The sequence below is a fragment of the Saccopteryx leptura genome, chromosome 6 (assembly GCF_036850995.1).
Source record: "Saccopteryx leptura isolate mSacLep1 chromosome 6, mSacLep1_pri_phased_curated, whole genome shotgun sequence".
Lineage (NCBI taxonomy): Eukaryota > Metazoa > Chordata > Mammalia > Chiroptera > Emballonuridae > Saccopteryx > Saccopteryx leptura.
The window spans coordinates 40121212-40182159 of NC_089508.1; the positions used below are offsets into that span (position 1 = coordinate 40121212).

General features: G+C 44.4%; 1 pseudogene; it reads left to right on the forward strand.

The window, feature by feature from the left end:
• The first annotated feature begins 44732 nt into the window (after window positions 1-44732).
• LOC136377041 (AP-3 complex subunit sigma-1 pseudogene) lies at window positions 44733-57742 on the forward strand (annotated as a pseudogene).
• The last annotated feature ends 3206 nt before the right edge of the window (window positions 57743-60948 follow it).

Sequence of the window (60948 nt, forward strand, 5' to 3'; positions counted from 1 at the left end):
ACAACCCTGGAGTCTTAGCCTTCAAGAGATACTGAGGAGCCCTGGCCTGTTGGCTCAGTGGTAGAGCATCGGCCTGGCGTGCAGGAGTCCCGGGTTCGATTCCCGGCCAGGGCACACAGGAGAAACGCCCATCTGCTTCTCCACCCCCCCCCTCCTTCCTCTCTGTCTCTCTCTTCCCCTCCCGCAGCCGAGGCTCCATTGGAGCAAAGATGGCCCGGGCGCTGGGGATGGCTCCCTGGCCTCTGCCTCAGGTGCTAGAGTGGCTCTGGTTGCGACAGAGCGACGCCCCGGATGGGCAGAGCATCGCCCCCTGCTGGGCATGCCAGGTGGATCCCGGTCGGGCGCATGCGGGAGTCTGTCTGACTGCCTCCCTGTTTCCAGCTTCAAAAAAAAAAAAAAAGAAAAAAAGAGAGATACTGAGGAATAGCATACAGTTAAAGGATGGTGTGAAAGGTGCTGGGATTAGAGTTTGGCACAGAGTTGTAAGAGAACATCTAGCGTGATATAAGGCCCAAAATGTAGGGAAAATGGTTCTCCACATATAAGATTTTTCTGGGGGAGGTGACAGCAGAGCTAACCCCTTACGGACGTGTGGTTAGAGATTCTCTAAGTTCTCGGCAGAGAAAGCACTGCATAAAGATTCTAATAGAAAGAGCATGGTGTTCTGAGTGACGGAGAGGAGTTCAGTATGGCAGCCGCCAAGAGGTATAGAGGCATCAAGGATCAGATTATATGTAGCCTCCTGTGTTAGGCTAAGAATTTTTCTTTCTTTCTTTTTTACATAGTTTTTTTTTTAAATTTTCATTTATTAATTTTAGTAAGAGAGGACGGGAAAGACAGAGAGACGGGAACATTGAGCTGCTACTACATGTGCCCCAACCAGGAATTGAACTGGCAACCTCTGTGCTCTGGGATGACCCTCCAACCGACCAAGCTATTGGCCAGGGCTAAGAACTTTTCTTGAAAGGAGTGAGGAAATATTGATAAATTGTAGGGATGATTAGATTTGCAGTGATATTAACAGGCGATTTTTATTTCCTCTTCCGAGGGAAAGCTCTCAAGTGATAAAGGAATGTAAATCCCTCATTATAAGTTACCATTTAAATTAGATAATAGAGCCCAGATTTTGCTGAAAACTCTGATGGGAAAAGAGGGTTGTTAGTTTTCTTGAGTAGTTTAAGGTGAAAAAGAAAACTTCAGTTTTTCGGGCAGAGTGAGTTAGTGAGTCCTTGGTATTATGAGGTTGCACCAGGCTCTGTGATTGGCACAGAGTGAACAGAACCAAATATAGTGAAGGAATTTGTCCATCATTATTTTGCTGGTTAATAAAATGGCTACAGTAATGAAATCAGAATAACAAAGTAAAATAGGTTATTTTCTGGCTTTCTAGCCTTTAAAGTGAAAGTTGCTATGTCCCTATGATAAAATGCACTGATGTTTCTGACTATCTTAGTGAATGGACCAAATTAACGAACTGTGTACTCTATGCATCTGCGCAGAAAAATGGAAGATTATATAAAACCCAGAATAGATCCCAAAGGACTAGTTTATTATCTACAGAGACATGATTAAAGACATGTCAATACACAGTACAGCCATTGTCTGGTAATTGTCATAGTACTGTACTGTCTGCCAATAACAAGCACCTGCTTGCCCTTTCTGTCCCCATTCTCTCTTCCCACACTCTCAGAATACACTTGTGCTCAGACAAGGCACAGGAGGGGGAGCCCAGTACCTCTGTCAGGACCGAAGATGAACCAGTTCTAAGTGATGGTTTTATGTCTCTGTTAGGTGGCACATCCTCCTATTTGCCACATTGCTGATGGCACCCAGTGCAAGACCAGTCCAGGCATAGCACTTATTGGTTACTTAATTTTTAAAAAGGCAGGTCAGAACTTAAGAAGTAAAAAAAGATCATGAAAGGTGGCAAAACTGAAATACTCACTGCCGTAAGGACAGGAGCTACATTAATAGCAGACCCAGGGCCCCTCCACTTGGCAGTGAGCAGTTGCTAAGCTGATGCTGACAGGCTTAGCAAGCTTCAGCATTCCTTTCTTCCCTTCCGGAAACATATTCTTGCAAAAGTTTCATAGTGGGTATTTCAAGAGCTACTCCACAGTAGCTCTTCTATACTAGGCTGAATCCTGGAGAGAAAACAAAGTCAAAACAATGCTGATCAATCCGTCTATAAGGTGAACTCAAACTCTCAAATGAAAACGAGCCACATCAAGTCTGCACGATGAGCTATGGGCGACTTATGGAAGAGCATTATGTCAAAGTTTGTGGAAATGAAAGAGTTGGGGAGTCCCGCTCCAATAGTTTCTTTCAGAGAGCGTGCTTAATAACTTGGCAAATATTACCTTCTCACATTTATGTCTAATCAGTTAAACCACATTATCCACCTTCTTAGCTTTCTCATAGAAGATTATCTGACATTTAGCATTCACCAGTTTTTCTGAAAAGGTTAATAGTTCACCAGCCAAAGTTAGAACTAAACAGAATTGATCATTCCTAAAGCTCTTGGTTGAAATGTGAGGGCTTTGCGTTGACAGCCGAAGGGTTGTAATGAGTCTCTAGTACATTCTTAAGGCTTGTTTCTTTTGCCCTGTGAATGGAGAGAGTAAAATTATCGTCTCTAGGTGTTTTCCATGGTTCTTTCACATGCAGCCTTTCCGACACCAATTAAAGAGATTATGTCATCAAGTGAAAGGAAAGCTATAACTTGTATGTTAATGCTATGATTACTTGAGACAGGGTCACACAGCCCAAAAGCATAGGAGCTGACCTTCAAAAAATTAACTTTGAGCTCAATTCCTAATTAACCTTTTTCAATACAACAAAGTATAATTTCAGGCCATTGTCCCCCTAAAATACTTTTTCTTGTATAATGACTATTACCAAAATCAATTAGTAATTATCAAAAGATTTTTTTCCCTTAATGATGTTATCTTTAAGGATTAATTTTTATTTCCACTTAAAATAGTCTGCTTTCTAATGAATAAAAACTGGAGGAAACACATTTAGACTTGCAAAAAATATATACTGTTAAAATAAGTTCATAGTGATGCACAAAAATGTTAAGTAAATATTGTACTTTGTCACTGCATATCAATAGTGTTAGATTATAATCATGTGGACAAACAGAAATATATGTACATTTTAAAAGGCTATGTTGGAATCCAAAAATGTCATCGCTTTGAATTAATGTAACTCTTAAGACTTTGCTCCGCTATATGATGTATACTTTATTACAGAAATTGCTCTATGTTCAAAGTGCTTCAATTATATTAGCTCTTATTTAGTCAGGACTGAAGTTAATAGCTGATGGACTTCACATTTCTTCTAATCTCTGGTACCCTCGATTGAACCAAAGAAGAGTTACTTTTTTGTTAGTGTTCTTGAAGGACTTGGTCCTGATATTCATGATTTGCCTCTGGAGATTATAAGAATTCTCTGAATAGATGATTTTCACCTCATTTAGTAATTACTCTCTTCTGACCTCCATATTAAAGGAGCATTTATCACATTTCAAATCAAAATGAGTATTTTTGTGCCATAGGTTTAGAAAATACTTTAAATGCAACTTGACCACGGGCTCTATTAACTTATCTCTTTGACTGTTTTGAATTCAGATTGTAGATAACATAGGCCAAAATGTTTCTTTATTAATAAATTATTCAGAGATTATCCTAGCAACATCTTTCTTTTTCTATTTTCTATTTCCCCCAACTTTGCTATAATTGCACTTATTTTATTCTGTTAGTAGTGCATAATTACATAAAATCCTGCAATATTTTAATGAAAGAATTTATAATTATTATCTTTCTGGTTAAAACACCTCAATATTTGGGTCTGAAGTGGTATTGTGGTAGAAGTAGAGCAATTGACTTTTTTAAAGGGCCTCTCCCCAAATGCCTGAAGTATGCTAGCCAATATGAATTCTTCACATACTCTCTGCCTCATGAACAATGTGCAGAGGAATACACTGCTGTTTTGTTTATCGGTTATATTTCTCTTGAAGCATTCAGACATACTAGGATTGAAAAGAAGAGCAAGGGCCAGTAATGAGACACAATTAATGTCTTGCATAGGTCTCACTCAAATCAGAAAAACGACACCAAGGACACGGTAGCGAGCACAATAGAGAACAGTTGGAGCACAGCTGGAAAAGTTGCCATGATATCTAAGTATGCAATTGGCATTGATCCTTAGGCTTTTAGGATGAAACGGGGGGGAAAAAAATCTTCCAGCTCTCAACCCAATCTATAAAATAAAGAAACACAAGGTTGGGAAAGCAAACAAAAAGTGTACATTAGAAAAGGAAATTTTATGTAGGTTTAGCTTTGTTCCAGAATTAAACATAACCCTAGAGTGGATAGTTCAGGGTCCTTGTAAAATGTGTGTGTGTTTATGTATGTACCTGTCAATGGAGGAATTTGGGCACAGAAAGAGTTTAATGTGGTTATGAAATGAAATTTTCAACTTCCAGGAGAGCAAAATGATTTCTAAAATCACTGTCAACACTTGTTCGACTCCTGGTGGATTCTTTTGTACTGTTTAATTTCCTTGAATTCATTTAAAAAGGAACAGTGTTGTGACAGGATTTGAGATATGCTGAATAAGCCCCATTCTTCAGTTGGTGACTAGAGTGACTTAGAGAGAAGTGGACAACTAATGCTCACGGTTAACATTGACCTTTGTTTGGTCAGCTGAAACACATATCAACTCACAAAAGGTATTATGTAATTCTAGAAGGGTCCGTTATTAACACATTTTAATTAAATATTAGCGCTAAATGTATTAAATTATTTATAATATAAATGAAGTAGTTATTGGAGTTTAGTCATAGGTTAGAATTAATTCTTTGTTATATAGCAAGGATTTCTGGATTCTTTTCCCAGCTCTCACTGAACTCCATTCCACTCTTCAAAACGCTCTGGAATTGGGAAGGTATTGCTCTCAAGTTTCCAAAGAGAATGCTTTGTTTTATTTTATATTTTAGTTTTTCCATTGTTTGAGAGAGAAAAAGAGAGAGAAGTATAACTTCACTGTTCCATCTAGTTGTCTCATTAGCTGTGCACTCATTGGTTATTTCTCTTATGTGCCCTGACCAAGAATTGAACCTGTGACTTCAGCAGGCCAGGTCGAAGCTCAATCCACTGAGCTGCATAGCCAGGGCCAAGAATGCTTTGTTTTAAATATCCAGAAACAACCACCACCATCTATAACCATGCAAGCCCTCCACCAGCTGTAGAGCACCATTCCACACATACACATTTCCACCTTTTCCCAAACGCCTTTCTATTTTCTTGATTCTTATAACAGCTGCTCACCTATTCACTAACACATCTTTTAAAGTCTCACTAAATTATTCTCTATCCCTTTTTTTTAAGAAAATTAAATGTAACGGGGTAACACTGATCAATAATAGTACATAGCTCTATCTTATTTAATTCAAAAACAACTAATGAACACCTCCCATTCCAGTCCCTCCTCAATCTCTAGTTAGTGCTAAACCCCTTAACCATTCTGGGCCTCAGTCTTTTCATCCTTAAAACAAAATGTCTCAAGTCCCTAGTGATGGTATATGAACTCTCTTGTAAGTCTGTAAGTCCTTTGGAAATCTGTTTCTGAAAAAAAAAAGAAAAGAATATATAAATAGGTATTAATTATATATTCTCAATGTGCAGTTTTTGAATCAATTCAGTTATGGATGCCTATATACATATGGCAAATCTCAAATCAAAAATGTTTTTGGGTTTTTTTTTTGTATTTTTCTGAAGCTGGAAACGGGGAGAGACAGACTCCTGCATGCGCCCGACCGGGATCCGCCCAGCACGCCCACCAGGGGCGACACTCTGCCCCTCTGGGGCATCGCTCTGTTGCGACCAGAGCCACTCTAGCGCCTGGGGCAGAGGCCAAGGAGCCATCCCCAGCGCCGGAGTCGTCTTTGCACCAATGGAGCTTTGGCTGCGGGAGGGGAAGAGAGAGACAGAGAGGAAGGAGAGGGGGAGGGGTGGAGAAGCAGATGGGCGCTTCTCCTGTGTGCCCTGGCCGGGGATCGAACCCGGGACTTCTGCACGCCAGGCCGACGCTCTACCACTGAGCCAACCGGCCAGGGCCTCAAATCAAAAATGTTAGACTACACATAAAATATCTTTAAGTTCCTAAGTTATAAGTGATAGAAAGTAGGTGGTGTCAGTTCCAATCATTTATAACCTAGTTTCTTTTATTTAGTTGAAATATATTTGAGGCATCAAAATTTCAAAACAATATGTGGAGCTGGATAATCCAATGAAATTCACATTACTAAGATTTGATACTTATACAAATGCATATAAATGTCTACACATGTATGCAAAGGCAAATGCTTGTATGTGTGGAAATGAGAATGTATGGAGACAATACATACATATATATGTATATATGTACATATAGATATGTGTATATATATCTATAGATACAGATATATAGATATATATAGTGAGAGAGAGAAAAAGGGACAGATAGGGACAGACAGACAGGAAGGGAGAGAGATGAGAAGCATCAACTCATAGCTGCGGCACCTTAGTTGTTCATTGATTGCTTCTCATATATGCCTTGACCGGTGAGTTTAAGCTGAGCCAGGGACTGCTTACTCAAGCCAGCAAACTTGGGCTCAAGCTAGCAACCACGGGATCATGTCTATGATCCCACGCTTAAGCCAGCAACTTTGGAGTTTTGAACCTGGGTCCTTAGTGTCCCAGGCCAATGCTCTATCCACTACACCACCACCTGGTCAGACAATACTTATATATGGCTGTGGTTTTTTTGGTTTAAACAATTTTTTATTTGATTGGTTTTCAGAAAGAGAGAGAAACATCAATTTGTTGTTCCACTTATTTATTTATTCATTTGTTGATTCGTGTACGTGCCCTGACTGGGGTTTGAACCCACAATGTTGGTGCATCAGATGACATTCTAACCAACTGAGTTACCCAGCCAAGGTTATATGATTGTGTTTTAAGTAAATAAAAATTGTTAAAAATGTCTGGAGGAAAAGCCCTTTTAATCATTATTGGTGCTTGCCAAGAATGTGTGAGAAGAGCTGAAGAAAGTATGTGACAAAACAGTGTGGGGACCTGAAACCCTTTAAATCATAGCACTATGAAGTAAGATACTGTGAAGGAGAGGAAAGCTCTGGTGTAGAAGGAGGCCTCCTCAACCCACCTTCCCGTGGAGCAGCTCAGGATGCAGCCAGGAGTGTAATGTAATTCCGGCACTTCCTGGAGGCTAGCCTCCCAAAGCACCAGGCTAGGAGGAGTTGGGAAATAGTGCTCAACAGCGAACGCTTAATAAAGACATTCCGGACCCAGACAGAACTGTACTCTCTGGAGGATGTATGTCACACCTAGCTAACCATCACAAAAATTTCTTACAGAGAAAATGAACTCAAGCGAGTAATAAGTCAGCATTTCGCTCTCAGTATCAGTGAGCGGAAAAGAGAGAATTGGAATTTTAAAAATCAACTTTGCCATTGTGCAACAATCTAAGAAAAAAAGCTAGCGTATTTAGCTCGACAGTGGACTTAAGACGTTATATTAAATAATATTATTGCTGATACTTAAGTGAAAGCTTGAGTGCTAAATTTACGTGAGCTGATACTGAGTTTTTTAGTTCTTTTCAAAAAACGTAAACGTTATTGGCCTAGATTTGGGAACAGGGTTGACTCCGCCACCTGCTGGTCATTTGAAAATACTGCTGCTCCCAGGAGCTCGCCACAGGTACAGCAAGCCTCAGTCCGGGGTTGTGAAAATGCCACGCTGTTAGGAATTCACCTGCCCTGGGTGGTGGCCTGGGGCGGAGGCGATGGTGGCGGCGGTGGTGGTGCAGGCGTCCCAGTTGTACCGGTTTTTCTATGGCCAGGTGCCAAAGGCTCCCTCCATAACCAGCACGGCTCCCGTTCCCTCTCCGTGGATGGCTCCACACCTTAATTTCCTCCTCCCTAGGAAGGGTGTTATGAGACCTGCCTTACATTGATCAAGTGGGAAAGTTTTTAAAACTGTAGGCATTGCGGTTTTAAATATATTGGTCAGAATTAGGGGTTGGCTTCCTGCAGTCTGTGTTTTATGTGAGCATTGTCACAAAGCTTTTAAAGTTCAAATTCGAACTGGAGTTGCATTAAATCATCTTGAGAAAAATGGAGAAGTCTAAGTGCATGTACATACTTGCACAGATCGAACCAGTGTCCACCATCAGCAGATCCCCGACCTGTATTATCATTCCATCTTCCTGGAACACCTATTCCAATTAAAATGCTGAAAGTTTCCAAAATTTGTGCTTTGGCCAGAGAAAGTACCAGTAATCATAAAAAAGCACTTTCATGAGTTTTTTCTAGTTATGCCAAATAGTATTCAGAGGTACCCTTGATGGGACTCAGGGAAACTAGGCGGAGATGCTCAAAGCAGAAAGGCCAAGATTGAATTGATTCAAATTACCACATTGAACTTTCTTTTCTTTCTTTTTTCCTTCTAACAATTTCTTGATTTCCTAGCTATGGACTATTCCATTTTATAAAGCCGCAATAAAATTTCCACAATTTATCCTTGTGAGGGACTCTGTTGTTGAGATTTAATATAAATTTGCAGGTATTCACAAAAGGCAGGTCAGACAAAACCACATGCTCCCAAATTGCTTTATTTCTTCACATAAATATCCCTTAAAATAGGCTTTTTCATGCTCCTGAACAGCACTGCAATCACTCTCACAAAACAAACATAGAATTCTGAACCCTAAGCAAGCCACTTAGTCTGCTTGAGAGAGACAATGTCTTCCTTGTCACTGATTTTGTCTTTTTTTTTTTTTTCTAGCTAAGTTTTTTTCCTCTCCTGTTTGCAGACCACCCATGAACCTTTTCATTTTTCTCTTTTAATCTGAGAAAGGGGAGAAAAGGAGACTTGTTGCCCTTAGCAGTTCTTGGGCTTTTCTCCCAATCGGGTAAGTTAATTATTTTAACCTACTGATGAGGGGTGGCAGGCAGTCTGCGTGGGCGGGAGGGGAAACAGGTGTTTCAAACACCTGCATTTCTGGGCTTAATTGCTCAGAAATCTTGTAGTCTCTCCATTGCATTCTCTTTTCTTTACAGAGGCTCAGGAGGAGGAGCTCATCCGTGGAGTTCTTAACTAATTGTAGCATAAATATGCAACCCCTTTTGGCTGAACAAATTATTTTCCTTAAAATGAACTCCAGGTAAATTTAATTAGGAAAAGGGGTGATTGACAGGTAGTACTCTGAATGCGAGGATTAAAAGCTCTACTGCTGTTAAAAGAAAAAGGCAGAGTCAAGAGTCAGCCATGTTTTCGCGGTTCTCTTCTTACAGCAACGAGTTCAGGTCAAGGAAACCTGGATCAATGATTCTGGAATTCTCTTTGTTGTGTGACAATATCTACTGCAATTAAGTACCAAAAAGTAAGCTTTTTTTTTACTAGAGCACACAGAAAAATCTGCTCTTAAAAGATGTTGAAATAACCTGTGTACCAAAATGAGTATTTAATGTGGTATTTTGCATTCAGCTTAATTGTTCTTATAAACATCACTTATAATCATAGAGCATTTACCACCTTGCCAGGCACTCTTTTATATGTATGTTCTCATTTAATTCTCTCACCAAGTCTGTGAGAGATTTCCTTTTATTTCCCTCATTTTACAGGCACAGGAGTTGAGGCATAAGGAGATTAATTTATCCAAAGCCAGATAGTGAGTGGTTGAGTAGGAATTCCAACTCAGGCAGCTCGATCCAGAGCCTATGATTCCCATTCATATCCTTCCTTTGCTAGAAGTGAGTAGCTCTTAAGTCTCCCTGCGCTCAAGCGTTCCCCAGAAACTTTTCTTCTTGATTCTTTTTTTGTTTTGTTTTGTTTTTGGGTTTTTTTTGCATTTTTCTGAAGCTGAAAACAGGGAGAGATAGTCAGACAGACTCCCGCATGCGCCCGACCGGGATCCACCCTGCACGCCCACCAGGGGCTACGCTTTGCCCACCAGGGGGCGATGCTCTGCCCATCCTGGGCGTCGCCATGTTGCGACCAGAGCCACTCTAGCGCCTGAGGCAGAGGCCACAGAGCCATCCCCAGCGCCCGGGCCATCTTTGCTCCAATGGAGCCTTGGCTGCGGGAGGGGAAGAGAGAGACAGAGAGGAAGGCGCAGTGGAGGGGTGGAGAAGCAAATGGGCGCTTCTCCCGTGTGCCCTGGCCGGGAATCGAACCTGGGTCCTCCGCACGCTAGGCTGACGCTCTACCGCTGAGCCAACCGGCCAGGGCCTCTTCTTGATTCTTGAGGGTGGTAGGGGCATCCTAGGGATTAAAACTTGTGCTGAGCAAAAAGCTCCACGACTTCCATCACCTAGCCCTGAATCATGAGAACAGCCCTGAGTCACACACAGTGTTTAATAAACAGTATGGGAAGGTTCTAGAAAAAGCCCAAGACTGCAGGATGTACCAGGCCTGGAGACAGGAAGTTTGGGGAAACCGATTGTTTTGGAACTAATCGCCCTGCAGAATGAATAAGTAATCTGTGTTCCAGAGAAACGAAGGGAGCTCTGCTCAGGCGTCCTCAATGGGGCCCGAGTCAGGTGTAAGACTCTAATCCAGGAACACTGCTTCGTAGCCAGTGCCTTTTTATCCCCAGTCACCAAGTTCTCTTCCTAAAGGGAGGATAATTGAACCAGTCAGTTAGACCAACAATTTGATGACCTTGCCATGTGATTTGCTATTTGCGTACTGGTGAAAGGGGCACCGAAATGGAAATACCATTTGTTACTGACTTAATGGTTCTCACCAAACAGCAGCTCACACATAGTCACTTGACACAGGAAATCAAGTGTCAACACTGGCTAACTAGGCGAGTAACTATTCTAGCCTCAGACAAGGGAGCCTTAGTCCTTGCTTCCGATTTCCTTTCTGCCTGCCCATTTTCACCTACGTGGAGGTGTGGAAATAGGAAAGGGGGGATTCCCCACTGGGAATGGCCTGGAACGTCCCTCTGCTTCCGGATGGATCCCAGGCACAGCCTTCCATTGGGCCTGCTCTCCCTTCATTTCCCTTCTGGCAGCCTGTTTGCAGCCTCTTTTCCATGGTCATAGAATGGAAGTCAATGAGATTCATTAGAACCACGGAAGGGGGTGGTGCACCAATGCAGCATGAGTAATGTGTCCAAGATTCCACTGGGACACACTAGATCTTAATGTAGACTACCATTGTATGGTTTGGCTTTTGTTTTTCAACTATTTGAATGAGTTAAGAGAATCTGAATTGCAAAGTTGATTTTGATGTATAAGTCTTCATTTTAGATGTTTGAAGTGTTTGACTCAGATATGTTTATCTTATAATTGTAGCTAAAATGTCTAAGGGAATTTGAATAACTATGTAAATGGTATAAAAATTTATGGAAATGTAATCTTTTAAATTTAAATTAATTGAATATTAATCAAAGAGTAGGACAAAGAAAGAAATATACAGTGGTACCTTGAGATACAAATTTATTTCATTCTGTAACAGAGCTTGTAAGTCAGTCAACTTGTTCATCAAACTGCCGATACTGGACCCATGCACCAATGCGCCAACTATCTGCAGCTTCCCGAATCACAACTCGTATCTCGGAATTTTGCTCATATCTCAAACGAAAATACAGAGTTACAGCTCATATCTTTAAAAAAAATTTATATGTTGGTCTGTTCGTATCTCAAGGTACCACTGTACTTAAATAACTCATAGATCAAACAAGAAACTATAATGAGAAAATGAGGAAATATTGAGAACAGGATGACAACAAAATGCTACATATCATAACTTGTGGAATAAAGCTAAACTGATAATTATAGAAAAAGTCATCCATTTTTTAAAAATTTTCTTAAGTGAGAAGCAGAGAGACAAACTCCTGCATATACCTTGACCGGGATTCACCTGGCAAGCCCCCTATGGAGCGATGCTCGCCCATCTGGGGCCATTACTCTGCAATAGAGCAATTTTAGCACCTGAGGCAAGGCCATGGAGCCATGCTCAGTGCCCAGGGCAATTTGCTCCAACTGAGCCATGGCTATAGGAGAAGAAGAGACAGAGAGAGAGGGAGAGAGAGAGAGAAGAGAAAGGGAGAGGGGTGGAGAAGCAGATGGCTGCTTCGCTTGTATGCCCTGACTGGGAATCAAACCCAGGACATTCACATGCCAGGCTGTTGCTCTATCACTGAGCCAACAAGCCAGGGCAGAAAAATTCATCCTTTTATAATAGATTGAAAGGAGGAAAGGCTGAACATAAAAAATTAGAAAAAGAACAACAGGATAAATTGAGAAAGAAGAGAAAGAATATAATAAAGATAAGAACTAAGGGCATAAATGAGCAAAATAGAAAATAAAGGGAATCTGTCTGACCAGATGGTGGCACAGTGGATAGAGTGTTGGACTGGGACGCAGAGGATCCAGGTTCGAAACCCCAAGGTCACCAGCTTAAGCGTGGACTCATCTGGTTAGAGCAAGGCTTAGCAGCTTGAGCCCAAGATCTTCGGCTTGAGCCCAAGGTCACTGGCTTGAGCAAGGGGTCACTCGGTCTGCTGTAGCCCCCTGGTCAAGGCACATATGAGAAGCAATCAATGAACAACTAAGATGCTACAACAAAGAATTGATGCTTCTCATCTCTCTCCCTTCCTGTCTGTCTGTTTGTCCCTATCTGTCCCTCTCTCTGTCTGTCACAAAAAAAGAAAAGAAAAAGAAAAAGTAGAGAGAATCAACCAAATCCCAAAGTGGCTATTTGAAAAGACAGACATTACAAACTTCCACAAAGACTGATCAAGTAAAAAGTAGACACACAAGCAGAATCAGGATGAACAAGAAGTACAAGTACAGACGCTGCAGAGATTCTTTTTCAGTTATGAGGAAATTGTAACTGTTGCAAAGGCATTTGCAACCGTAGGAGAAATAGACAAAATCTAAAAATTATATATAAATCATAAAACTGACTCAAGAAAAAAATATAGAACCTGAATGTTTCTATAAATGTTAAAAAAAATTAATTTAGTAGTTAAAAAATTCCACAGACGTTAAACACCAGACTCCTTCAATTTTAAGAGTTTACTACACATGAAAGGATTACAGGAAAAATGAGAGAGAAAAAGAGAGAGTGTGCGCGTTCCCAAACACATCTGAATGGAAATTCCAGATGGATTAGAGACTTAAAAGTGAAAGGTAAAACTATGCAGCTTTTAGGAAATGAGTATCTTTATGGCCTGATTATGGGGAACTGTTTCTTAAACAAGATACAAAAAGCACAAAATGTGGGGAGGAAAGACTGACAATAAAACAAAGTCAGAATGCCATAAAGTGAAAATTAGAGAGAGCATTTAGCACTCCCTCAGTTGGCAAAACTTTATAGTATGACCAAATTAAATGTTGGCAAGAATGTGGAGGAGCAGGAACTCTTACACACTGCTATGAGAATGTGGATTGTTACAACGTTTGAAAAACAATCTGGCCTTATCTTAAAATAATTGAAGACCTGCCCTGGCCCGTTGGCTCAGCGGTAGAGCGTCAGCCTAGCGTGCGGGGGACCTGGGTTCGATTCCCAGCCAGGGCACATAGGAGAAGTGCCCATTTGCTTCTCCACCCCCCCTCCCGTCATTCCTCTCTGTCTCTCTCTTCCCCTCCCGCAGCCGAGGCTCCATTGGAGCAAAGATGGCCCGGGCGCTGGGAATGGCTCCTTGGCCTCTGCCCCAGGCGCTAGAGTGGCTCTGGCCTCGGCAGAGTGACGCCCCGGAGGGGCAGAGCATCGCCCCCTGGTGGGCAGAGCATCGCCCCTGGTGGGCGTGCCGGGTGGATCCCGGTCGGGCACATGTGGGAATCTGTCTGACTGTCTCTCCCCGTTTCCAGCTTCAGAAAAATACAAAAAAAATAAATAAGTAATAATTGAAGACGTGCATGCCATATGACCCAGCCATTAGATATAAGCAAAGGAAAATGGTGAGTATATGCCAGGACTCATGTGCAAGAATATTCGTAACAGCAAAATTAATAACAGTAAAAACCCTGGAAATAGCCAAATGTTCATCCATGTTAGAACAGATAAATAAATTGTGATTTTAGTTGCACACTAGAATATTATACAATACTGAAAATGAACGAACTAAAAATACACCCACAGCCTATTGGATTATCAGGAACACAATGTCACAGAAGAATAAAAAAGAAGCATCAAGCTTTGTACACATTCATCTGCCTGGCACTCAAATCATTCCGTAATCCATAAAGCTCATTTAACCTATCCAATCACATATCCTTCCCCAAAGCACATTAAGTCATCAAATCTACGAGGCACTGCTTTTTTCACAGTTCTTTATGCCTTCCAGCCATGGTCTTGCCTCCTGCCTCAACTTCACTTCGATGGTCACCACTCCTGAAGCAGACTCCTCTCCTTCCGACTCATCAGCCCAGGCCTTCAAAGCCTCCCTGGTGCTGCGCCCCCACAGGCAGCCGTCTGTGACTGCTCGGCGTCCCTCCTCTGAGCTGCCACTGAATTTACTATCTGGGTGTGCTGTTTTGCGATGAATTGTTCTTCAGGTTAAGTTTTAACAGAGACACCGTGAGCTCCAGTTATGTGAGTGCGCCTGTGGAGGGGCTGCAGTTGGCCACAGACACGATAAGAATCCCCACTCTCGCCTGACCTGTGGTGGCGCAGTGGATAAAGTGTCAACCTGGAAATGCTGAGGTCGCCGGTTCGAAACCCTGGGCTTGCCTGGTCAAGGCACATATGGGAGTTGATGTTTCCAGCTCCTCCCCCTTTCTCTCTCTGTCTCTCTCTCTCCTCTTTCTCCCTCTCTCTCTCCTCTCTAAAAATGAATAAATAAAATAAAAAAAAAATTAAAAAAAAAAAAAGAGTCCCCACTCTCCCCTTACGAAGAGTGATCTGTCAAAACTGAAGGGGACATGAGTCAACTTCCCGGCGGAGGCTGCTCTTGAGAGAGGTGTTTGGCAGCAGGTGGTGAAGTGGTTTGGGCATGGATTCACAGACCTGACGTCTAGTCCTGGCTCCATCCCACACACCAGTGGTGTGACCGGAAGGAAATCGTTTTGCTTTTCTATGATTTCAAGTCCCACCTGTAAAAGGTGGAGTGGGCATGGTTTTAGCCACTTTCTGGATTGTGAAGCACTATGGATGCTGTGTGTCCCACACACAGTCGGCTTAGGGAGAATGATGGCTCTCAGCAATGAAGATGGCTAGGATTTCAACAGGTGAAGATGATGTGGGCAGGAAAGATTGGGATCCAGTTTGCTGGAGCACAGAGTTGAGACAGCAGAAGTCCAAGAGGATGGCTCAGATTTGTTGTGGAAAAAGAGGCTGCGTCTACAAAGAATGTGTTTAATTGTATTGGGCAAGGTGACCAATGGGACCACGCTTGTCTCTGAGAAGGGCCTGTGGAGAGAGAGCAGAAGCAAGGAAATTGATAAAAAAAAACAAAACTGCAAAATGTTATTGTTTTGACTGTAGTACAACAATAATAATGCCATTAATAGTTGAAAGTTATAATAATAGTAAGTTTATATTTTGCTTCCATGGAAATATAAAATCTTAAATAAAAACTGACAGACTTGGCCCTGGCCAGTTGGCTCAGTGGTAGAGCGTCAGCCTGGCGTGCAGCAGTCCCGGGTTCAATTCCCAGCCAGGGCACACAGGAGAAGCACCCATCTGCTTCTCCACCCCTCCCCCTCTCCTTCCTCTCTGTCTCTCTCTTCCCCTCCTGCAGCTGAGGCTCCATTGGAGCAAAGTTGGCCCGGGCGCTAAGGATGGCTCTATGGCCTCTGCCTCAGGTGCTAGAATGGCTCTGGATGCAACAGAGCGACACCCCAGATGGGCAGAGCATCGCCCCCTGGTGGGCGTGCCGGGTGGATCCTGGTTGGGCGCATGCAGGAGTCTGTCTGACTGCCTCCCCGTTTCCAACTTCAGAAAAATACAAACCCCCCCAAAAAAAAAAAAAAAACCCTGACAGACTTATAACCTTAGTTTTAATTACAATTCAATTAGTAGTCAAAATTCTTAATAATGCCAATAACCATTTTTATTGCCCAAACTACAGTACAAATATGAAGGAAGGATCTCATCACCAAGGAAGCTGTGAGCGGGGCCGCCGCTGCGAGTGGCGACTCTGGCCAGCATTCCTGTTCCGGGAGCAGGCAGGGTGTCGGGGATGTTCATAACAAGGACTTGAGATGCTGCTTGGAATGTAAAATGCGTTCTTGGCTTTATTTTTTAAATTATCATAGAAAATGGTTATTATGTAACAAATGGTAGTTATCATCTAACAAAAACACAGGCAAATTGACTTACAGGGTAAGGTAAATGCTTCCTAGTCTCTTCAATATCTCCGAAAACGCTAACACTTCCCCAATCCACTCTTGTGACCACGCTGGACTGGAAAATCCTGACAGACCCTCTGTGTCTTATCAGTCAAAGAAGTGGAAAAAGGATCTCCTTCCATCACATGCACTTGACTCTGGGTTTTTGAGTCCCATTGTAACCCTGCCAAAAATAAAGATAAAATAATGAGAAAAAGAATCATGAAATGTGCTCCCTTTTGTGATTTTCTGGCAAGTGACTTGGATACCGCTAAAGTTTGGACACTCTGACCAGTAGAGTCTTCATGCCGTTGAATCCATCCATCCTTCCATCCTCCCTCCCTCCCTCCTTCTTTCTTTCTCTTTTTCTTTCTTTCTCTCTCTCTCTCTCTCTCTTTCTCTCTCTCTCTCTCCTTCCTTCCTTCCTCCCTCCCTCCCTCCCTTCCTTCCTTTTTTTTTGTATTTTTCTGAAGCTGGAAACGGGGAGAGACAGTCAGACAGACTCCCGCATGTGCCCGACCGGGATCCACCCGGCACGCCCACCAGGGGCGATGCTCTGCCCCTCCGGGGCGTCGCTCTGCAGCGACCAGAGCCACTCTAGCACCTGGGGCAGAGGCCAAGGAGCCATCCCCAGCACCCGGGCCATCTTTGCTCCAATGGAGCCTTGGCTGCGGGAGGGGAAGAGAGAGACAGAGAGGAAGGAGGGGGGGTGGAGAAGCAAATGGGCGCCTCTCCCATGTGCCCTGGCCGGGAATCGAATCCGGGTCCCCGCACGCCAGGCCAACGCTCTACCGCTGAGCCAACCGGCCAGGGCCCGCCCTCCCTCCCTCCCTCCCTTCCTTTTTCTCCTTCCTTCCTTCCTTCCTTCCTCCCTCCCTCCCTCCCTCCCTCCCTTCCTTTTTCTCCTTCCTTCCTTCCTTCCTTCCTTCCTTCCTTCCTTCCTTCCTTCCTTCCTTCCTTCCTTCCTTCCTTCCTCCCTCCCTCCCTCCCTTCCTTCCTTCCTTCCTGCCTTCCTTCCTGCCTTCCTTCCTTCCTTCCTTCCTTCCTTCCTGCCTTCCTTCTTTCTCTCTCTCTCCCTCTCTCTCTTTTTTCTTTCTTTCTATTTAGTGAGAGAAAGGGAAGCAGAGACAGACTCCTACATGCACCCCAACTGGGGTCCACCCAGCAAGCCCACTAGGGGGCAATGCTCTGCCCATCTGGGGCCCACACTCCTTTGCAACAGGAGCCATTTTTTAGTGCCTGAGGCAAAGGTCATGGAACCATCCTCAGCGCCCAGGGCCAACTCGCTCCAATTGAGCCATGGCTGCAAGAGGAGAGGAGAAGAGAGTGAGAGAGAGAGCTAGAGAGAGAGAGAGAGATGAGAGGAGGAGGGGTGGAGAAGCAGATGGGTGCTTCTCCTGTGTGCCCTGATCTGCAATCAAATCCAGGACATCCACACGCCAGACTGACGCTCTACAACTGAGCCAACTGCCAGGGCTGATATGTCTCTTTCATAACTAAGAAGTTCAAGTCTTTCCTCCTCTTCTCTAAACACCTGACTTTTCCTCGCAACCATGCTCAAGATTATGGGTAAGTCTCACTCAGTCAATAAACTTAGAAAATGGATTATGACACAACCCACTTATAAATTAATCATGAAAGAGTAAATCTCTCCATAAGAAAGTCATTGTTTTTCTTGCATTCTACAGTTGTAGGCTGCTAAGAAAAAGCTGCATATTATACTTATCTACAAATTTGTTCTGATAATCGGAAAGACTGAATCACACTAAATACAGATCTTGTTTATTTCCATTTCCTGGGTGTTATCTAGAGAATGGACAAAGGAATAATTTTAATCCAACAATAAATGCTAGAAAATATGCCAGGAAATCTACAATCATTGGTATAGGGCTTCACTAACAAAGAAAAATATCCCTTCTTAACAATGAATTTCAAAAAGAATTCTTACTTTTATATTTCACTGTGATATTATAAAAAATAAACAATACCCATGTTTTTATTTATTTACAGGTATTTATTTTTCTTCTTTTCCAAGTGAGAGGAGGGGAGATAGACTCCTGCATGTACCCTGACTGGGATCCTCCTGGCAACCCCTGTCTGGGGCCAATGCTCGCAACTGAGCTATTTTCAGCACCTGACGCTGAGGCTCCACAGAGCCATCTTCGGTACCATGGGCCTACGCACTTGAACCAATTGAGTCATGGCTGAGGATGGGGAAAGGGGGGGGGGAGAAGCAGATGGTCACTTCTCCTGTGTGCCCTGACCAGGAATCAAACCCAGGACATCCACATGTTGGACCGACACTCTACCACTGAGCCTACAGGCCAGGGTCTTGGTTTTCTTTCTTTAAAAGAATAATGAATAGGTATTTCAGTTTTCACCGTCAACTGCCACAGCTTATGAGATAACTCAAAATGCTATGCAGTGACCTGGCTTCCACAAATGCTCCTTTGAAATGGAAATAATGGGAGTTGATCATATTTCCTGCTGAGGCAGGATTCCCAGTGCCCTATACAGCAACTGGCGTGTGCGTTTGAGAAGTGGGTGCTTAACAGGGCAGACGAAATGGGGACAGAAACATGCTGCACTGTGAGAAAGGCTCTATTCCTCATGGTTGCTTTAACTTAAAAAAGCACACATAGCCCTGGCCAGGTAGCTCAGTTGGTTAGAGCATCATCCCAATACAGAGGCTATGGGTTCGATCCCCAGTCAGGGCACATACAACAACCAAGCAATGAATGCATTAATAAGTGGGCAACAAATCAATGTTTCTCTCTCCTCCTCCTCTCTCTCTGTCTAAAATTCAATCAGTTAAAACAAATCACACATGTACATATTACAAGAATACTGAACTATTATGAATTGTATAAAGCCAGTTAACAGTAACAGGGAACCTGTGTTGAGAGTGGGCTTGGCACTGTTCTGAGTACTTTATGGGTAAGAACTTCTCTCGTTTAATTATAACAACCCGATGATTAACTATCATCTCCATTTTAAAGATGAGGAAACTGAGGCTTATGTAAGAGAGTTGTTCCAGGTCACAAGGTGACTAAGAGGCTCACTCAGAGGATCCAACCCAAGTTTGCTGCTCTGAGACCCAAGCTCATTACTGTTTGCAGAAAGCTCAGGTGCAGTGACCTCTGTTGCAGCCCAATGCTGGCCGCAAGGGCTCCTGTGCCCAGGGGGAGCCGGATGTCAGCCCCGGCAGATCAAGACCTCATTTCATCCTGCTCCTCTTTCTAGAGACAGGAGACAAAGAAGGTGAAGAGATGGAGTGGGGCTTTTGTCTCCTGCTTTCCCCCTCCAGTCTTTGCTGCATACCACACTTCTTTCTGCTTGTTATAAACTTGTTGAGTTTATTGGCAGCTACTCTAATACCTTTACTACTGGCAAAGCTATTGGGAAGGGAGTTTTACTATTGAACTGCAAACTAAGGGCTTTCTAAGTTCAAGTCCCCTGTGTCAAGCATTTGTTATCACAGGCAGGACCATCACATGTGACTAAGTGGCTGACAGACCTTCTGTTTTGGAAGACAAGATTGTACCATTGATCAGTTTCCTTGTCACTTACATTACTGGATACAAGAGGAGTAGAATTGTTTGCTAAGATGGTCTAAAGCAGCTCAGATCGGCTGTACCACAACTTGGTCATTTTGCTCATCTGAACATGACTTAGACCAAAAGAAATATTCTGCGCACATAGCTTGTTCTCTCCTCTATGTTATGCCACAGAAGGCTGCTGGAGAGTGGAGCTAGGCCACTCCCACCCTCCATCCCTGCATCCAGTCAGTGAATGCCATGGCCTCTCTGCTGAACATCAGGTGATGCTGGCCTTTTCCTAGTTATAATCCCTGCCCTCCCAGGGTTATATCTGCCAGGGGACAGAGACATTCAAACAAGCAGGTGTAATAACATATAATGAGAAGGGAAAATTCAGGGGTCTGTGTGAGAACAGAGGAGGGCACCTCACTCAGGTTGGAGGCCAGGGGTCAATGCAGTCTTCTTAGAGGGAAGACCTGAGACCTGAAGGAAGGCTAGGAATTACACAGAGTGAATGGCCTCAAGAAGGAGAGAGGGAAAAGTAAGACAGGTAGAGGGAAGAACATGGCAAAGGCTCAGAGGTGAGAGAGAAGATGGCACATTCATGGAACTGAGGGGAGGGTCCCCAGAGCTACTGGTATTCACTGATATACATAAGGGCTAAGGACTCTCCTGGTAAAAATCATTTTAGCCTTGTCGAACTGGGGTTTGGAGATATATAGCTATAATAAAAAACCAAGCCTGACCAGGCAGTGGCACAGCGGGTAGAGTGTTGGCCTGGGATGCTGAGGACCCAGGTTCAAAACACCAAGGTCAATGCTGCCTGAGCGTGGGATCATAGACATGACCCCATGGTCACTGGCTTGAGCCCAAGGTCGCTGGTTTGAACAAGGGGTCACTGGCTTGGCTGAAGCCCCCCAGTCAGGGAGCTTTTGAGAAAGCAATCAGTGAACAACAACTAAGGTGCCACAACTGAGTTGATACTTCTCATCTCTTTTCCTTCCTATCTCTCTCTAAAAATAAAATAAAATAATAAAATACAAGGTCCTGGTTGGGTAGCTCAATAAGTTAGAGCGTTGTCTGAAACACCAAGGTTGTGAGTTTGATCCATAGGGCACATATGAGAATCAACTAATGAATACACAACTAAGTGGAACAAAAATGAATACTTCCTCTCTCTCTGCTTCTCTTGTCTTCCTTCCTTTCACTGTCTCTCTAAAATAAAAAAAAAATTGCAGGACATACTTGCAGCAAATGTGGTGGGAGTCTGCTCTTTATGTCATAAGCCGTGAAATACGGGGTTCTGTGGGTACACAGGAAGGACTGTAACACTTTAGGGCTCAGCATCTTTACAGTGGAACACCTTTCCCTCTACCCTCAAACTGAGTACAACTCATAAGGCTCGCTCTTCTCACTTTTCCTGAGTGGTAACCTATCTCTGGCCTTACAGCGCAGCCCCACATTCAAATTCTGTCTGTCTCAGGGCAACCACCGTCCTGTTCCATTGGCATGGAGCCAAGGAGTGTTTTCTGCTCTATCCACATTGAGGCAGTAGTGACAGCAGTGACAGGAAAGCGAATAAGGTAACACGCAGCACAGCACCTCTGTGTACCTCTGGAGCCTGGAGGCATCCGAGTCCTGGCTCCGGTGGCAAGAAAGAGCGTAGCATTCAGTATAAATTTGGGAGCTCAAGCAATCTTACTGTGGGACCCAAAGAGGCAAATGTCAAAGCAGATTCTCCTCTTCATGAGAACAATGGCATCCTGGTACTGGGGCACAGCACCTTTCCAGTCTGAGGGGTGGAGGTATTAGACAGCACAAGGTCTCAAGGTCTGGGAGGTTCTTACTAAATGCTGTATCTTGCTAAATGTTAAAATGTAACAAGGTGTTTTGCAGACCAATTGTAAACAGGATGAGCTGACAGGAACTCAACCTGAATGAAAGAGCCAACTGCAAAGAAGAGATCAATGTGTAATTGACCACATAGTGAGTATGAGCTATGGCCAAGCCTCCCTTTGGGGAAACAGAGCTTTGGATTTGAATCCCCTGTCTCTTTTACTTGCTGCAAGTAAATAAAAGGACAACCCCATCTTGTTCTTGAACAGAACGCCCCAGACAGCAAACCCCTTGAACGGGCTAACAGAAGCAGTGCATCAGTGGCAGACGCCAGCCAAAGGGAAACCTCGGTGGGCTGGTTGGATCCTGAGACTGAGAGTTATGATTTGTTCACCAGCAGTAGCAAAGGATGTCTGAGACTCATTTGTGGATTCCTGTAAGGACCTTGAGGGGTTCCTAAAATACTTTAGAAAGAGGAGACTATATAAAAGAAGTTGTTTTCTATGGCCAAGTAGGGGGGAAAGGACTGGGGGCTACTGAGATTTGGGCACGAATGGGTTTACATCCCTCTCACCAGCTAGGGAAGGCTGGTGGGGGTGACTCACACCCAGGAGACAGCTGTAGCATGGCTAAACATAACTCTCGGAGCACAGGGCTGCTATGTGACCGAGTTCTCTGTAGTACTTACTACGTGTCTTCCACAAAATTTTTTTTTATAAATGTTTGACAATTCAATGACTTCCTTCATGTCTATTTGATCATTTCGGAGGAAAACTTCCAATCATGAAGGCATGAGAATTATGGTGACAGAAAATGCGGTATGTGTACTCCTAGGCATTTGCTTGCAGAGAAATGTGCTGAAACTCCCCTCCTTAGGACTTTGACTTCCCTAAAGAATTTTTGGACAAAAACTAAACATTTGAACTGGCAAGTAGTTTGAAACATTTTATATTAGAACAGGCATAGATAGCTACACTAAGAAATAGTGTACATTTTAAAAGCACGCTGAATCTTTCATATTGTCTAAGCAATATATGAAACTGAATATAAAACAAAGATAAAAACAATTGACTTCAAAGAAATAATCAGGCTTGCACAAGGACACTTAGAACCTCAGATCACCCCCATCCCTTCGGAGTCACCATCTTCACCGCCTTTGGCCAGTGAAGATACTTGAGTAGGAAGGTCTGAAAAGCACTGGTGGGAGGTGTGTGTGGAGGTGAGGGGGTGTCAGAAGATACAAGTTCTAACTTTCTACTTAATAACCAATGGTCTATTTCATAATAACAATAACAGCAGCAAAAATAACAGCTGGTGTTTATCAAATGCTTGCTAATTGCTAAGTACTTTTAATTCCCTAACTCCACCCCTCTTTTGAGGCCTATGCTATTAATGTGTCAATTTACTGATGAGAAACTGAAGAACAAGACAGCTGAAGTTACCCGGGAGGGGTGGGGGGCGCTATGAGATGCATCTGGCTTTCAAAGGCCACCAGTCTGGCTTCAAAAATCCAGCTATGCTGCCCCCTGCTGGGTAAATAGGCTGTTGGTCCTAAGGCCAAACAACCAGCTTTGGGCTGTACCTGGGCCTACAGGCAGTAGTGGTCTGCCTAAGGGCATGTTTTGTATGGGAGATATCCAATGATGCCATCTGTATTTTTTCAAGAAAAATGTGAGTGTAAGACGATCAGAAACAGGGTAATGGGCAATACTGTAAACAGTTTGAGAAGAAGCAACGCAGGAGAAAAGAGGCAGATGATGGAATCAGAAGAAAGCCCCTTTCCCATGAGCACCTGGGATTGATGACATGGTGGCCAAGTCTCTAGAGCAGCCCTTGAGAGCTCACGTCTGCTGCTGAATCCGCATCAGCGCTCTGCCTCCATTAGGCTGGGGGCTCCTAAGAGGGCACCTAGGTCTCCTCACCTGCGGTGTAAATTTTCATCCCTCAGCATCGGAGGTGGTCTGATGCTCTTTCTTCTTTCTCACGTGGAAACCTAACACAATACTAATTTGGTGTAGGTTTTGGGGTAAATCCCTTCTGCTTTCTGGATCTCAGGTTTCTTTTCAGTAAGTCAGGCAGTTGTGCTCTCAGGCAAGGGAGATACTACCGCACTGAGGGCGCTTGGAATGAGTGTGGGGGGCGCAGGGATGGTTGTCACAAAGACTTGGAGGGGGTGTACTGGCGGTTCACACCCAGGGGCCAGCAACACTAAACTAAGGGCTCAGGCCATTAGCGTCCTGCTGAGAGGCACTGCACGATTCAGAGTCTATATGGTTATTTCTTCTTATAAAAATAGAAATAGGCCCTGGCTGGTTGGCTCAGCGGTAGAGCGTCGGCCTAGCGTGCGGAGGACCTGGGTTCGATTCCCGGCCAGGGCACACAGGAGAAGCACCCATTTGCTTCTCCACCCCTCCGCCGCGCTTTCCTCTCTGTCTCTCTCTTCCCCTCCCACAGCCAAGGCTCCATTGGAACAAAAATGGCCCGGGCCCTGGGGATGGCTCTGTGGCCTCTGCCTCAGGCGCTAGAGTGGCTCTGGTCGCAACATGGCGACACCCAGGATGGGCAGAGCATCGCCCCCTGGTGGGCAGAGCATCGCCCCTGGTGGGCGTGCCGGGTGGATCCCGGTTGGGCGCATGCGGGAGTCTGTCTGACTGTCTCTCCCTGTTTCCAGCTTCAGAAAAATGAAAGGAAAAAAAAAATAGAAATAAATCCATTTGAAGTTTTGAAGTTCTGTTAAATGGGCTTCTTGGAGTTGAATGTTAAAATGTTAAAGAGAAGCAAGAAAAAAAAAAAGGAAGAAAAGAAAAGCTCATGATTTATGTGTTGCTTTCCAAACAGGCTTTTAAATACTGGGTGCTTTTCTAAAGGAAACAGCTTTGCTATGACTGGAGGATTTCTGGCATCTTTCTAATGCCTGTGAGCCCTAAAGATCTAAAGCCATGATCACATTAAACACAGATGTCCTGTGAGCCGGAAAGTGTTCTGTTGATAAAATTGTATGGCAGAATTTTCTTGAGTTGCAGAAAAATAAATAAATAGTTTACTTAAGCATGGGTACCTGGCTTTATTTGTCTGCCAGTGAGGGCTAATGGAATGTTTGGCAGAGTCAGACTGGAGCAGACTTTATTAAGGGGGCCAACTGCAGTTGCCTTTTTCTGTCCTCCTGGGTCATACATGAACTTATGGCAAATTTTAGGCATTCCTTACAGCCTGTGCTATTTTTGGCGTATTTGAGAACCATGTGCCTTATAAGTAATTTGATTTTTTTTTTTATCAACTCACTTTTTAAAAACTTGTTTGCATCCTAAGTGATTTCTGTGAAATGATGGTTTGATAAGCCACTTGTTTTTAAAATATACTTTAAAACATATGTATAACTATTATAAAATGTTCAAGTTTTTTCATACATTACCTTAAATCATCTTGAGTAAGTGTAACCATAACTGTAATCTGTAATGATAAAACAAAGGATTTTTAAAAATCCAGATTATATATAAAAAACAGGGATTAAAAGACAAACCCATGTTTGTATGATGGACACATATCTTTTATGATATAGTTGACTTAAGCCTGAGTGTGAATAATTATAATGCTTGATATGCACAAGATAATGCTTGGCCATGGAACTGAAGGTAGAGGAGGGGATTAGAACTTGAGGGGGGTGAGGGGGAGTTAAAAAGGGTTAATAGACCCTGGCCAGTTGGCTCACTGGATAGAGCATTACGGATAGACATCCCAGGAACCCATCAGGGCCCACAAGAGAAGTGACCATCTGTTCTCTTCCCCTCCTGCAGCCAGTGGCTCATTTGGTTCGAGCATAGGTTGGGGAGCTGAGGATAGCTCAGCTGGTCCCAGTGCATCAGCCTCAGGTGCTAAAAATAGCTTGGTTAGTTCAAGCATCAACCTTAGAAGGGGTAGTAGCTGGGTGGATCCTGGTCAGGGCATATGTGGAAGTCTGTCTTACTATCTCTCCTCTTCTTACTTAAATCTGAAAAAAAGGGGGTTAATAGAGTGTGGTCCCAGTGAACTTGGGTATCAGAGGCCAACCATCTTCTATCTGACCTAAGAATTCCTGAGAACAGAGACAGGAAGCTCATGTTTCTTAATGTCTTATAATCAAAATCTTACTCTATCCCCAGTGCCACAATACTGGAGAGAAGTTTGCAAATAGCCAAAGACTCCCTCCAGATGAACTTAAGTTCCTAAGAAGGAATTAGAACTTTCTTCTTTTCTTTCAAACATAAGGGTTCCTCCATCAGCTCTGCCTTTTTCTTTGAAATTACTAAGTGATCACGATAATAGCTTTTGTCACATGTGTGGAGGACCCTTCATGTGTCAGGTTCTCATTAAATAGAGATTCTTTTTACAGGAGACATCGCCGGCCCATTGCTGGTTGATACTGTCCACCGATTTTACTGGCTTATCTTGCTCCTTGCAAGCTCCAACTGACAAGAATTCTCACCTGTTTTGTTTCAAGTGTGAGCACCTGGGCTTAGTACATAAAAGGTTCTCAATAACACTTGTTGAATGAACGAACGAACCCTATCCTTACTCAGCTTCAGTAAAAAACACTGCAAAGCGACTGAGGAGGAAATAGGAAGCTGGGGTCCCTGACATATGTTGATGGGGGGTCAAGACGTCTAGGAGGGGTGAGGAAGAGGGGGTTATTCCATGGCTCTGCCACACAAGCCAGAGTGGGACATATGACATGCACACGACCCCACATGATTGTTCTTGCAGCCCATTTCAGACTTAGAACCTTAGCAGGCAAGTCTGGACAAGGTCCCGCTGCTCCCTGTCCGGGCAGTCCCCACTGATTTAGAGATGAGCTGTCTGATGTGTGCAATTTGTCCTTTACTCTTCATTTATAGTAGCTATGGCTCTTCCGTCCTCAGGAGTCTCAAGTACCCGCCCCTTCCCCCCAGCCAGAGCTCAGAAGCCTAACTGCCTCTCCAGGTCTTCCAGGAAGTTCCCCTGGCTGCCAGTGCTGTCCAGTAGTGTTGAATATTATTTTCAATAGTTTTTTTAAAAAGTATCTCTAACAATCACTTAATTGCTCTAGTTTTGTAGGACTTCCCCCATGTGAATAAATCTCTCAGAGAATAAAAGTCACCTGACAGATACCAAACGGTGTAGTGTGTATGAATGATTGACTTGGGGTTTGGAAAATAGGTTTACCACGTCGTGGCTAAGACCCATTCCACATGAAATTAAGCCTCGGATGCGGCTCGGGGTCATTCTCGGTGTGAGCGCGTCCGCTCCTTTCCTGGGTGCACGGGGCCTTGTCGGGCTGCGGGGAGGCCCCGTCGCAGCCTCCCGCGCGCGCCCCTCCTGGGCGCCTGGATCAGTGCTTGCCGCGCTCAGAACATCTTCCTGGGACATTAGGGGGGCCTGTGTCCGAAAGCGGGGAGCCTCCGGCGAGCTTCCCGAGTCCCGGGCGCTGGCTGGGGGTGGAGGGTGGGAAGGCAGATGCAGCCCCCGACAGGCCTCCGCTGCCCGGTGCGGCCCCCGCCGAGGAGCTGCGCGAGCCGCGTCCTGCAGGGCGGCGGGAGCCCTGCCCGGTGCGGGGCCGAGAGCGCGGCCGGACGCTGAATCGCACTCCCGGGGCCTCACAGGAGAGCAGCACCCTCCCGTCCTCCGAGCGAGCAGGGAGGGCAGCTGCACCCCGTCCGCAGCCCGAGCGCCCCGGGCCGTCCCGGGGATTTGTCAGCGCGCCCTATATAGCCGCAGACAGCTGCCATCTGTTATGTTTAGTAACAGCTCCGCGCCGCTCCCCCTTCCCGGTGAAGAAGCCTGTCTTGGTCATTAAGCCGGGAACTTATTTTTTTAAGGACTCCCACTCCCTCTCGAAAGCAGGCACGGCCCATTAGGCAGCGGCTGAGTCTTCACGCCAGGTCTTCCTTTCTCCTGCCTCCCGGCTCCGGTTCGGGGCAGGAGGCCAGCACCCGGTCCGCCGGGGTCTGTGGCAGGTGCTTCGGCGAGACCGCGGAGAGAGCGCCCCCGCCATGGGTTCAGCGAAGAGAACAATCTGTCATGCGTGCACCATTTTAATGCATCGCATCTCAGTTCTGCAAATGCAAAGTGTAAATTGGGTTAGAGTATGATTGTGAATCAGACCAGACGTCAGGATTAATTTATCACTGTGCTCCAGATACTTCAGCTAAAATAATATGAATTTAAAGTAATGGTTCTTCCTGCCTTTGTGTTTGCTGGTGAACTTTAAAGAATAAATCGCTAGAGAAATAAAGGAACTAAGATTCCACTCTCTTCTTGTACCGGCAAAGCATGAATGTAATTCAACATTCTCAACCAGATTTCTTTCACCCATAGAAACTGAATTTGCCCATTGACACCTCCTCAGCCTATGTCCCATTCTCATCGACACATGCTGGGCTGTCAATATTTACGATGCTTAAAGTTCTGATTCCTTGACTAGACGATTGTTAGAATTTTCAAGGGCATTGCCACTCAAAATGTGGTCCGTGACCCAGCAGCACAGCAGCACATTCAAGATGGTTAGAAATGCAGAATCGCAGGTCCCACCCACACCAGTGGAATGGGAATCTAAATTTAACAGGACTTCTGCTTTAAAGTTGAGAAGATCTGGCTTTTTCAGACCACAAACACCTTTGTCCAAACATCTATGTGTTTAGTCAGCAGCCCAAGTGACTCTTATAAGTTGAGTAGTCAGGTTGGGTGGTGACCGGTCTCTAAGGTCTAATTATGCTTATGACATCAGCTACATTTTTTGAATCAGCATAACTGTCTTAAAGTTTGGTACAGCTGAATTTATCTGTTTGGTCATCCATGAATTACAGAAGCAAGAAAGATGATGAATTATTGGGTTAAGAAACAATACACGGATTGCTCAATTAGGAAGACTCAAAATTGGAAAGGTAGATTTTTCTCCTTGTATAACTGGCTAATTCACTCCCAGACTAAGTGTAGGCAGGAGAAAATCTTTTGCTTGGCCATTAAAGTCCCCCCACCCCCATTCAAGTGGTCTGACTTTATTTGATAAAGTGATACATAAATAAAGTGATACAATATCTTTCATTCAGAAGGACACAAACATCCCTTATGCTGATGCTCAACGCTGTTTAGGGCTGAACTGGAGAACTGTGTCTGGTGTTGAACTTCACAATAAAAGAGGGATGTGGAGACTTTGGCAAAGGTTCAGAAAAAATTCCTAAAGGTTGTTTTTAAAATTCAAAGTGAGTCATCAAATTGTGTGGCACTATCTGGAAAATGGCCATCTATCCATTGTTATAAACAACATAGAGTTTCACTTTTTTTTAGGTGGGAGGAGGGGAGATAGTGAGGCAAACTCCCACATGTGCCCCCAATGAGATCCACTCGGCAGGCCCACAAGCAACCAAGCTATTTTTAGTGCCTGAGGCTGATGCGCTGGGACCAACAGACCAATGAGCCATCCTTGATGCCAGACTTGAACCAGTCTAGCCACTAGCTGTGGGAGGGGCAGAGAGAAAGAAAGGAGGAGGAGAGAAGCAGATGGTTGCTTCTCCTGTGTGCCTTGACCAGAATTAAACCCTGTACGTCCATACGCTGGGCTGACACTATATCCATTGAGAACTAAATACTGTAGGACTAAGTAGAGGAAGAAGAAAGAATGTCTCTGGAGCACAAGTTCTTCACCTTGGTGACACATTGAAATTATCTGAAAAGGTTTTAAAAATCCCAGTTTCAATTAAGTCGAGATCTTTGTGGGCTAGAGCCAGCATCAGTAGTTCTTAAAGCTCCCCGGGTGGTTCTGACGAGCAGCTAAGGCTGAGAGAGAACAGTGTGTCTCTAGCTGTACTGTGCATTTGCACCATGCAGGGATTTTGTTAAAATGCAGGTGCTGATTCAGCAGGTCTGGGTGGGACCAGAGCTTCTGCAGTTCTTTTTTTTTTTTTTTAATCTTTTTTTTTTCTTTATTCATTTTTAGAGAGGAGAGAGAGAGGGGGAGAGAGAGAGAGAGAGAGAGAGAGAGAAGGGGGGAGGAGCTGGAAGCATCAACTCCCATATGTGCCTTGACCAGGCAAGCCCAGGGTTTCAAACCGGCGACCTCAGCATTTCCAGGTTGACGCGTTATCCACTGCACCACCACAGGTCAGGCGCTTCTGCAGTTCTAACAAGTGCTCAGGTGCTGTCAAAGCTCTGGTCCATGCCCAGGCTTTGAGAAGCAAGGGACTAGTGGCTTTTGAAACTAGAATAAGCTCTCTCCCAGCAAGACTCCATGGTCTTATTTTCACACCTTCTCGCAGTCCCTATAGCTTTATAGCATTTGTCAACATGCAAAAGGGGTAACTTCAACCATCATAAACCAGTGAAAAGAAAACCAACATCAAGAACACAGCTTCCCCCCTCCTTCCTCTCTGTCTCTCCCTTCCCCTCCCTCAGCCAAGGCTCCATTGGAGCAGAGATGGCCTGGGCGCTGGGGATGGCTCCTTGGCCTCTGCCCCAGGCGCTAGAGTGGCTCTGGTCACCGCAGAGCAACGCCCCGAAGGGGCAGAGCATCGCCCCCTGGTGGGCGTGCCGGGTGGATCCCAGTCGGGCGCATGCGGGAGTCTGTCTGACTGTCTATCCCCGTTTCCAGCTTCAGAAAAATACAAAAAAAAAAAAAAAAGAACACAGCTTAAATGGAAAAGTATTTACAGGTCCTGGCCGGTTGTTCAGTGGGTAGAGTATCAGCCCAGTGTGCAGACATCCCAGGTTTGATCCCAGGTCAGGGCACACATAAGAAGCGACCACCAGCTTCTCTTCCCTTCCCTCTCCCCCTTCTTTCTCTATTTCCCTTTTGCCAGCTAGTGGCTTGATTGGTGTAAAGCCAGTAGCCGTGGCCACCATCACAGCTGCCTGGCCAGTGAAGGTTTGCATTTGATTCAGACAAATGGTAATGAAACAACAGAACCAAGAACTGGTGGGCCATTACCTCTAATCCTATCTTGCACCCAGTGGGCGAGAAATACACACAGTGGGAAAACACTTCCCATTCCATTTAAGGCTCCCAAAGCCACTGACTTATCTGAGTATTCCTAGAATCAAAGATTTCTACCTCACCAGTCTTATTCATCTCTGTTCCCCATCTCCTTCTCTCTGCACAAACTGGCTTCTGCCTTCAGCACTCCGCCATCTTGGCTGCCTCTCCCCTGCAATGCCAATGGCAGGAACTGAGAGAGAGAGAGAGAGAGAGAGAGAGGGAGAGAGAGAGAGAGAGAGAGAGAGAGAGTGAGAGAGAGAGCACCCCTGGTCTGCCCCATTTTATAGTGTAGAAATCAAAACCTTTAAGCCAATATACAAATAAAGAAGTCTCTGATACAAAATCACTTATCTTAGGCATAAATGGGATTCCTCATAAGAGTGCACCACCCCACATCATGCAACAGGCAAGGGTGTGGGGAAAATCTCAGTTTTGAGATCTTAGTATTAAAAGGGTGAGAAAGGCTTAGTCTTAAAACCAAGCCTTAGGCTATAAAGACCCTGCCTGCTTACAGCCTGTCCCCCACACCCAATGCAAATTATAAGCGAGCAAACATATACATCAAATTTGCAAACTTATTTGACTGACAATTGGTTTGAGAGTCAGCCCTCAGTGCTGTCAGGTTGGTCCAACCAGCCCCAGACAGGGGTTGCTGAGTGGATCTTGATCAGGGCACATGTGGGAGTCTATCTCTATATATACCCTCCTCTCACTTAAAAAAAAAAAGTGTTTATTTATTTATTGTTCAGTGTGAGGAGGGGAGGCATGCCCCAACCGGGATCCACCCAGCAAGCTTACTTGGGGGCGATGCTCTGCCCATCTGGGGCATTGCTCCGTTCCTCAGCAACCGAGCTCTTTCTTAGTGCGTGAGGCAAGGCCATGGAGCCATCCTCAGTGGCCGGAGCCAACTCGCTCCAATCGAACCATGACTGCAGGAGGAGGAGGAGGAGGAGGAGGAGAGAGAGAGAGAGAGAGAGAGAGAGAGGGAAGCGAGAGAGAGAAGCGAGAGGGGGAAACGTAGAGAAACAGCTGGGCACTTCTCTGTATGCCCTGACCAGGAATTGAACCTGGGATATCCACAGGCTGCGCCAATGCTCCACCACCGAGCCAGTCAGCCAGGGCCAGTAGTTACAGAATTTAAAGGACAGAAATGTTCCTGACTTTTCTGGACAATATCACATTCCTACTCTCATGTTACTCTGGAGTCACCATCCAGGTTTCTGGTCAAGTACAAGAGAAGCTGGGTGCCGGCATTGCTGCATCTGTGCTGGTGCCGTCTGGTCCAAAGCAGAGCCGTCTCAGAACCTAGAGCAGGGGTCCCCAAACTTTTTACATAGGGGGCCAGTTCTCTGTCCCTCAGACCGTTGGAGGGCCGGAGTATAAAAAAAACTATGACCAAATCCCTATGCACACTGCACATATCTTATTTTTAAGTAAAAAAACAAAACAGGAACAAATACAATATTTAAAATAAAGAACAAGTAAATTTAAATCAACAAATTGACCAGTATTTCAATGGGAACTATGCTCCTCTCACTGACCACCAATGAAACAGGTGCCCCTTCCAGAAGTGCGGTGGGGGCCAGATAAATGGCCTCAGGGGGCCGCATGTGGCCCGCGGGCCGTAGTTTGGGGACCCCTGACCTAGAGGTTCCTCTGAGTTCTGTGCACAGTGAGAACAAGCCGCTTTGTCAAGAGATCCTATTTAACAGTTAACATAATAGGGCAAGTAAATAAAGTAAAGCAAAATTTTAAATTTTAAAAATTAAACACATCTACGGTGATATTAATAACTAACCCTAAATGAGAGAGGGCCTATAGTATCTCATCTAATCCTCTCAACAACCTTCTGGGGGTGGTTACTATTTTTACCCCTATTTTATAAATAAGACAACAGAGCTTAGAGAAGGTGGACCACTTGCCCGAGGCCTCACATAGAGAGTGGCAGAGCCCGAATGGGAACCCACTTCCATTTGATGCCAGTGACTTCATCCGTGAGACGATGGTCTGGCTTGCCGGAACCATCCGTGAGACGGTGGTCTGGTTGTGGAACCTTCTATGAGAGGTCTTCTGCTATAAGCAGTGTGTTCACATTTTCCCTGTAGGCTGTGGTCGAAATATTTTTGAAAAAGCAGCCTTTTAATTTTTTAATTAGCCTGGTTCCCCAAAGATAAAGCTCTTTAAAGGTCAGATGTTAACTTAATCCTCTTTGGGTTATCATTGAAAAAGATCAGCCAAACTGACCTTGACAAAAGCGCCTCTGAGGCTTGGGGACAGACAGGCCCTTGGCTATCAGTGAATACAGACAACTGCTGTTATAGGAAGGGGCATTTTCTGTGCCTTTGATAGCAGGCAGACATGTTTTTCTTGACAAGACCCTGAGTAAAAAGACTTAATATCCATCTTCAGTGTGAAGTGAATCATGTCCTGCTGACATTAGATCCTCCGCCCCGGGGAGCACCAGGCTGCCGCTGAGGGGCTGCATTAGGTCGACTCAGTGACCATGAGAGGAAACAGAGCGTGACAGGCCGAATTACATGGCCAGCAAGGGCGGGCTCAGCACGCGCACACGCTCACTGCCCGGCAGAGCTAACCAAGCACACAAGACACTTTTCTAAGGACAGTCAGGGTTTCCAAAATTTCAACCTAAAGTGCAGAATTTGCCTGAAGGGAACAAAGATCTATCAGCTTTGAGTCAACGTGAGAACAAACACCTCCATACATGACAAACAGAAAGAGCAAGGCTGGCCCAGCCTGTGCAGGGGAAAGATGGGCTCACGCTGACCCCCTGCGGCCCGCCGCCTCCCTCTGCCGGTGGCTAGAGTGGGAACAGCTATGGCCACCACTGGCTGGGTGGGGGCACCGCCCCAGCGTGGCCTGTCAGACTCCTACCCTGGGATTATTACAACTGAAAGTAGAAAAAGGAATCTCTTCTCTCCCAGTGGCAGTGAAGGAGGCCTGGAGGCTCAGGAGCTGTCAGAGGGCATTCTGCCTCCCACAGGATAAAGCTGGTGCTGGTCTGCCCAGCACAGACGGAGAAAAAGGCCAGGGAGAGGCTCAGACGCCAGGGAGAGGCTCAGACGCCAGGGAGAAGCTCAGACGCCAGGGAGAAGCTCAGACGCCAGGGAGAGGCTCAGACGCCAGGGAGAAGCTCAGACGCCAGGGAGAGGCTCAGACGCCAGGGAGAGGCTCAGACGCCAGGGAGACCTCAGCTGTTCCTGAGGCCCGGCTTCAAATTCAGTCGTTCAGTCTAGAGACTCTGAACTCACACATTCCCCTTTGGCCTAACCTAGTTTGGTTAAGTTCCTATCACTTGTCACCAGGAAAGTTCTGACTCATCCAGAGGAAGTGTGTGAAATCTGATTTTGGCCCTCCACTTGGTTTTCAGTGTCCTTTCCTCTTAAGTGGACAAGCAGTACCTTCCTCCCAGGGACACTGTTTTTTCCCATTTCAAAACCAGCGAGATGGGGTGGGGGGAGGAGTAAAGAGGGACAAATATAAGGTGACGGAAAATGATTTGACTTTGGGTGATGGGCACACAACACAATCAACAGTTCAAATGCTATAGAAATACTTACTTGAAACCTATGCACTCTTGTTAGTCAGTATCACCCCATTAAATTTAATTTTATAAAAACAAAAAACAAACAAAAAAATCAAGGACAGATATGCCAAAAAATCAAACAAACAAACCAAACCAGCGGGCTGATGGCTCCCCCCAAAAGATTTGGCCCTCGGCTTTCTGCCATGTGGTTTTAAGAGCAAGCTAAGATCCTGACCAGGCGGTGGCGCAGTGGATAGAGCTTCGGACCAGGATGCAGAGGACCCAGGTTCAAAACCCTGAGGTTGCCAGCTTGAGTGTGGTCTCATCTGGTTTAAGCAAGGCTCACCAGCTTGAGCCCAAGGTCGCTGGCTTGAGCCAGGGGGTCACTGGCTCTGCTGTAGCCCCCCCGCCCGGTCAAGGCACATATGAGAAAGCCATCAATGAACAACTAAGGTGGTGCAACAAAAAACTGACGCTTCTCATCTCCCTTCTTGTCTGTCCCTATCTGTCCCTCTCTCTATCTGTCACACATACAAAAAAAGCCAAGAGTTTTGAAATCTCTGCTTTGGGAAAACTGCGTTTTTTTAGTAGAAAAAAAAGAGGATACATTTCAATTCAAGAAGCTGATGAGCACCGGTAGGGGAGCAGACAGCGGGTCTCCCAGCAGCAGTTCACATGATGTCACAGTGTTGGCCCTGGAAGGTTAGGAATGGAGGAGGCGGGCGTTTATGGAACCTGCCTCACAATGTGAGGCACATTATTCAAAACAGCCTTTTTAAATTAATCCTCACAGTCCCAGATAAGCATTGCTAGCCCATTTTGTAGTGCAGCTGAGAAGTAGGATTTTTAACTATTTTCTAATCCCTTTACCCATATCCTCTCTCTTACCATTCAAACATCCATGAGGACTTTCTAGATGCCCTTCCCTCAGGGCAGGACTTCTGTGCTAGGAGAAAGGAGGAAATTCTTGGTGTTTGACTTCAAAGGTAGATTTTTAAAAATCGATTGCAGATTCATCTGACTTGTTTTTTTTTTTTTTTTTTTTTTTTTTTATTTTTATTTTCTGAAGCTGGAAACAGGGAGAGACAGTCAGACAGACTCCCGCATGCGCCCGACCGGGATCCACCCAGCACGCCCACCAGGGGGCGATGCTCTGCCCATCCAGGGCGTTGCTCTGTTGCAACCAGAGCCATTCTAGTGCCTGAGGCAGAGGCCATAGAGCCATCCTCCAATGGAGCCTTGGCTGCAGGAGGGGAAGAGAGAGACAGAGAGGAGGGAGAGGGGGAGGGGTGGAGAAGCAGATGGGTGCCTCTCCTGTGTGCCCTGGCCGGGAATTGAACCAGGGACTCCTGCACGCCAGGCCGACGCTCTACCACTGAGCCAACCGGCCAGGGCCGAATAATTTTCTTTTTTTAATTCTAAAAGTTTGTTTCTAAATATTCAGGGCTAACAACAAGAGGGCCTAGAGTCTAGACTTTATTCTATAAACGAAGGGTCAGCAGGCTAGGGCCTGCAGTCACACCCATTTGATTACACATTGTCTGTAGCTGCTTTTGCACTAGAACAGCAGAGTTGAGTGGTTGCAACAGAGAGTGTATGGACCTCAAAGTCTAAAGTATTTATTATCTGAGCCTTTTTGGAAAGTTTGGGGGAGAGAGGGCATCATGACCTCTGTTTTCTAGTCTCCCCAGTCTTTGAAGTGAATTCCTGGAGTGTTCCTGGCAGGTGCTCACACACACTATGGATCAGAGAGCCTCTGCATAAAACACAGAAAGGAGGAAGAACACAAGAGGAGAGGCTATTTTCTCCCCCAATAGCAGCTAAGGCTTTGACCTGCAGGAGAAGGAGAGAAAATTAAGTAGGGGTGACTAGAGCTTACCCGTTTCTGGGCCCTGGCGAACTTTCTGAGTATAGAACACAGCATCGTGAGAGGGAGTGAGAAATAAAACCAGGGATCAACCTGGAGGGAATGGGAAAGAAAAGGAGCCTTTGCCCGCAGGTGACCACGTGACGGGTCTGGCAGCAGCCTCGGTGCAGAGTGGTCTGCAGGACATCCAGAGGTTTCCCATGACCCCTAAAAAAGGTGGGAGGTGACTGAGAGGGCCGGCAGCCTGGGTGAAGTGTCAGCTTTGACATAGGAATGCCATCCACACGTTGGCTGGAACATACATGTAAGGGGCCCCAGCGGGACAAGAGCCTCAGCAGAGACAGAACCAAAATCCAAGTGCCGCTAAGGACTGGGGATGTCACATGTCCCGGGTGCTTCACCGTTAATGCCAGAATAACTCGTGGAGCCCCAATTTTACCCTCAGAACTTGGATTACCCCCGGAGAGAAGGTAGGGATCGCTAAGTGGTTTCCAAAAAGGGCTGAGCAGGTTGTCTACAGCCTTCACCTCACTGTTAGTGGTAACTTTTAGTTCACCCTTCAAAAGTTCTGCCTCAGTGAGGTGCCTTCATCACTAGGACAATAATACTGGTGTCCAAGACGGCCCTGTCCAACAGAACTCAACAGAACTTTCGGCTGTAATGACAGTGTTTTGTATCTGCACCGTCTAGTATGGGAGCCGCTAACCACTTGTACCTACTGGGCCCCTGAAGTATGGCTGTGCAACTGAAGAATGAATTTTTTATTTTATTTGATCTTTATCAACTTGAATTATAATTTAGATAGCCATGCTATAGCTCTAAAAGAATAGTTTTTGTTTATTTTGTTTTAAGAGAGGCTGGGAGAGAGCATCAGGAACATGGAGCTGCTCCTGTGTGCGCCCTGACCGGGGGTTGAACCAGCAACAGCTGTGCCAGGATGATGCTCCAACCAACCAAGCTATCCGGCCAGGGGTTTACTGCTTGATTGAGTTTTAGAGAGACAGAGAGAGGAAGGGAGAAGGAAAGCACTCATTTGTTGTTGCACTCGGCCTGCACCCATTGGCTGCTTCCCATGTGCGCCCTGACATGGCATCCAACACGCACCCTTGTTGTTTCGGGACCATGCTCTTCACGGACTGAGCTAACCGGCCAGGACCGGTTCCTTTCCAGGTACAGAGGGAGTCCAGTGTGAGGTGAGGGCTGGTGGGCCTCGTGACCTCTGCATGGCGGCCCCTTCAGCCTGGCCTCCGGAGTCAATTCCTGGAGTGTTGCTGGTGGGGTCTCACACAGACCAGGTTCAGACAACCCGGACGAAGAGGCAAACCCCAGACTGCTTGTCACGAGGAGGCCTCTACAGCTCTGATATTGATCCGCACAGGCCATCTGGTGCTAGTGTGGAAAGATGGACCAAGAGATCGGAGACAAGGAAAAACAAACACAGATCAGAAAGGAAACCCAAGGTAAGGAGAAGGTGGAGGGGCAGGGCGGGGCGGGTGACGTCACCGCCTCCGCTGCCAGTTTCCGCTCCTCGCCGCACCCCCACCGCAGCCGCTCTCCCACACCCAGCTGTATTTGGCCTACCCTCATCCCTCCTTTCCTCCCTGTCCAAGCCTGTAATTACTGCCACCAGGTGCACCGTCTCCACTCATCTCCTGTGACTTGATCATTCTCAGGCTAGGAGTGGTAATTTGCCAACCTCCAAGGACGTTTCTTTTTAAAAAGCAGAATAGGCTCAGTGTAATGTTACATCACTAAGACTCCTTAGACAATAGAAAAGGAAATGGAATTTACCCGGGGAACAAAGGCGTCTGCAGCTCACTTCTCTTTAGCTTTAGATAATTGTGTGGGGTCGACTGGAGGGCTCTGGGGAGCAGAGGCTGTGCCCAGGCCGGGAACGAGGGGGCTTGTTGCAGAAGCTCCAGAGGTCGGTGCTTAGTAGACCCAAGCATGACATTTGCTGTAATGCCAAATTGACATTAAGATAAGGAAGCCAAAGGCTGTGGCTCATCTGCTTGACAGACCGCCAGCAGCGACCACGGAGTGGTTAGGAGACTGGATTTGCAGGCAGACTTTTTGGGTTCCAGCCTCAGTTTAGCCAGGTGGTCCTGGTGCATGTCATGCAGCTCCGGCGCCCTCTCTAAGCCTCAGTTTTTCATCTGAGGGATAGGATGATTGTCACACGCACCATGGTGTTATCGGGAAGATTTAGATGAGATGCTGCAAGGAAGCACTTAGTGTAGTCTCTGGCACAGGGCACGCACAGGTGTCAGTCATGTGGTGGTGTTAGGTTGTTTTGTTTTGTCTGGCCCTGTGGTGGGCAGTTAGACAGATATGAGCAGAGCAAGGACTATACACAGAAGGTCACCAGGGCAGAGAGCCCCAGGTGCCTAGCAACAGGCAAAATTAGGAGGACAGGGGCCTTACCCCCAGGGTGACCTTTCTGCCTTAGCTGGTCATACAGTTTAGACCCCCTGATTTCATATCGCTGGTCATATGGTTTTAGACCCCCTTAGAGGAGGAACAAACAAGAGAGCCGGAGAATAGGACGTAAGCATTAACCCTAGAGATAACATCTAGGCCTCAGTTGTGTTTCAGCTCCAGGCCCAGAAAAGCAGCAAAACCAGACAAAGGAAAGCCACAGCTGACCTCAGGACCAGCTGCACTGACTGATGGCCCCCTGCCTTGGCCCTAACCAATTAGTGAAGACCACAACTTTAAAAGACACATCAAGAGAGCTGATAAGTCTTCTATAGAGATCCTTTCCTGGGATCTCTCCTAAAATTCCCGCTCTTAAAATCCCTGAGGGTGTAGGTCCCACTGCCCTCTCCCTTCTGGGAGCACGCCTGCGCCTTCTCCCTCCCAACCCTCCCCCCAGGCACGTTTTCCTTGCCCCTTTTTCCTGAGCTCTAAGGGACCCCAGGAGACTTGCAACCAGAGAAGCAATGAGCACCAGCAGCTCATTCCGGGTTAAGGCTCTGAACCTGTCTCCCAGGTCCCCTTTTCTCTTTCTTTTTGCACCACCAATAAATTCTTCCTATATTTGCTGCACTGTTTCTTGAATTCTCTCTCTCAAGAAGAGAACTGCGGTCTCTTTGCCCCCTAACAGCCCTCTGCCACGTACTTGTCGGAGAGAGTAGCCATGTTCTTTGGGGCATATCACACTAAGCTGTCATGTTCCATATCTTGAAGAGCCCCGCTCTGGTTAGCTCAGTAGCTAGGGCACTGTCCCGCTACGCGAAGGTTGGGGATTCATTCGATCTCTGGTCAGGGCACATACAAGAAGCAACCAACAAATGCATAAATAAGGGAAAAAACAATTTTTTTTTTTAAAAAAAGGACAAAATTGTGCATCTGAAGCTGGTTTATATGTTTCTTGCTTCTATGAACTTCTGTGCAAATCTCTTTTCTTAGGGAGGAGGACTGAAAAAAAGATTATTTTTTCATTTCACATCTTTTACCTGGCTTAGGAGACCTACTGTTCTGGATTGAGAGGTTGGGAAGTCTCCTCCAGTGAAGTAAAAGAGATAAGAACGGAGTAATTAGTAAATAACTTTCATCTTGGATGAACAAATGTGTGGGGCAGCTGTGTTAGGCTTGCTGGCTGGTGTACCAGCTGCAAGCCCTTTGCCTGGTGAGAGCGTGAGTGAGCGGCGGCGCCACGTGTGTGTGGCCCATGTAAGGCTGTGGGCGCTTGTGCTCAGGGCATTGCAGATGGCGGATTGCCTGCCCGCCACTGTGAGGGGCCGTTTTGCTGTTTGTGTGGCAGAGAAGCGGTTTCCCCAGCCTGGGTGCTTGTCCGCCGTTGTGAGACTTTATGAAACGGAACGGCCCAACCCTTTCTGGCTCCGCAGTTTTTCTACCGTCTGCCCGAATCCAATGTGGACCTGCCTGGCCTCGGCCACCGGCATCGCACAATGACATATCATGACCCAAATACAAGGAGCTCGAAAGCTGTGTGTTCAGCGCTTCACCCTCCTCTGGGTTTGTCAGTGGCTGGATGCTGAGGCCCAAACCCCTGTCCCCCCGGGTTGTTTGGTTTCTCTGATACCAATGCGTCTTCCGAGGTGCCGGTTCTGGAGGGTTAACAGTCCCGTTTTAGAAATCGGGTTTCCCCACCAGCTGCCTGTGGCGCACGCTGCCGCCGAGGAGTCTGTGAACATGCCAGCACCCTGTCCGCGTGTCTTTCTCTGAAAGACGTTTAGGAAGGATGCAGCAGTTCAGGGATTTAGGAACAGAGTGGAGCTGCGATGTGGAGTGCCCGGGAAGGGGAACGGACACGAGGGGGGATCACACTCCTGTCCTCGGATGAAAAGCGTGACGACCAGCCAACAACTCCCCTTCCCTATCTAGCCAGTGAGACTTTGTGCTAACTCCTGGCAACAGCTCTACACACTACCTACCCTCCATTTAAAAAACAATCATGGTCCAAAACTGAGAAATGACGCCAAACTTAGTGATAGGGATGTAATTCTGTTCACAGGCCTGGGCATGGGGGCAGTCACTGAGGGTGGTCCCTCTGCCCTTTCTCCCTGTTCCTTCAGGTGGGGGGAGACCGGGGCACCGGCTTCTGGGCTTCCCAGCAGCTGAGCCCCTGCCTAAATATATTTCAAAGGTGATTTTTCCAAAGTCATGCTTACTACATGGTGATGTTGAATTTTTGTGGTGGAAAGATTAATTTTGGCCCATTTAAATTCAGACCCAAATGGAATGTACAAACAGCGTTTGCAGTGCTACCTAAAATATTCCTTGCTATTCGTTCAACTCAACTCACTGTGACCTGAGAAGCATACACCTGAGGCCAAGGGATTCACCCAGAGGGAGAGCAGTGGGTAGCCCCCCCCCCCCCCGCCCCCAATGGGAGCCCTCCTGCTGCTCATGGGGACCGGAGATTGGCTCTGTAGGGGCTGGGGATACTCGGAAACACAGCCACTTGCTGTTTAGGACAAACCTCCAGCCCATCACTGTGGTCATGGCTTTAAAGAAGTGGAAGGTGTCGAAGAACCCAACAAAAGAAGTTCATCTGAATCTGCAAGTTCCGTGACAGACGTGGGAGCTGGGCCCATGGAAGAGTGGCGTCAGCTGACCTGCTGACAAGCAGAGTGGGGTGCCTGAAGGGCTGAGACTCAAGCTTCTCGGGTCCCAGGTGAAGACTCCCATTAGCCCGCAAAGTGCTAGCTCGCCGGGGCAGGGGCAGCCCCGCGGAATAGTTAGGAGCACTTTGGAATGACAGTGGCAGCTCTGTGGACGCTGCCCCTGCTGTGCTCTCTCCCACTCGCAAAGAAACAGCTCCATCACCACAGACTGGCTGTGCCTGCTCCCAACCCTTCTTGGTCCAGCAGAACTGGGTGGGACACTGGAACATGGCTGGGAGGCTCCAGGATGGGGCGTTATCCGCTGTCTGCAGAGTAACAACTCTCACTTACCGAGCCCGCATTAGGGAGCAGGCCCCCGAGTTCAGCAATTGACCACAGGCTTGGCTCAGGGCAGAGCTAACTTTCTGCATCAGCCGGACATGGCCATCCTTCCCCCTGTTCCTTCACTGGCTTGTCTCTTAACTGTGTAAGCTTCTGACACTGCTCCTCAGGACAGGAGCGGAGTCTTTCCCCATCTTTATCTTCTGCAGAGATTAGCTAAGGGCTTTGCACGTACTGTTGGAAATGTTAAGTAAAACCCTCCCTGCGACACTCACAGGTGACCTTGTGACCTGGCTGCCCTAGGTTGAGGTTGGCCCCTGAGTGTAAGGCGACTGTTTCCCAGGCTGGCCTTGGCCTGTGGGGTGGCCCAGAGAGGGAGTTCAGCCCAGCGGGACTGCAGAGTGGGTGCTGACAGGCCAGCCACTCAGACCTTCTCTGTAGGGGAATCTGGGTGAAAGGTCTGCGGAGGGGGCCCATCAGTTTATAGCAGCCGAAGTCGTAGAAACAGGTGGGGTCACAAATGTGGTGGAATCTTGAAAGTGAGCAGCAATGGCTGCCCACGTGTAAGGCAGGAGCTGTTATATCCTTGAATGACGTAACCCTGAGGCTTTGTTTGTCTAGCTAAAACTGTGTGCTATATTTAGGAACGCATTTACTCTTCTACAACCATCTTCCAAAGGTATAAATGTGGTAAGAGAGTTTGGGAACATAAACCCAAATGGAAACAGCCAGCCAGTTTCTTTCTTTTTCTTTTTAATTTTTTAAAACTTATTTACTTATTTATTTTTTAGGTGAGAGGAGGGGAGATAGGCTCCTGCATGCACTCTGACTGGGATCCACCCAGCATCGCCGTCTGGGGTGATGCTCCAGTACTGAGCTATTTTTAGCATCTGAGGCTGCCACTGGTACCAAACAAGCTATCCTCAGCGCCTATGGCAGATGCTCAGACCAATTGAGCCACTGGCTGTGGGAAGGGAAGAGGGAGGAGGGGAGGAGAAACAGACTGTTGCTTCTCCTGTGTGCTCTGACTGGGAATCGAACCTGGGATGTACGTACACTGTTTGGCACTCTAACCACTGAGCCACCGGCCAAGGCCAAAACAGCCAGTTTTCTAGCTGAGCCCATTGATTTGAAATTCAGGACAAAGTCAAGGCTTTCCATTGCCTGGGCCCTCCGCCCCCCCACCCCCCTTCCATGGTCTCACGTGGCTGACTGGAATGGGATCTCTGGCCACATAGACTGCTATAGGTTACTGCCTTGCTCTCCATGGGGGCTGTGGGTTGCGAACTCGAGCTCTGTTTGAATAAGTTGTCTTTATGTTCGGCCGGGGACAGGCAGTCCTAGGTTGCAGCAGATCCAGTATGGCGTCACTGTTCCCATGTGGTGCGAGCAGTAGTTGCCTTTCAATCTGTAGCTGCTTTTTGTCAATACCTTGGTAATTTAACACTTTGCTAACATGTACTGTCTTTTTTTAAAAATTGAATTTATTGGAGTAGCATTGGTTAATAAAATTCTATAGTTTTCAGGTGTACAATTCCATAATACATTGTCTGTGTATTGTATTGTGTGTTCACCACCCCAAAATTGTCTTTTTAAATTGTCATTATAGTTTACTTGTCCCCAGATATTGGGGACATTGAATATATTTAGTAAATCTACATATATGCATATATATCCATATAAGATGCACACATGTTCACATGACAAACGTTGCTCACAAACATGACATGATAAACAACAACACTGACTACAGTCTAGAAAATAGCAGACATCTGGGTTCAGTTAATGATACGGAAAGCTAACACGATAACACGATTTTGTAATCAACATAATCTCCTTTCCTAAATCACTGCACATGTGAGGGTACCCAGCGGGGATGCAGTGAGAAGAAATAAAACGTTATTGAGTTTTGTTAAGATATTTTCTACAAATGTTGTCCAGAAGACGCAGCAGTTCCTGAGAGTTCCGTGACAGGCTGGTGCAGCTGGGCTAGGACTTAAAAGTCCGGAGCTGTCAAGAATCCAGGGACTTCACGTCCCAATCAAGATGAAGTATCAGAGCCCTGGCTGGGTGGCTCAGTTGGTTAGAGCATTGTCCCGATAGGCCAAGGTTGCAGTGTGATCCCCTGTTAGTACCTGTACAAGACTCAACTAATGAATGCATAAATAAGTGGAACAACAAATCCATGTTTCTCTCTCTCTAAAAAAAAAAAAAAAAAAAAATAGATGGAGTATCAGGGATCAGATTCATCCTTCCCTATGAAGCAATTAAGGACACAGACACAATATACAAAACACAATTTCTTGGGACATTGGACAGACAGACAAGACACAGGGATCCTCCTCGAGATAAGGGAAACATAAAGCATGAACCCCACAAGTGCCTGGGAGAGGCTATGGCGCAGGGAGGAAGAACCATGTGAGGTCTGGTAACCTCCCTGCAGTGAGGATAGAGTTGGGAGTCTAGGGAATCCGAGCTGACTAAAATTCTCCGAAGAGAGTCTCTGAGAAACCGGAAGAGGCGAAGAGCTCTACAGAGGCTCCTACAAGTCTTCAACTGAGTACTAGTCAGCGCATGCCTGTGAGGACCCTATGCCAGGCCAGGGACGGAACCCCCCAGCACTGGGTATTTTCAGTAGCAAGCTTCATTACCTCTCTATTTGATGAGTAAAACTGACAGGTTAATGTTAAAACTCCTTTTGCATTAGCTACTGGGAAGCCCCCAAAACCAAGCAAAACCCACACCACATGCATTTTATATACTAGCCTTACGCCAGGTTTAATCTTACTTTTGCTATTCTTGTTTCCTGTCTTAGTCAGTATGGGCTGCATGAAAAAGGACCAGAGGCTGGCTAGCTCTCTGGCCTCTTCTCATGAGGGCACTAATCCCATTCATGAGGGCTCTACCCTTATGACCTAATTACCTCTCAAAGGTCCCACCTCCAAATACCATCACATTGGAGATTAGGGTTTCAACATATGAGTTTTTATATGTGAATATATCAAACAAATGAACATTCAGCCCATTGCACTTTTCTTAATCCTTATTCTCAAAAAAAAAAAAATCATTAAATTGTATGTTTTTGAAAACTACCTTTTGGAATAAGTTGTATTTAAAAAGTCAAATCAGGGCTTATGCTTTACGGGGGGAAAAACACTAGTTTTGACTTTGGAAATGTCAATGAAACAAAGATTAGCAATGGAGGTATGTCTCTAACTTTCAGGATTGATGGAAAATAGCAGAAATCTATAAGCTGTAAGAGGGAATAAAATACATAAAAGGAGGGGAAGATTGATGTAATGTTCTCTGAGATAAATGCTCTCGGTAACAGATTATCAATGTCCACCCTAGTTGCCAGGGCACACTGTCCAGACTGTAGGCCAAACATAGAGTGGGGTGAGGGAGACAGGAACATTTGGGATGGATAAAGCCCAGAGATGGAGTGACAGTCAAAAGCTTCAAGGCTCTGGACTGGAGTGGGGACCAACAGTGGGTTGAGAATAGGGTAAGTCAGGGATGGGGTATGAATATGTTGAGCCCTTGTGTTAATTTTCTTCTTTTTTTAAAAATTAAGTGAGAGGCGAGGAGACAGAGACAGACTCCTGCATGTACCCTCATGGCATCCTCCTGGCAAGCCCCCTACCAGGAGATGCTATGCCAGGCATGGCCAACATATGGCCCATGGGCCAGATCCGGCCCGCGTAATGAGTTTATGTGGCCCACGATTAAATTTTTAATCTCCGCTACTTTAAAATCTCAGCTACTCAGAAGCGGAAGCGTCTTTGATTATTGGAAATCGAGATATTTAAGAAGATAGTGATACGTGGAAAAGAATTCCGCGTGTGACTAATCTAGGGTTAACTTCCAATAATTGGTCGAACGGATTCGTGATACTTCTTTATTTTTTTTAAAAAATTCCATTTTAAAGATTTACAACTTTTTTACTTATCTGTAAGCGATATGAACTGTTTGACATTTAGCGGTGATGTGAAACCCACATTCTTTTAGGCGGAGTTTGCCAGTGCACACCCAAGGTAAAACAATTCGTTATTTTTGTGGTCAAGTGTGCTGAATCAAGTGGCATTGTAGCATAGACAATAGCTGCAGTTGATAGCTGAAAACGTGTCCAGGCTGTTTATAAAACAAAATAATTGTTTTATTTGCAATATAACCCCTTCAAGCTCATTCTATTAATTAAATATTGTTTTGATTGATTGTGATAGTTTGGATATCTATACAGTAATTATATTTTTATTAAAATAATATTGTATATTAAAATTTTTTTCACTCACATTTATTCATAAATTACATAATAAAATTTTTACTTAAATCATTTTTGTCTTTAACATTTTTAAATTTTAATATTTCATCTGGACCGTGAAAAAAGTTTTCTTTCTAATCTGGCCTGGGGGCAAAAACTGTTGGCCACGCCTGTGCTAGGCCCTTCTGGGGCCACTGCTCTGTTGCTTGGCAACTGAGCTATTTTAGTGCCTGAGGCGAGGCTACAGAGTCATCCTCAGCAGCTGGGCCAACTTGTTCAAATAGTTGGAGCCATGGCTGCAGGAGAGGAAGAGAGACCTAGAGGAGAGAGAGAGAGAAGGGGGAGGGGTGGAGAAGCAGATGGTCACTTCTCCTGTGTGCCCTGACCAGGATCAAACCCAGGACTTCCACGTGCTGAGTCGATGCTGTACTGCTGAGCCAACTGGCCAGGGCCTGTGTTAATTTTCAAAAAGCTGGGGAAAAGGGAAAGCCTTTCCTTATAATAGAATATATAGAGTGGAATTGAAAAATCGATTGATATGGAACAGACTATTTATAGTCTCAAATAACCTCTCCACAAATCAGACATTAATTACAAAGGGAAAAACAATGACTTCGCAGAAAAAAACAGGCATCACCTTATCCAAGTGGTCAAACATCACATCACCAGTAATGGGACGACACATCAACAACAGGAGCCCCCTGTGATGCACTGAAGATGTGACTTCAGTTCTGTGGTGGTTCTGCCCAAATTGCATAATCTGAAACTAATAATAAGAAAACATTGTACAAACCCAAACGGAGGAATATTTTCAGAGTAACTGACCTCTACTCCTCAAAAGTGGCCAAGCCATTAAGACACACACAGGCTGAGGAACTGTTCCACCCCGAGGAAGCTCCCGGGGCCTGACAACTGAATGCAGTGTATGTGCCTGGGTTGAACTTTGGAGTAGGAAAAAGAACTTTGCTAGACATTTTGCGGTAATTGATAAAATTTTAATGTGGACTGTAGATTAGGTAACTGTACTTTATCAATGTTATATTTCCTGATTATAATAATTGCACTGTGATTATGTAAGAAAAAATTCTTGTTCTGAGGAGACACACAATGCTTTACCTTTATTCAGAGGTAAAGCAGCACAATGTTTGCAATGTGTTCTCAGATCATTCAGAAAATTTATATACACATACATATAGACACATATAAATATACATACATCACAGAGATATCCTGATCTTGAAACAGAAACTGTTAACACTGTATTATCTCCTCCAGGGGAGATGCTAGTGCATTATGTGAGCAAGGAGCATTTTGGGGAGCATATGAATGAAGTAAGTGGATGTGGATGTTGGGAGACCAACCAAATGAATTATAGCAGACAACTGCCATAAATCATTGCCCAGCATTTACTCCCTCTGACTGTGCCCTGATACCTTTTGGGAAATCTATACAGCATTATGTATATATAGTCTTGGTGCTTCACTGAACTTTGGTGTCTGCCCCACTATGAAACTGAGACGATAGACCCTTCCTCCAATTACCTTGGTTCCTACCTGTTTCCAAGCCTGGTTTTCCAGCCTTCCTATTCATCTGTGAGCTTCTAATGACCTTTCTATAAATCTCTTGCTTAAGTTATTGAGAGTCAGGATATTGCCTGGAAAAGAAGGGCCCTAACTGATCCATCCACTGTGTGGTAGGCGCGGTGCTAGGTGTTTTGTATACATTGTCTCACCAATTCTCATAGCTATCTACCAGCCTCATGGGGAAGACAAGCATATAAAGCCTAATTGCTGGTAGCAAGAACTGCGGAACCCATTTGTCTCGGCTAATTGGGTGTTTTGAATGGGGAGTGTAAGTGCTGTTACTGCTGTGGGAATCAGGGTTGAGCTCCACCAGCCAGGCAATAGGAAGGAGGAAGAGGCCCTTTGCAAGCTTTCTGTCCCCAGCCTGTGTGTCCAATGTCAGGTGAGGCAGGAAGAAAAGAGGAATAGCTCGATCCATCATCATAAATAAAGCTGGTAGTCTTTTCAACAAATAGTGTTGGGAAAACTGTATACCCACATGCAAAAGAATGAAGTTAGACCCTTACTTTATACCATGTACAAAAGTAAATTAAAAAATGGACCAGGGCATGTGGGGATGCCACCAAGATCCTGAGGTGAGGCTCATGAGCATGACACCGCCCTTCTTCCTTCTGGCCCCCAGCGCCACCAGGTCTGCCCGGCTCAGCCATCAGCAGCCCCCGGAAGCTACAGCTCTCCAATTCCTCCAGTCACACAACGGCACGTCATGACAGAGACATTCCATTTGGTGTCTGAAGTGGAACACGTTTGTGATTTCCTAAAAGGAAGATTATTGGAGGAGCTGACAACACACTGATCTAGAGACATTAGGCAATGTCATGTCTTGTCTTGTGTGTGGATTCTTCAGAAAGAGCACTTCGCATTTTAGATCTAATTCAAGTATTTATGGAAACATTAGACAAGTGTTTAAAAAATGTCTGTGAACTGGATTTAATTTTCCATGTAGACAAGGTTGACAATATTCCTGCAGAAATGGTATTGGAAGATAACATGAATGAGATGGTTACACAAACTGATGCATAAAATAACAACGGAGAAGTCCGAGGCTGGCTTCGCAGGAGTTCCGTGCTGTATGAGCTGTAAATATGAATCTTCCTGACAGCCCAAGAAATACTAACATTGGTGACATCAGAATGAAAGTGCCTAATCTGCCCTATTTTAAATTTAAAAAAAATTTTAAAGGTCACTCCCAGGAAAAATCCAGGGGGAAAAGTCACTTAAGTTTACTATGTATTAATAGTTTTTTTTACCAAAAATAGAGGAGAGTCTTAAGGATTACTCTTGGATTTGAGCCAAGGTACTGTGTAGAAGTTGTGTAAAGTCAGTATCACGGGTCCATTTTGTTTTTCTTGCTCAGTGATATTGAAGAAATTGAGTAGTTCCAGTGTGATGTTTTCCATTTTCTTTCTAAACTGCATTCCTTTGCCATGCCTCTATGTATTGGCAACAACAGTATTTTGAAAAGTGAGACATTTCTTTAAATTATATACAACCCCAAATATTGGTATTTCTTATGGATCACAAGTGCAGCATTCCTTAATTCTTTCTGTTATTTGTCACAATTGTTATTTAAAGAACCAAGTATGTGTTGCATGAAAACATTATGACCTTTTCCTTTTAGTTTAAATAAACTCCAAGGTAACTGAACTTCTAAAGCACCTTTCTGTGTGCCTGATACCTACTTTAGCAATAATTTTTTATGACTTTCTGACTTAACAAAGCAAATAGAAATATATTTTATCACTTAAAAAATGAAATGAAAATAAGAAATGGGTCAAAACCCCTAATTTAAGAACTGTAACCTTTAGAATAAACCAAGGGTGAAAATATTCATGACCTTGGATTAGGCAATGACTTCTTAGGTATGACAACCAAAAACATAGACAATAAAAGAAAAAAAGTTGGACTTCACCAAATTAAAAACTTTTGTGCATGAAAATCACTAACAGTGAACATCTACAGACTAAACTACAACCCACAGAATGGGAGAAAATATTTGCAAATCACCTATCTGATAAGGCATTCATATTCAGAATATATGAAGCACTCCTACAACTCAACACACCAAAAAAAAAAAAAAAAAAAAAAATTAAAAATGGGCAAAGAATTTAGACATTTCTCCAAAGATGCATAAGTAGCCAATAAACACAGGAAAAGATGCTGAACATCATTAGTCATCAACGAAATGCAAATCCAAAACACAGTAAGATACTGCTGCACACCCATTAAGATGGTTATTACTCAGACAAACAAACAGAAAATAAGTATTCGGGAGGACGTGGAAAAACTGGAACCCTCACATGCTGTTGATAGGAAGGAATGTAACATGGTGTAGCCACATGGAAAACAGTCTGGCAGTTCCTTAACAAGTTGAGCATACAATTAAGTTAAGACCCAGCAATTCCACTCTTTGGTATATACCCCAAAGAATTGAAAACAGGGACTCAAACTTGTACACACCCATGTTCATAGCAGCAGTATTCACAATAGAAAAAAGGTTAAAAAAAACAACACCCAAGTATCTAACAATAGGTAAACAAACTGATACACACACACACACACACACACACACACACACACACACACACACACACATACATCATGGGAATAATATTCAGCCATAGAAAGGAATGAAATTCCTGTATGTGCTGTAACATAGATGAAACTTAAAAACATTCAATAGAATAAGCCAGACACAAAGGGACAAGTGGTGTATGACTCTACTTCTATAAACTATCTAGAACAAACAAATTCCTAGATAGGAATAGCAGTTGCTACGGGCTGCGAGGGAGGGGAGAATGGGAAGTTACTGCCTAATAGGTACAGTTTCTGTTTGGGACGTGAAAATGCTCCGGAAATAGTGGCAGTGGTTCAATAACATTGGGAGTATTCTTAATGCCACAGAATTTTCTGTTTGGAATGGTTAAAATGACAAATGATGTATATTTTCCAATAAAAAATGTATCAAAAGGTAATAAAGATGGTGATATCTTCCCTGAGAAGTTAATTCGGGTGGTTAATGTTGATCAAAGGTGTTTGAAAAGACACTGTCTTCTTTTTCCAGCTTAAGAATTTTTAAAAAATAGGTTTAAAAATTTTTATTTATTGATTTGAGAAAGGATGGGGAGAGAGAGGGAGAGAAACACTGATCTGTTGTTCTACTTATTGATGCATTCACTGGTTGAGTCTTGTGTGTGCCCTGACCAGGGGTCAAATCTGTAACCTCGGCTACCAGAATTATGCTTTAAGCAACTGTGCTACCTGGCCAGGCCAAGAATTTTTTTTACAGATTATTTTAAATCATGCTGGGAGATAAACCTAGTACATTTTCTTTTAAGTGGGAGAGAGACACAGGAAGGGAAATGAGAAGCATCAACTTGTAGTTCCATCACTTTAGTTGTTCATTGATTGCTTCTCATATGTGCCTTGACCAGGGGTTCAAGCTGAGCCAGTGCCCCCTTGCTGAAGCCAGTGACCTTGGACTCAAGCCAGCCACCATCGGATCATTTTGATGATCCCATCCTCAAGCTGTCGACCTCGGGGTTTCGAGCCTGGGGCCTCAGTGTCCCAAGTTGAGGTTCTACCACCGCACCACTACCGGTCAGGCAAACCTAGTACATCTTAATTGTTAATATTCTTCACCTTATCCATACTTTTAGAAATTCTATTTGTCTTTTCCCCACATCACAAGAAAACAGAAATACTGACATCAAATTTGAAAGCCTAAGGTAGTCTAACTTAAAATATAGGCTCTCTGGCAAACATAAAATTCACTTGAGTGCTCACCCTCAGAAGCACGTCAGAGGTTAGGTATTATTATCTCGAGAAGATGAGGCTGGGCCACGTCTGCAGGTGTGTGGGAGCACAGACAGCAAAGGGTTTCTGCGCGGACCGCCTACCCCACTGAGTCTTTGAATGGCACTGGAGAGGCCTCTGAAAGGGGCAGCTTTAGCGTATTTTAGGCTAGTGACAGCAGAGTTTATTTATTTAATATTGGTTAATAATTCTCCCCACAAACGTGGGGCAGGACAGCTGGAGCAGCAGGAAGACGTAGTGTTCAGTGGGTGAGCGGAGCCCACACAGTTGGGTTTTGCTTGTTTTTTGCTCAGCACTTATATTCAGAGCGTTTCTATTTCAAAGAATCACAGATACTAAGACGACAGTACCTCGTTTTACCTCGTGTCCTAGCACAACTGCTATAGGTTACTGCTTTAGATGGAAACAGAGCTCCGTGGGGGGAGGAAGCTTTCTGATGAAAACAAAGGGTCTTGTAATGTTTATATCCAAATTATCATATTCACAATGAATGGACTTGGGGAATAGCTTTAGAAGCAGCTTAAAAAATATGCACATAGGCCTGACCTGTGGTGGCGCAGTGAATAAAGCATCGACCTGAAAATGCTGAGGTTGCTGGTTTGAAACCCTGGGCTTGCCTGGTCAAGGCACATATGGGAGTTGATGCTTCCAGCTCCTCCCCACTTCTCTCTCTCTGTTTCTCTCTCTCCTTCTCTCCTCTGTAAAAATGAATAGATAAAAAAAAAAAAAAAATGCACATAATGATACAGCTTAAGATACACCTGAAGCAAGTTGCTGATAAATTGAAGGCTGTTTTTTAAAATTATGAAATATGTTGTCCATTATTAAAATATGGACCATGATGAACTATCCAACAGCTCTAACTTTTACCTCCTGAACGTTAATGTTACTTTATTTTGGCTTGGAGGGTGGTGATGGCAGATGGCGGCGGCGGCGGCAGCAGCAGCAGCAGCAGCAGCAGAGCTAGAGCAAACAGGAAACCTCAGACAGCATTTCATGTGGTCCCTGCCTCTCTGCTCCCATGCGCTCGCCTCAAAGTGCACAGCTCAAATTAAACCACAGCGCCTGGCCAGGTGCTAGCCAGGCCGGCCCAGCGGGGCTAGCTGAGGTTGTCAAGAATGTTGTACGTGCACCCACAGGTCTGCCAGACCACTGCCAAAGCTCCATACTGCCCACATCTCTTCCCGAGGCCCCAGAACACTCCACTCTGGAGGGAACAGAACTAATTTTTCTGAATGGACAATCAGCCAAAATTATTTAAAGACTGTTGGGTGTGGGACAGCACTGTACTGGGTGGTGTATAGGCAGAAAACACCACCACGTGTTACTGAAAGGCCACTGCACTTGAGGGTAAAGCTGATTTGAGATAAGTACTATCATATAACAGAACTTAGGAAAAGGCTCTTTTCAAGAAGCAAAGGACACAAAAAGCAGACTTAGGGATGTACCTCTTTCTCAGTGTCCTTAGAAAGGCAGTGTGTGGGAAGTTCCTGCTAAGACCAACATCCTCACTGGCCTCAGCCACCTTCCCTACTTAGCTCGCCTGTTTTTTCTGGTTGGAAAACTCTTCTTACTTAGCTCCCTGCCTATGCAAATTTAACCTCATCCTCAACGCAGGGGGTTCCACTTCATCCCCAAAGATGCAGGGATACTGATTGGCCTGCTTCTAGTAATTATGAGTCCTTACAATGGGCGATGACCCATATGGTCCAGCCTTTTTGCTACTGGCACTTTTTCTTTTCTTTTTTTTTAGTGAGAGGAAGGGAGGCAGAGAGACAGACTCTCACATGCCCCCCCCCCCAGCCCACTACAGGGCAATACTCTGCCCATCAGGGACCATTGCTCTGTTGCTCAGCAACTGAGCCATTTTAGAGCCTGAGGCCAACTCGGTTGAACCAATCCAGCCATGGCTGCAGGAGAGGAAGAGAGAGTGATAGAAGGGGGATGGTGTGGAGAAGCAAATGGTTTGTTTCTCCTGTGTGCCCTGACTGGGGATTAAACATCCCCACACTGGTAGACGCTCTACCACTGAGCCAACCAACCAACCAACCAACCAGGGCCCTACAGGAACTTTTTCAAGTGAGACTGTCTCCTGGAGTGTACCTAACACCAGTCTCTTTTTTCTGGAGGCCCATACACACCCACAGGCTTATCTAGCCATCAAATGCATATTGGGCCCTCATAGTTCTCAAGTATTCTCTTTTGTCCCTTTTAGGTCCCCTTGAAGTAAGATGTGACTTGGGCCAATGACACAATCCAGGTAGAGGGAGACCCTAGGGTTTGAGTGAAACAGGAAAGTTCTGGGGACAGTCAGCAAGGAGACCAGTGTGGCTAAAGCAGACTGAAGAGAGTCTGAGAGATCATAGGACCAGATCCTGGGAGGGGGGGCTTTGCAGGCCACTGTAAGGACTCTGGCTTTCACTGAATGAAACGGGAACCATCATAGGGATGTGTCGGAGGCTGTGAGGAGGGCATGGGAGGGCGCAGGCAGTCAGCAGGGATGCAGAAGGGGAGAGCACAGGACTTTTAGTGTGATCTCCCAGCTTTTACTGCTGAAGGATTTTTAACCCTTTGAGTAGTGCGTTTTTTGTTAACCCTTTGAGTGAGGACGTACATGAATGTACTACTCAAAGTGTTAAGCTTCCCTGGTCATTTTATCTTGCCCACAAGTGGCAGGTTGAAAACCAGAGAATAAAACTGACAATAAAAGGGGAATCTGCAATCCTTATCTTAAACCTATTTTAACTGCTTCCCTAGCAAACACAGAAGTGATCGTTGACAACTGAAGTTAGATTATCTCCTCCTTCCCCTCACACTTTGTGGGGGACATAAGAGAACAAAAGGAGCCGTGACTAATCTGCCACCTTGATGCCTCCTGACCGAGGTGAAGCCTGTGTGCGGGGCCTAGATTAACTCCACTTGCATTTCAGAAAAATAGAATTTTCCTTCCTTAAAAAAAGATACTTTACTTTCAAACTTCCTCTTTTTGCCTTAGTATTTCTCTCTCCTCCAGTCTCATCCTCTTCCTTCCTTGCCAAAAGAGAAAAATAGCAACTTCGTTAAATTTCAGGTAAAAGTCTAAGGTAATCACAGGTTCTAAGATTAAAAAGTACAATTATTTTCACATAAAGTGTTCAAATTTTAACACCTGACCATGATTTTTGAATACATGTTTGACTTTCAGTCCAAGGAAATAAAAATATCAAGACATTTCAGGCAGATTTAGAGAACAAACTATGTAATCTTCAAAAATTGCTACTGCTTTCTTCCTTATCTCAAATTATGGAGACCTCCCCTCCAGGAAGCTTCCTTCCCGAAGCCCTGCCCCTCCTGAGGCGAAGGAGTTTCCTACCCACACTGTGGTCCACGTCAGATGCTAGACCTGTCTGGTCGTGAAGCAGGCAAGTCTCTGAAGGTCAAGCTGAACCACTAACTACTGACAGGCACTATGGAGTTGACAAGAATATTTATACATCTATATGTAACACACTTGGAGCCGTATTACTCAACAATCCAGTTGTAAAAAATCATGGCAAATCTTTATGATATCCAAGGATGCAGAATTCAATGCTCTCAGACTTTTTACAAAAGTTCTAAAGCATAATGTAGTCTAGGAACTTACATATTTAAAACAAAACTAAAGGGAAAAAAACAAGGCAAGCACTCTGATTTTAGATAGAAAAGTAAATACTCAGAAAGGACAGCAAGCAAGCAAGCGAGCTTCTTTCTGTGATCTAGGAACAGGAGCCGAATCATGGGCCTTACTAAACGCTTTCTCTTTTTGTTTTTATTAAGGATCATTGCAGCAAAGAGTCTATCAAAATACATCAAGAAAGGCAGTTATAAAAGTTGAATTTAAATCAGTTACATGAGACTTTTATCTACCTAAAATGACAAGTTTCAAAAACCACTTTCTATGTGCTTCTATCCAATCACTAGAAAGTTTTAGTTGTTGTGTTAGGAATGTTCTGGAGACTTTTAGTTTTAAAAACCCTTTCAGGCCCTGACCAGTTTGCTCAGTGATAGAGTGTCAGCCTGGCGTGTGGATGTCCTAGGTTCGATTCCTGGTCAGGGCACAAAGGAATAGTGCCTATCTGCTTCTTCACCCTTCCTCCTCTCGCTTCTCTCTCTCTCTCTCTCTCTCTCTCTCTCTCTCTCTCTCTCTCTCCCTCCCTTTTCCCCTCCCATAGCCATGGCTTTATTGGAGAGTTGGCGCTGGTCATTGAGGATGACTCCATGAACTCCGCCTCAGGTGCTAAGAAGAACTAGGTTGCGTAGTAATGAAGCAACGCCCCAGGTGGGCAGAGCATCGCCCCCTAGTGGGCTTGCCCGGTGGATCCCGGTTGGGGTGCATGCAGGAGTCTGTCACTGCCTCCCTTCCTCTCACTGAAAGAAAAAAAACCCTTTCAACTTGTTAGCAACCAGTTAAAATATCAACAGCTAAAATAATTAAGAATAATTCTGCTTTATGTTATCTAGTAAATCTTTGTTTTCATTAAATATAATCAAATATACATACAAGACTGTTACATTGAGAATTTAGAAGACAAACAATTGCAAAATGGTTTCAGTGTGCTCACGTAAGGTACAACTCCTTTGACCTAGAACAGTCACTTCTCTTCCAGCAAACCCTTTGATTTTAAATACTAGACAATTTTAGTCAATGTCTACAGTTACCAAAACAAATAGCAAAGTAGGAAGAGCACAGCATGGCTATAACCTGAGTCAGAGTTTGTCACCTAGAACAAAGTTCAGCCCTTATCCAGTTAACAAAGACTGCACTTAAAATAGTTCAGAGACTTGAGTGATGTCTCAGTCACAGACTAAGTTGGATCCATACATCTCAATGCCTTTATAAAATGTTTGACAGGATCTCTCCACTCACCTCATTTAATCAATTCAAAATAGAACATTAAAATCATTTCCCAAGTTTATCTTTCCGTTTTATTCTAACCCTACCTGAATACTAAACTCAGTATTGTTTTCTTTCCAGTTCACTGCTGATACATTTCTCATACCAATGTCTAAGCAGCAAGTTGAGCATCTATGAAAAGTTGGAGTGACAGTAAGTTAGCAATTTAAAATAAATTATAAATTTGGTATTGTCTATTTTATCAAACTTCATATTTGCAAGTTTGTTCAAATATATATGGCTTTTCTTTAAACCTGTCATCCTGTTCTAAGGACACATGATTAATTGAAATACAAATAATGAGAAGTACTGACTTGCAGTCTCATCATTCAAAACTAATTTCAGAAAGTTGTAAATTGAGTCAGATAAAAACTACCATTTTGATAGATCAAAAATGGCCAAAAAAACACAGGAGAAGCGCCCATTTGCTTCTCCACCCCTCCCCCTCTCCTTCCTCTCTGTCTCTCTCTTCCCCTCCCGCAGCGAGGCTCCATTGGAACAAAGATGGCCTGGGCGCTGGGGATGGCTCCTTGGCCTCTGCCCCAGGAGCTAGAGTGGCTCTGGTCTCAGCAGAGCGAAGCCCCGGAGGGGCAGAGCATCACCCCCTGGTGGGCGTGCGGGGTGGATCCCGGTCGGGTGCATGCGGAGTCTGTCTGACTGTCTCTCCCCGTTTCCAGCTTCAGAAAAAAAATAAAATAAAAAATGGCCAAAAATAGGAAATATTACTTGTTTTGAATGAACACCCAGAAAAGCCTTTGTGTAGCTGTCAGGAAAGTGACAGAGGAAGCACTTTGGCTGGAAGACCTAAGCCTGGCCTAAGCTACAGCAGAGAACAGACGACACACGTGTAGTGTGTTTAGCTAGCAAATCCACTGTTTAGGTAACAATACAGCTAGCTATTAACATGAAACACACAATCTAACAAAAAGCTTTTTAGATACCCTGAATCATCTATGAAGTATCAAAACAAATAAAATGTAAATCTCATGTAGACAACAGGCAGCACATGTTTTGTGGCAAGTAAACAGTCCTATGGAGGGTATGCAAGCCACGTTTTTCTGGGGTAATCTACAAAAAGGCTTTTTAACTGGAATTGCAATTTTTGTGACTTGATGAGAATTTCAGTCTGAGCTATTAAGCAAGCGATGTTAACAAGAGAAAAATGAGTACCCCAATATTAGTTTCTCAGTTATCAATTAAGGGGAAAAATAACTGAAATAAGTTTTACTAAAAAAACCCACATAAACTTTGCTTCAACTTTCAAATGAAATACAAACAAAAAATACTCACAAAGGGATACACTGTGGCAAGTGAATAAGTAACTAACTGCACATGGCCAGTAAATCCTTAATTGCCTCAACCTTTTTTCTAAGACTTGCTACCTTTGACTAGGAAGCCTCATTACAGGAGGTCCTTGGGTTATGAAAATCTTGACATACGGTGTTTCTACGATACTTACTCCCTCGGAGAGGAGCTGTCCGCTGAGGACCTCATTCAGCTGGAGAAGCAGCTAACTGAAGAGACAGAAACCCCAGAACCCAAGAGATTTACTACCAAGGGTTTGGCAGATTCTTCTATGGTAGAGGATGGGTTGGCAAAATTTCAGGCTGAGGCCCCCAGCGATGAGATTCAGTAATGAGCTATTATTTTGGGAGAGAAGTCAACATCCTTCCAGAGTAGCCTGGAACAATTCTTTAAGAAGGCAGAGAGCCCTGCAACAGATCCTGTATCCTCTACGTCAGCTGCTTCTTGAGATGCAACACCTGTAGTACAGGTAGAATCATCTCCAGTGTCTCCTGCATGTTCCTTAGGCAATCCTGATTCCCCTGACCCAGTATCTCCAGCACCTTCCGCAGGTTCTCCCGCCTCTCCAGCTTCCTCCTCCCAATAGGTCACTCTCTCCCACCTTGCAATGCCCCTTCCAGTGTGCAAGCCAACCACAGGGATAAAAGTAAGGAGTATTTTTTACTCATTTTTGGTCATTTTTCCTGTTACTATAGTACAGTATATTTATGTTCTTTTTCTTTTTCTATGGCTTAATTGTTTTTATGTTTTTGATTTTATAACTATGTTAGGATAGGCAAGTGACTTAAGCTAGGGTGTGTTTTGACTTACTCCAAAATCCCTTTAATTCAATGTGCAAGCCTATAAATAAGTCACACTTTCAGAAGAAAACACAGGCAGTACAACCACTGAACAGAATTAGCAGAGGAAGTAACCATTCTACACAACACACACACACACACACACACACACACACACACACAGCAGGCACACCAGGAATATGTGGGGAAGTTTTTTGTAGACCACTCCCAATTCCAAAGGGAGGAAATAAAAAATTATATATATATAAAATCTATAAGAATACAATGGGAGTGTTCTTGCCAACGAGGAACTACCTCTAGCTTTTTTATTTCTGGAAACTTTTCATGAAGATAACCATCAGCCCAAACTTACTAGCTTTCAGTAATCTTTCTAAAGTCAGAAAGGAACAGGTCTAGTTCAAACTGTGACTGTTGGATCTTTTACAGCAAATTAACCAAGTTCAGTTGGAAAAAAAAACCCTCTTAAGGTCTCCTAATAACTAATTTCAAAATTTCCAGGTTTCTAGCCAGAACAACAATGCTACTTGCAATATCAATCATAAATACACACACATTATGCAATTGCCTATTTATTTAGTGGCACCAGTTTTGCAAACTAGAAATTATCTCTACTTTTTATCTCACATATATATAATTTGCAACCATTCACAGGCTGAATGAAATTTCTCCAATGGATTTGAAAACAAAAAGTACATTCTTAAAGTTAGAACTGAATTCACATATTTTTTCTGGACCAGGAAACGGTACATAATACAAAATATACATCTGTGGAATTTCTTTTAAAATTTGGATCACAAATCTGCAAAGAGTGGGTGAGTTACTGTGGAGAACTCTGTAATACACTGTGTTTGGGAAAAGTAGTGCAGTTGTATTAGTTTTATACTTATAGATTAAAAAAATCTATATACAATGCAACATGCTTTTAACATGTATATGGTCTCTTCACTCATAACATTTATACAAATTAAGAGAAATTAAGTCATTTCAAGTGTGAAGCCACCCAGAATGGGGCATATTATCATAAATATTTTCCTGCAGCTAAGCTATTGACTTAAAGGCTAACCAGCTATAAGACAATGAATGATTTGTTTCAAAATTCCCACAAATGAGAATTGAATAAACTATAACCAAACATCCAATTTGGCAACAAATGCAACAAGCTAATGAATTTTTTCTTGGTAGTTATATTTTAGTAGAAATCTTGTTAATCCTGTACATTGGTGGCTGCATGTTGGATCATTTTAACAATCTGTATCACTAAGTAAATATCTAATTCCTTGGAATGTGAAGTGAATTAAACATTTTAATGAACTCTGACACCAGAAAGCTCAAAATCTTCAAACCTGAGTGAGATCTGACAGTTAAATTTGTTTGTGAATACACTGCATCTGCACCTTGCAGGTCAGAAACAATTTGTTTTACCTCTTTTCTGTTGACTTACAAAAGTGGCAAAATAGAATAATGTTACCCCCCAAAACTAATTTTTTTACTGTCAATCACTATTTCCCCACAACGCAACCTTTAAAAAGAATACTTTAATGTTGGATTCCAGCCTAGTCCCACATCTACCTCCTCAATCTTAAAAAATGAAACAATTCCTCAAAAGAAGTCAAATTATTTTGATGGCCTTGAAATATTTCTTATGGCTTTGCAGAAAAAAGGTGATGCCCTATTACACTTTAGTAGGATCTTAATCACAGGCCCCTGAACCACTGCAATGTTGTAAACTTTGGGAAGTTATGTACATTTTCCTGAGTAAGGAAGTTCCTAGGATTCATCAGCCTCAAAGGGCCTATAACTTAATTGGTTAAGAACCATTGCTATAGTGAATTTATGCCTACACCTAAGCCTGATCATTACCCAATCTCCTACAAAAATCTAACTGCAGATAGTACCATACAAATGGAAACGTTATTAAAAGTCCTTTACTGGGTCAGGACTATGCAAAAAGGAAAAACTCTAAATAATTTTTCTAAATGTTTAGTTCAAAGCTATTAGAAAACTGGTTCTGGAGCAATGAAAAGAACTGGAAGGTTGGGTTTTGTGATGAAGAAGCACTGCATTCATTTTTCTCAGTTGTTTCTGTGTTGCAGGAGCAATAATTTTTATCATTATTTCCCTTTCCCTGGTAGAAATATCAAATTATCTGAAGTAGGAAAGGCTGGTTCTTACTGGTTTATGTGATGCAACAGTTCTTAATAATATGCAGCTGGGTCTAAGGAAGACCTTCCTGTAACTTTAAAAACAATTAAGAGTAATCCTCCTCTGTCATCCTCACTGGCATATCCCCAATTCCTTCATCTCCCAAGTTTTCTTAATTTTGGCCCAGTTTTACAAGTATTAATTGGCCTTGGTGAGGTAATAAATTAAGTTTTCTTGCTTAAAAAAAGAAAAAGAAAAAGGAATGGGCCTGTGTCAATCTGAAAAAGAGAAAACACCAGTACAGGAAATGAAGCAACATTTCATTCAAGATCAAGGCAAAAAAAAAAAAAAGTCATTTTGTTGTTATAGCAATTTAAACACCCCCCGCCCCCCCCCCCCCCCACTTAATAAAAGTGTAAGTTTTCAACTACAGTTTCAATATATTTGGGTTTTTCTAACTGGCACACTCCTACCTGCAGATAATATATATGATCAGGAAAAGATGAGATAGGAAGCCATGAGTTCTTAAGCAGGTAAGAGGGAAATAAGCTGAGTTGACGTGAACAAAAGTGAAAATGTGCCTTTGACCATGAAG